General features: G+C 40.1%; 1 protein-coding gene and 1 non-coding gene across 2 annotated transcripts; both read right to left on the bottom strand.

The window, feature by feature from the left end:
* Window positions 1–11,440: 11,440 nt before the first annotated feature.
* Window positions 11,441–34,828, bottom strand: SKINT1 (selection and upkeep of intraepithelial T cells 1). Its single transcript, NM_001127316.1, has 7 exons — window positions 34,748–34,828; window positions 25,011–25,358; window positions 20,960–21,238; window positions 18,158–18,268; window positions 15,626–15,733; window positions 11,773–11,895; window positions 11,441–11,490 (listed from the first exon to the last, which is right to left on the bottom strand). Exons 1-7 carry the CDS (start codon window positions 34,821–34,823, stop codon window positions 11,471–11,473), a joined length of 1,065 nt encoding a protein of 354 aa, NP_001120788.1. The 5' UTR covers window positions 34,824–34,828; the 3' UTR covers window positions 11,441–11,470.
* On the bottom strand, window positions 25,584–25,655 carry TRNAR-ACG (transfer RNA arginine (anticodon ACG)). Its single transcript has one exon. It is a non-coding gene; the product is annotated as a tRNA-Arg (tRNA).
* Window positions 34,829–72,089: the final 37,261 nt, after the last annotated feature.

The following is a 72,089-nucleotide window of genomic DNA, read 5'->3' as shown; positions in this document are numbered from 1 at the left end:
GTAAGAAGGAATATGAGAACTAATGCACTCTCTCTCTCTACACTTGTACACAAAGAGGTCATGTGAGCACACAGCAAGGTGGTGGTCACCTACAAGTCAGGGAGACAGGTCTCACCAGACACGAGACTGGCACCCTGATCCTGGACTTCAAGTCCCCAGGACTAGGAGAAAATACACATCTGTTGTTTCAGCTGCCCAGTTTATGGTATTTTGTTATGGATGCCTGAGCAGGTTGATGATTTTCCTTTATGAGATAGTAAGTACACTAGGAAAAAAAAAATGCCAGAAATCAACTTTTTTCAGAATTCTGGAAAGTAACCACAAATTTGCAGTCAGGGGAACAATTAGAAAAGATAGCTGAATTTCACTAAGAATCGTGAGCTTCGTGGCATTCTAACTTAACCTGTTCTTATCCCCTGCTTCCCATCTCAGTGGTAACCTTGAAAAGAATAGCCTTAATTCACCTACTAGTGTTGGAAGAGGTAATAGAATGGACTTCAATAGCAAAGATACAAACAGGATGGAACCCACATGCATGGACTAGACCCTCATTTGTTGCTGTTATTCAGTCCCTCAGGCTTGTCTGATTCTTTGAGAGCCTGTGGACTGTAGCACACCAGTCTTCCCTGTCCTTCACTATCTCCCTGAGTTTGCTCAAACTCATGCCCATTGAATTGATGACACCATCAAACCATCTCATCTTGTGTTGCCCCCTTCTCCTCTTGCACTTAATCTTTCCCAGCATCAAGGTATTTTCCAATAACAGCTCTTTGCATCACGTGGTCAAAATATTGGAGCTTCAGCTTCAGCATCAGTCCTTCCAATGAATATTCAAGGTTGATTTCCTTTACAATTGACTGGTTTGATCTCCTTGCTGTCCAAGGGATTCTCAAGTGTCTTCTCCTGCACCACAGTTCTAAAGAATCAATTCTTTGGTGCTCAGCCGTCTTTATGGTCCAACTCCCACATCAGTACATGACTACTGGAAAAACCATAGCTTTGACTATATGGACCTTTGTTGGCAAAGTGATGTCTCTGACTTTTAACATGCTGTCTAGGTTGGTCATAGCTTTTCTTCCTAGGAACAACTGTCTTTTAATTTCATGGCTGCAGTCACTGTCCACAGTGATTTTGGAACCCAAGAAAATAAAGTCTCTCACTTTCCATATTTTCCCCATCTATTTGTCATGAAGTGATGGGACTAGATGCCATGATCTTAGTTTTTTGAATCTTGAGTTTTTAAAAATTTATTTTTTTAATTGAAGGATAATTGCATTACAGAATTTTGTTGTTTTCTGTCAAACCTCAACATGAATCAGCCATAGGTATACATATATACCCTCCCTTTTGAACCTCCCTCCTGCCTCCCTCCCCATCCCACCTCTCTGGGTTGATTCAGAGCCCCCGTTTGCGTTTCCTGAGCCATACAGCCAATTCCTGTTGGCTATTTTACATATGGTAAGTTTCCATGTTACTCTCTCCATACATCTCACCCTCTCCTCCCCTCTCCCCATGTCCATAAGTCTATTCTCTATGTCTGTTTCTCCATTGCTGCCCTGAAAATAAATTCTTCAGAACCATTTTTCTAGATTTTGTATACATGCATTAGAATACGATATTTATCTTTCTCTTTCTGACTTACTTCACCCTGTATAATAGGCTCTAGGTTCATCCACCTCATTAGAACTGATTCAAATGCATTCCTTTCTATGGCTGAGTAATATTCCATTGTGTATATGTACCACAACTTCTTTATCCATTTATCTGTTGATGGACATCTAGCTTGCTTCCATGTTTGAGCTATTATAAATAGTGCGGCAATGAACAATGGGATACATGTGTCTTTTTCAATTTTGGTTTCCTCAGGGTATGTGCCTAGGAGTGGGATTGCTGGGTCACACGGTGGTTTTATTCTTAGTTTTTTAAGGAATCTCCATACCATCTTCCATAGTGGTTGTATCAATTTACATTCCCACCAACAGTGCAAGGGTGGGACTTTTCTCCACACCCTCTCCAGCACTTGTTTGTAGACTTTTTGATGATGCCAATTCTGACAGGTGTGAGGTGATATCTCATTGTAGTTTTGATTTGCATTTTCTAATACCATCACTTCATGGCAAATAGATGGGGAAACAGTGGAAACATTGGCTGACCTTATTTTTCTGGGCTCCAAAATCACTGTGGATGGTGATTGCAGCCATGAAATTAAAAGACGCCTGCTCCTTGGAAGGAAGTTTATGACCAACCTAGACAGCATTTAAAAAGCAAAGACATTACTTTGTCAACAAAGGTCTGTGTAGTCAAGGCTATGGTTTTTCAAGTAGTCATGTACTTATGTGAGAGTTGGACTATAAAGAAAGCTGAACGCATAAGAATTGATGCTTTTGAACTGTGGTGTTGGAGAAGACTCTTGAGAGTCCCTTGGACTGCAAGGAGATCTAACCAGTCCATCCTAAAGGAGATCAGTCCTGGGTGTTCATTGGAAGGACTGATACTGAAGCTGAAACTCCAATACTTTTGCCACCTGATGCGAACAGCTGACTCATTTGAAAGGACCCTGATGCTGGGAAAGATTGAGGGCAGGAAGAGATGGGGACGACAGAGGATGAGATGGTTAGATGGCATCACCGACTCAATGGACATGAGTTTGGGTAAACTCCAGGGAGGCCTCACGTGCTGCGGTATCATGGGGTCACAAAGAGTCGGACACGACTGAGGGACTGAACTGAACTGAACTGGGCAGTGTATGGCAACTAGTATTGGCCAATACATTCCAGTATCTTGCCTGGAGAACCCCCTTGACAGAGAAGCTTGGCGGGCCACAGTCCACAAGGCTGCAAAGAGCTGGACACAACTGAAGACTTTTTTTTGCCTGTGGCAGCTCTGCCCCAGTGAGGGTTGAGCATGAAGGTGGTGCAGCTGCTTGGTTTGCAGGGACCCTGGAGGTGCCAAGTGTGCAGGAACACCAACTGCCTCTGCCACAGGCATTATGGCCCTATCAGAGTCTTTTTTTGAGCCTCTTATAGCTGGTGATCAGAAAGCCTCTTTGGCCAGTCTTTCTCTGTAGCTCCACCTATTCATGCACTTAGAGGGCTCCCTTGACTGGAGCCCTTCTCTGCTGTTTGGTGCATCAGGCACATAGAGGGTCCCCTGGCTGGGGTCTTTCTCTGTAGATCAGCATGTCAGGCACTTAAAAGGGGCATGCTGGGCGGGGTCTTACTCTGTAGATCAGCATGTCAGGCACTTAAAAGGGGCATGCTGGGTGGGGTCTTACTCTTTAGTTCACTGTGTCAGGCGTTTGATGTGCCAGCCTTTCTACTGTTCAGGTGCTGATGCTAGCATGTGGGGAGAGAGGGGCTATGGTGATGGCTCCACCCCCTACACATGACTCAGCAGTATCGCCTTGCTTCTATGGCTGCCTGGCTTTCCTCCACAAGCATTCCCCACCACAGTCTCTTCCCTCACATCCCCTAGATCCGTCTCTTTGCAGTCAACAGCAGCCCTTGACCTGGGATTGCTCCACAATCACTAAACAGCTCCCAGCTTCTGGGCCTTCTAGGGGACCTGCATCACTGTCCAGGGTATGTATGGCTGTGGCAAGGACTGTTTGATTCTGATTCCATTTAGGCTGCCACAGATCAGCTGTTTCACTCTTAGCCTTAAATATATCTCCTCTGACTCAGACAATTGCCCCAGTGTGGGCAGGTCCAGTCCTACTAACACTCCTGTTTTTCCCTCTAGTTCCTTTGTCCTACCAAGTTTTGAGTGGTTATATATATTCTTTTCTGCTGGTCAGGTACTCCTGTCTGCTCTCAGCTGGTGTTCTTCATGCACTTTTGTGTCTAAAGGTGTATTCCTGATGTATCCATGGAGAGAGATGTACTCCACATCCACTTACTCCTCTGCCATCTTGTTCTCCTCAAATGTTGTATTTTAAGCCAGCTTTTTCACTCTCCTCTTTCATCTTCATCAAGAGACTCTTTAGTTCTTTTTCACTTTCTTCCATAAGGGTGGTGTCATCTTCATATCTGAGATTATTGATATTTCTCCTGACATCTTGATTCCAGCTTGTGATTCACCCAACATGGCATTTCACATGATGTACTCTGCATAGAAGTTAGATAAGCAGGGTGACAAAATACAGCCTTGATGTACTCCTTTCCCAATTTTAAACCAGTCCATTGTTCCATGTCTGGTTCTAACTGTTGCTTCTTGACCTGCATACATGTTTCTCAGGAGGCAGGTAAGGTGGTCTGATATTTCCATCTCTTAAGAATTTTCTACAGTTCATTGTGATACACATAGTAAAAGGCTTTAGCATAGTCAGTGAAGCAGAAATATGTATTATTATTTCTGATCTTGTTGAAGAGGACCCCCCAGGTGGCTCAGTGTTAAAGAATCTGTCTGCTGATGCAGGAGATGCAGGAGACATGGGTTGATCTCTGAGTCAGGAAGATCCCCTGGAGGGGGAAAGGGCAACCTACTCCAGTATTCTTGCCTGGAGAATACTTTGGCCAGGTGATACAGAGCTGACTTCTTTGAAATGACCCTGATGCTAGGAAGGATTGAAGGCCAAAGGAAAAGGGGGTGGCAGAGGTTGAGATGGTTAGATAGCATCATTGACTCAATAGACATGAATTTGAGCAAACTCCAAGAGATAGTGAAGGACAAGGGAGTTTGGTGCTGCATTCCGTGTGGTCACAGAGTCAGACATGACTTAACAACTGAACAACAACAACTTGTTGAAGAAAATATATTGCAGAAGCTAGAGCCCTTCATCAGAGTTGACATATACATTTGACTTAGGGCTCAGAGAAGTCAAACAAGGATTCATGGGAAAGTAGAGCAGTTTCAGATCTAGCTTCTGCATCATGCCAATGAAAGGAATCAGCAGATCAGCAGCAACATATATAATACAAGCTGCAATGGCTGCTGCTTCCTTTTCACTCTCCATCCCCCAAGAATTTTCCTTATGGCCTACCCTAACTGGAAACACAAAAGAAAGGACTTTCTGAAAAATATAGTCAAGTTGACACACATTTAATGATACCATCACAATGTCCTTAAATCAATATTTATTTTTACATAAGAGAAAGGACAGAATCATCTGAACATAAACCAATGGGAGAAATGGACAGGAGAAACAGACCGAATAGACCAAAGCTGCCTGAGATAGTGAAATTAGCTGATAAGCTTAAAATAACTTTAATTGATTTGTCCTGGCATGTCGAGGAAAAGATATTTAATAGATAGCATTACCATAGAAGTGGAGTCTATAGTAGGAAAATACTTGGGCTTCCCAGAAGGAGAAATATAACTTCTGAAATAAAAACTCATTAAAAAGAGTTTAGCAGCTTATTCAGCTGAAATAACATGGGATTAGTGAATTGGGAGACTATTTAATGGTAAATATCCAAACTGAAAAACAGAGAAGAAAAAGAATATAAAATAAAGAAAAAAGCATAGGGACATGAGAGACACAGTGAAGGATCTAACAGACATATAACTAGACACCCAAAAGCAGAAGACATATTTGAAGAAACAATGACTGAAACATTATCATTTTTTTGGAATGTTATTTTTAAACCCATGTATTAATGGAGGTACATTAACCTCAAGCAGTATCAATATAAATTAAACCATATCAAACACATTGTAGTCAAGCTATGAAAACCAAATTGAAGCAAATCTGTTTAAAGCAATCAGAGAATAAGAGACACATTGTCTTCAAAGAAGCAACAATAAGACAAATAGTTGACTTTTCAACAGGTAATACAAAAGGCAGAAAATAATGGAATGATTTACTTGACACGTTGGAAGGAAATAAGTTTCAACCAGGATTTTGTTCCAGATAAAACTATCCTTTAAAAATGCAGGTTAAATAAAGATGATTCCATAGAGGCCTTGGAGAATTATTCTACTTTTTTAAAGAGAAGTTTATAGCAACCAAATCTCTTGGTTCTTAAATCAAATTAAACAAGGTTATATGTCTATTTTTTTGTTGTTTAGTCGCTCAGTCACGTCCAGCTCTTTGCAACCACATGGACCATAGCCCTCCAGCCTCCTCTATCCATGGTATTTCCCAGGTAAGAATACTGAAGTGGGTTGCCATGTCCTTCTCCAGGGGATCTTCCTGACCCAGGGATCAAATCTGAGTCTCCTGCTTTGGCAGGTGGATTCTTTACCACTGAGCCATCAGGAAAGCATTATATCCTGGCATGAAAACCACAGTCAGTGCCCGTATTTCTGTAAGTCAGTGTCTTTACTGGAAGGTTTCTAGTTTTTCAGAAAGGTTATTACCCTGATGAGCTTCCCAGGTAGTGCTGGTGGTAAAGAACCCACCTACCAATGCAGGAGAGGTTAGACACAGGTTCCTACTCCAGTATTTTGCCTGGAGAATCCCACGGACAGAGGACCCTGGCGGGCTGCAGTCCATAGGGTCACAAAGTGTTGGACGTGACTGAAGTGTCTTAGCACACACACACATCTTCCTGATACCTACCATGTGGGTTACCCACTGAATGGAAATTTTTTCCAAGTTTCTTCTAGATTATAACTTGAACTTGTTTCTACCCCCATGGTCTTTGTTACTTCAGTCATTATGAAAGCCAATCCTGAAATAAGTTTATATACTAAAATTTTCCTTGTGTCCCTTATCAGAGTAAGCATTCTGGCTTCACTTGAAAACTTTATCCCTCTTACATTTAATTTAATGTACAAAATCATTCTTTTAGCCCTATGTACAGAAGATGTGTTATCTGTTTATTTAATTTTTATTATGGACTCTCGTGCTAAGAGCCTTCTGATGCATTTCCCTGATTGATGTCCCAGATATGTTTAATTGCTGATAGATATGACATTTAATTCTGATAAGTATAGATTTATTTCTACTTTCAGAGTTACTCTCATTTTCCCATGTATATTATTGACTTTACTTCAGTCATTACCCTAATTTGTTATCTTCTGTCTTCTGATTACTTTTCTATCCATTTTAACTTTAACATAGTTTGTACAAGAGCTACAAATGAAATGCAAATTTGAGTGTATATTTTATTTGCTCTCCACCTGGCAATTATTTGACTTTATATAAAATTGCAAGGGAAAAATTAAACTGTGAGGGCATAGCTACTTTTCTTGGAGATCTTAGCCTACTGATCTTCCGTAGTCTATCCATTGTTCCAGATGAAATGTTCGGTGCTCTTTTAATCCCTTAATTTTGTAGGCAACCTGTTGAGGAAATAAAATGTATTCAAGTTATTGTAAATTCACATTTTACTAAAGGCAACTAGTTGAAATAAAAACACATTTGAGAACATATTGATCTCTTCCAAGATGCCAAAGTCATCTTTGGAAAAGCCATGAGGAAACAACTTTTATTTAGAAGTCATTAACTTGACTTCTCTGGCTTAAATCAATGAGAGGAAAATCTCTGCTGGGAGGATGTGTGTAAGGAATAAAGGTATTCTAGAAAGGAGTCTGATTTAATTTGCACAGTATCTCTTAGCAACTGAAGTAAATGGATACGCTGGTGAAACTATAATCAATAATATATATTCACACACATACATTATCTCTTCCTGTCTTTTTTCTCTTTTTCTCTATTCTCCTTCACTCTCATAACTCAAACAGCAGTAAATCACTCTATGTTGTGGGAATTTGCTTGGAAAAGGCTATCATTGCACAATATCATCTGATGCTTAATATCACAAGGCACATCAGAAACTACAGTGAATCTGTGGATTTGCTTTTTAAATTTTTCTAAATATTCTTTATGTATTCTTTTAACCTTCTGGAACTTGAAAAGTTGTGAAACATAAGAGACAGAATTGGAATAATTAAGTTTTCAGATAAGAGAAGAGCTAACTCATTCAGTGAAAGGGAGCAGAGAAAGTTGTTACTGAAAAAGCAATGAGATTCATCCTAAACCCTAATACAAACTTGGTAGAACTGGAGAAAACATTAAGAAAAATTGCTGAAAAAGTATTTGGGCAATTATTTTTTATTTGTAAAACAAAATTGACTTGATTATGAGAAATGGCTAATTTTCTTTTCTTTTTTTGGCCACACCCCACGGGATGCAGGATCTTGGCTCCTCAGAGCAGCGATCGAACTTCAGCCACCCTGCGGTGGAAGTGTGGAGTCCTCACCACTAGAATTACCGATTTTTAAAAATTTAAAAATCTAGTAGCTAATGTAGAGCATTTCAATTTATGGTCAAGTTTGATCTTGTCCAATTTTGGCCTATTGTGAAGTTGCTGCTATAGATTCTATAATATTAGCAACGTGAGATATATTAATATTCAGTTCAGTTCAGTCGCTCAGTGGTCTCTGACTCTTTGCGACCCCATGAATTGCAGCACTCCAGGCCTCCCTGTCCATCACCATCTCCCGGAGTTCACTCAAACTCATGTCCATTGAGTCGGTGATGCCATCCAGCCATCTCATCCTCTGTCGTCCCCTTCTCTTGCCCCCAATCCCTCCCAGCATCAGGGTCTTTTCCAATGAGTCAACACTTCGCCTGAGGTGGCCAAAGTACTGGAGTTTCAGCATTAGCATCATTCCTTCCAAAGAACACACAGAGCTGATTTCCTTTAGAATGAACTGGTTGTATTAATAGACTGTCAATGGTGATAAGTAGAATGAATTGGGTCTTTTCAGTCAACTACATTGCACAATCTCTCTTTCAAATCAATTAATATATTTTCTTGATTTATTCATAAACATCTGGGAAAGCAAAAAAGGTAACTGACAAAATCTTTGAGTGGCTGAAGCAACTCCTTCATTGGTCTCCATGGGACAAAGAGGAGCAGTGCTGAGAAATGGCCTTATGATACCACGTGGTTGAAAACAGGATCCATTTTTCAATAACGCTGGTCTCCAGTGTGAAAGACAATAAAACCTCTCCTTGATTCTAACTCTTCTTTTAATCCCACTTGGTCAGCTGGTAAGCCTTGCTTTTGAGTGGATGAATACTGGCTACGGGCTCCTTCCTGCTCTCCGCTATCACTAATCTGTGCCTCATAGGATGCAAGGATAGTGATTGAGTTGCTTTCCTCAGTGGTAGAAACCAGGCCTGAGAAGCATAAATCTGTACTGTGGGAAGCACACATTTGTCCTTGCAATTGTTTAATCTCAAAGGGTGGAATGTTTCTCAACATTGGAGAGGTAAGGAAGGGTCTGACTCCAGTCCAGGTTACTATTCGTGATTCCTTATGTCAGACCATAGGACATGACAAAGGATTTGCCCTGCAGGCTCCTCACACCAGACTTGGTGCACAGCCAGCACCTTGCAGTTTCTGGAGGGAGGTGCAGTCCAGGACTAGGCCCTTCACTCCCAGCAGCCATGTTCATATGCATACCTGCATTCCTAGCCCAGCTACCTCTTTTTGGAGGCTTCCTTACTTTAGCTGAGGGTCCTCAGCTAAAACGCTTTTTTTATTTTTAGTACCCTCTGCTGAGACCTTTTATTGGGGAAGGGCATCTTGATTAAATTATTCTTCTCCACTTTGACTCAGGATTGTTCCATTCTAATTCTCTGTTTCTCCTTCCCTTCCATTCTCCCCAAGTTAATAAAATGGCAGGAGTCTTTTGTGCAGTGTTCTTTATAGTGAGACACTATTTCAAACCCAGGTCTCCCACATTGCAGGTGCATTCTTTACTGACTGAGCCACCAGGAAACCCAAGAATACTGGAGTGGGTAGCCTATCCCTTCTCCAGGGCATCTTCCTGACCCAGGAATTAAACTGGGGTCTCCTGCATTGCAGGCGGTTTCTTTATCTCCAGAGCTACAAGGGAAGCCCTAGTGTTCTTCATAGTGAGACACCATTTCCCCAGCCTGTGCTGCAGGTCACCTGACCCTTGTCCAGCACTGGAACTATGAGGAGCCAGACTATTTTCCTTTGTGGCCTCTTACACACCCACAATAAGGGGATAAAAGCATGACTGTTGCCTTTAGTTTCTCTTGTCATCCTAATTGGCCACTTCAATATCTAGTGGCTCTCGACAGGTAGTCCAGAGAGACCTAAGAGTCAATGCCTGCAAAGATGAGAGAGCAAAGTACCCATTCTTTGTGGCTCTAGGCCTTTTTAAGCTTAAGTAAAAAGCTTGTATGTATTGTCCATAATAACTCATGATAGATTTGCACTGTATTTAGGGGAAAGAGCCTGCTAGTAATTAAGAGTATATATTTTCATAACCCTGCATTCATTTTTAATGGAACATTTCAGGATTGTAGGTTACTGGTGGAACACAAGAATGAAGTATTAAAATGTTTCTTCTCACATGACTAGTTTTACATTTCCTTCCATTGATTTCATAAGCAGATTATATTTTGCACATAAAGCCAGGACTTTCAATGTTGGATGTTATGGAATTTCAAAAATACACACTCTACTCTGAACATAGCTTCAGAAATGTTCCTGGTTCAGCCTTTGTAGATGCCTACAAGTTTCTATAATGTTCAATTATCAACTATAATATTACATTTTTAATTCTGTCTTTGAGATCAAAATAGAAGAAAATGCAGAGCATTGAATGTTTCTGGATGAAACACTTGGACCTTCCGGTTCTACTAGAATTATCACAAGTGTGAAGTCAGAACTGAGACTGTCATTGGAATCTGAGGCACTAACATTGCCCTTATAGAAACCTCGGCGAGCCTCAAGATGGCTACAATCAGAGAGCCCTTATACAGGGCACAGTCTTCCTCCTTTCCCTCTGACATTCCTTCCTTCTTTCTTTCCTCTCTTCCTTCTGTCTTCCTTTTCTTTCTTTCTTCCCTTTTTTTGTGAAGAGACTATATTGTGTTCATTTCTTTTCAGTGATATCAGCTGATACCTCAGTAAGATTTTGAGCGAACAGGCAGAGACAGTGAGAGGTAGTAGTGGTAGATGTTTCAAGAGATGTAGAAGCAGAGAGGAGAAGACAGACTTCACTGGGGTAGAATCTGACCGCTTCTGGTCTTCCTCCCCTCTGGTTGCCTCTCTGATGTGCGTGTATGAGAAGGTATATGCACGTGTGTGCATGTGATATTTATTTGAGTACACAATGTTAGATCTTTACATCAAAATTCCTCAGCTGAATAATCTCATGAGGTATGACTTATCTTCCCCATTTTGTGGAGGAAATAAATTAGATCAGCAGAGAAAAGCCATTTACCCAAGGTCAGTCAGCATGGTTAACCCAGGATAAAACCCAAGGTTATTGGATTAAAAAAACTGTGTTCTTTTCATTAAGCAACTATCCTTCTCTAGCCTGAGTATAACCTTGTCTCAAAATTACCTTCTTTCTGCCCCCGTCCCCGCCACTTTTGTTTATTAAACAGGGTACTCCCCTCACCTCTTTTTTCTTTATTCCAAATTCTATTTAGTTGAGTTTAGAGTTATCCTGAGTTATCCTGACTTATTCTGAGTTATCCTATTACTATTACAGTTATCCTGAGTTATCCTATTACTATCTTGCTTGGGCAGCTTCAATGAACGTGTAGTTTCACTACATGTACCAAACACATCATGTTAGAAAGGTATAAATTCTGGCAAGAAAATCTCTAAAGTATTATTCTTATATCAAATTCACTGAGAGCTTCGTACACTAACAGATCAAAAGAAAATGCACAGGTCTTTGTTTTCCCCCCAGCTATTAATGCGCAAGGACTGGAAAGGTCACTTTTGTAGAAACCCCAGGAGACTCAAGAAGCTACAGTCAGAGACTATATCTGGAGATCAGTTAGAAGAATGATGCCTTCTGAGTTACCACCCTTCCCATTCCATTTACCTCTGAGTCTAAAGTAAGCAGAGGAAATGATCATGGTGATGAAGACCATCAGAACACACAGGATCACAGTCATATCCTCCAGCCACATGACATCCAACTCGAAATGTGGATCTGAAATGGGGACTGTAGAGAGATGCAAGTGTTAGAAGAGTCACAGCAGGGAAAGGAGGACTGGATTACAGACTAACAATAGTTTCGCTTTTCACATTCCTATTGCTCCATACTTCTGGGCTTGTATGAGGGTGAAGGAAATGTAGGCTGGGTTGTGTAGACGATCCTGGAGATGAGCACATTTGGGCTAAGTGTGGAAGAAGGCTGTGAAGAGGCAGATATTGTTTCTTCCACCCAAGCATCATGACATTTGCTCTGGTTGGCCATTATACCCTTGTCTACTTCACGAGGTGCTGCAGGCCCTCAAGAACTCTAGACCTCTTGAGAAATATGATGAAATAAAATAATCTGGAATGAGCAGAATCTATGAGATGAAAAGGATATTATAATTCTCAAAGGTTATCCTCTTACCTATAGCAGACAGCTTCTGGAAAGTATGTTTTCAGGGTGATTATAAAAGTGGAGAATATTCCCACCTCATAATACTGATTAATATGTCTTGTGATGGAAGCACCATTACCAACAGTTAGGGTATCTGTTTCATTGCTGGTCAGCTATGCCTATACAAAATTACTTTCCTATGTTAACTCTAGTTTGTTTCACTGACATGATTGTTCACTGATTCATTCTGTCTTGTAGAGAAGGACAACCAAGAGAGTAAGGATGGGGAAACAGGAGTCAGGAGTCTTAAATCCATGTCCTTGAAATAATGGTTGAAATAACTGACAATATTCTTCTTGGAGAAGAGAAAACTCAAAAGTCACCAAAATTGTTGCCCTCACAATATATTCCATATGGTCGTAGACTGTACAAATGGAGGGTAAACTGTTTCCCTAATAAATATCTACTTTACCCTATAATTTGATATAAATTCTCAGCCCTTGACTAAATTGGAGGTCCCTTTATAAGGGTGATAGCTTGAATTTTTTTTAAATAGAAAAATTACTCTGGGGGCATGTGCAAAATGATCAGAGAGTGAAGTCAACAAGTCTCTCTCTTGGTCACACATCTCTATTTTTCTCAGATTAACATTAAGGAGAACTTCAAAGCTCTTCTCCTAAGGGGTAGAATAAAATTTAAAATAAAATTGAAAGAAAAGCTTGGAGATAAAATAGCTCTAGGATGCTAAGAGTACCAGAAAATTGTGTGTGTGTGTGTTTAAATCTATGCTGACTTTTTGGTTTTCTTTCCTTCCTACTTGGCTAGGGATGTCCATGCTTCGAAGGAAAGTTAAGGTCATGGTGGGGTGTGAGTGAAGAAAGACATGCCATGAGCTTAGGAGAAAAGGGAAGAAGAATGATGGCAAACACATGTAACCCAATCTTCCCACCAGCTGAGACCCCAGACAGGGAATTGTGACAGAATCCATAGATAATGCTAATAATAATGATAGTAATAATAATATCAAACATTAGTGTGGTTTGCACTATGTGTGAACCCAGACTAAATGACTTCAATATATTGACTAATTTAACCTAAAATAACCTTATGAAATAGGCATTATCATCAATATTTTAAGGATGAAGAAACTACAGTTCAGAGACTTTAAATAAGTCCCTCAAGTTCACACAGTTAGTGGTATAGCCAAGAAAGTCTGACTCTACTCTGGCACTGATTCTTGGGAATAAATAGTATACATCTCTTGCAGGTTTCTCTGTGCATGACCTCCACAGAAAGCAGGAAGAGCAGAATATGTCTGTTGGAGACTCAAATGCTGGCTATTTCTTGAGAAGAAACATTTACCTGCATTTAGAAAGACAATCTGATTTATTGTAAAATATTCAGAACAAGGGACACATGATTTGAACCCCAGTAATAATTTTATTATTTGCTGGGTCAACTGATGTAAGTTGATCAAATTTTACATTCTGCTGTATCTGAAGTTCCAAAGTGCAGATAATAATAAACACTGCATAAAGATGTTAAGAATTAAAATATACAATGTTTGTGGAATTTCCTGAAAATTCATATCTGTTAAATGAATTGACAAGTGCTTTCTGAATAGATAAACATCAAGAAGGAAAATCAGTCCAGAAAGTCACGACAAACAGAAAGTTGCCTAAATAAGGAATGAGGCCGCTAAATGAGATAGTTACAGAGGAACCAATATCCATGGAGGAAAGTCCATTTTAAGTAAGGAGAAGAAAGTTCAGTAGCAATTAGAAAAGAGATTAGTGGATGGGTGTTCCTTGCCTAATTACCAGGAGTTGTGAGCACTGTGGGTGAAGGCCTCTGTGATCAATGACTTAGTTTTAGGTCTTCAAGTTAGAGTAAGCAAAAATAAAATTTTAATTTCCAGATTCACTATTAAGGATTCCAGATCTGCTTTGACAATGACAGTGACCTGCAAACTATTCTTGGGGTTTTCTGTTTTATCCAATGGAAGCCTCATAAATCATTAAGTACCCAGGCAATATTTCCCTGTAATGACCAATTCCTTTTCACAAGACTGCTGACTAAATATCTCTTTCTTTTTAATTTTATTTTTAGTCTTTCCATAGAGGATCAGTACACTACAGTTATTGAAACAGAGGTTTAAGTGCATGGTTGGGGTCCAGGCATTGCCATTACTTAGCTGTGTGAATAGCTATTCAACTTCTTTGTATTCCAGATTTTATCACATATAAAATCTAGTTCACTGAAGAGTAAATGTATTAATATTATAAAATCCATACAGCACATAATAAATATTTAATATGTACTAGCTATTACCATAGTATCTTGCTCCTTTCCTCTAGCACAAATGGAGAGAGTATTTAGTTTGCTAACATGCAAAGCAAGATTCAGGTATGGCTTTTCTTAAAGTGAAATATAAAAGCAGTTTCCAGTCTAGTATTATTTAAGACTATTTGGTCTTTATTGCATAGGAGAAAATTAATAAATAAAATCCTCTGAATAGTTCAGCCCCACTTTGTGCATGGGGACCTCAAAGATAGAGCTGAGGACCCATTTTAAAATATGCTGGGTTCAGCTATCCCCAAACTTTTACAATTGCCCTTTCCACTTCACCTTCAAAGAGAGTCAAAGAGAGCCAAAGGGAAGGATCAGTTTCAGTTGTCCATACAGACCATGAGTAGTAGTAGTGTTAATCTGGCTCTTGGTGACCCCATGGACTGTAGCCTGCCAGGCTCCTCTGTCCATGGAATTCACCAGGGAAGAATACTGGAGTGGGTAGCCATTCCTTTCTCCAGGTGATTTTCCTGACCCAGGGATCAAACCCAGGTTTCCTGCATTGCAGGCAGATTCTTTACCATCTGAGCCACCAGGGAAACCTGAGAGCAAACCATAAACTTAAGCAAAATATCTGTGGACATATAAATCATTTTGAGAAGAAGACTTTTTACTTTGTATCAGTCTCTTAGAATAATCTATAACCCCCAACGTTTAAGATATACTGAATTATTATCTCGTCTAAGCTAAGCTAAAAGTACAGGAAGAATTGGCTGGATTTTTGGCAGAATATAGTTATTTTACTGAAGAAAATATTTTCTTTTGCTAAGGAGAAGAGATATCAGCAGTTTGTATCATTAAACTCACAAAATTCTGGAGGCTGGAATCCAAATCCAGTGACCTGAGGTCCAAAAATTTATTGTTCATGGAATTCAAACATATTTGAGGTACAAGAAGAAATCAAGCTTTCAGATAAACAGCATTGTTACTTTTCTTTGGCTAAGTGTTTTACCAGATACTGAGCACTTGGAGATAATTTTCACAAAGTTTTCATCTTTTTGGTCCCACATACCTCTTTTTCTGTAATGCAAATAGAAAATGAGGGAGACAATCATACTGAATGAAGTCAAGAATATTAGTATGCCCACTAACCAAGGAGGTAGTGCATTGCAGGAGCAACCTGAAAAAAAAAAAAAAAAATACAGGGAGCTCACCATCAGTTATTGGTGTGGAGATACTTCAGATTGGGGGAAATGCACCAGAAAACCAAGATTTATAGTTTAATGCCATCCCTTTGTATATATTTAGAACAGGACTAAGGGTGGAGGGGCAGGAAATATAGGGCTAAGGCTTAGGACTAGCAGATCCCGAGTATCTAAAGGCTTAGGTCTAAAGCTGTTGGTCACTGGGACAAAAGCAGAGCTGTTTCTAGGATGGGAGTGGTTTGGGGCTGAGGCTAAACAGACCCAGAAGAAAGTAACTCATTTTTCTTTTTCTTCCTCTAGCCCATCAATCAGTGTGCTGCATTAGGGAGAGATATAAGCACTAGTCCTTATTATATCTAGATTCAAAATAGGCCAGAGTAGGATAGGTCTGGAGACCTCTGAACTGCCTAAGAGATCATAAGAGCTCTGAAAGTAAGAATCTCATGAAAGGTTGTTAGACAACATACTGCTTAAAATCTTATTTAGCACACATCACTGTGGTGTCATTTGGCTCTCTAGTCTTTCCATGAAAATATTCTATTACATGGGGGGAGGGGGGTGGCTCAGATGGTAAAGTGTCTGCCTGCAGTGAGGGAGACCCAGGTTCGATCCCTGGGTTGGGAAGATCCCCTGGAGAAGGAAATGGCAACCCACTCCAGTACTCTTGCCTGATGAATTCCATGGACAGAGGAGCCTGGTAGGCTATAGTCCATGGGGTCACAAAGAGTCAGACATGGCTGAGAGACTTCACTTTTTCTTTTAACAACACAAGTGGTGTCCATTCCTCCATTGTGGAGTATTATGCATAGTCTAGGGTTTCCCAGATGGCTCGCTGGGTAAAGAACCTGTTTGCCATTGCAGGAGATGTGGGTTTGATCCCTGGATTGGGAAGATCCCCTGGAGGAGGGCAAGGCAACCCACTCCAGTATTATTGCCTGGAGAATCCCATGGACAGATAAGACTGGTGAGCTACAGTCCATAGGGTCACAAAGAGTTGGACATGACTGAAGCAACTTAGCAGACACACATGCACAGTCTAACTTAATGTTTAAAATCTGGGATGCAAAGATTCATGAGCATCATGGTGGCATAGATGGCTCTCATTTTTGTCTCCCCATCAACATCAAAAATGTGGCATCTGTCCATAAAGAGAAGTACCTCTACAAGACATACAACCATACACCAAGGGACCTGGGAAGAGTTCTGCTCACCTGTGTGTCGGGTAACAGGAAGACAGTACCCAGTACAGGCTCTCAAACATAGTGGAGATTGTAAACTGCTTCTGGCTCCTCTTATCTGTGCTCCTAGAGAACATGCAGAACACTGAGCTACTAAAGAGAGAGGCTTTGTGGAAGTCCAGGTTTTCAGCTAGAAAGAGACCTCAGAAGAATGTAGTCTTGAAAGATAGAGCTATACCAGAAAGGATCTGTGAATTTGAAGGTTTAATTCATTAAATTATTTATTTTAATTGGAGGATAATTACAATATTGTGGTGGTTTTTGCCATACATCAGCATGAATGGGCCACAGGTATACATGTGTCCCCCCCATCCTGAACCCCCTTCCCACCTCCCTTCCCACCCTATCCCTCTGGGTTGTCCCAGAGCACTGGCTTTGGGTGCCCAGCTTCATGCATCAAACTTGCCCTGGTCATCTATTTTACATATGATAATGGACATGTTGAATTTGAAGGTTTTAAAACAGTACACCTTCGAGTCATGAACAGCTATTTTTTGTGTGTCTTAAAATTTCCCCCTAAATCCTCCAAGTCCATTTCCCCTGAAGCAGCTTGGTTGAGATGGACAAAACTTTCCCCTTGGGAAAGGTAAGCTACCTGGAGTACCTCTCCCTGTATGCTCTATTTTCCTGATACTGGGTACTATTTAAGTGACTATGCAGCTGTTTCTGCCCTGTGCATTCAGGACTTTATTTCCTGCCCTGATGGAGTCACTGTACTATTTAAGCAGTCAAGTGAGAGATACGTGTAAACTGTGTTAAGTGTTAAATGCTAAATGTTTAAAAGCTCGGGGGAGGAGCCAAGATGGCGGAGGAGTAGGACGGGGAGAACACTTTCTCCCCCACAAATTCATCAAAAGAGCATTTAAACGTCGAGTAAATTCCACAAAACAACTTCTGAATGCCGGTAAATGTTTAAAAGCTCTCCCAGTTTGTTGGGAAAGCTATCACCATAGGAAAAAATAATAATTTGAATTTGATTGAGGTACAAGAAAGCCCAGCCTTTCAGACACACAGCATTGTCAGAAGGTCAAGGAATGGTGAGCATCTAGTAACAACCTAAGAACTCGGAACTTTCTGAGGCACACAGGCTTGGAAATCAGGGGTCATGCAGCTTTAGCTCCCCCTTCCCCTTTACATCTCCCGTCCTTCAAACCCACTTACTTTGCAATCTATGATGTAGAGCAATACTGGATGCCATGGTAAAGGTCAGTGGTAGAGCCAGAATTAAGCCCAGAATCAACTTCCAAACTGTATTCCATAGAAACGGTTTATCTGAAATAGATTCATTCAAACCATTGAGGATCCCACAATGCTGAGATATTGGACCTAAGCTAGTCTGGGGAGGTGGTTATAATTGGGTGAGCAGAAAGCGACCAAGAGTCTGAAGTAGGACTAAGCCAAACGTGATTTAGTTTGAGACTAGAGCAAAGGTGAGTGAAGACTGCTCATTCCAATTCTTCCCATCCATTCTATCTCATGTTCCCCTTGAAGTAGGGCTGGTTTCTTCCCACTAAGCCTCAGACCAACTCAGTTCTTTAGTCCTTTTGTTTAAGCAACCAGTATATGTGTAGTCCTGAGTTCTCCAATGTGTTCCTGGGTCTGGCATTTTTCTTCTTGAATACATTTAAAGATTATGTAAACTTTCCTCCTCTCCTATTCAGATGAACAAACATCTGCTTTTGTTTGCCGATTTGCACATACTGTACATAGATACCTGTCATTTCACTGGGAATCTGATATTTTTCTCCCCAGAGAAATAAACACAAAGTATTCTAAAAGTAGTAAGTTGCTAAACCTGTTGGGGACTTATTCCTATTATAATAATCTTGAATTGGGATTATTCAATTTCAATTCTCTTGAATTGAGATTATCCCTCGCAGTATTTGGCTCCAATATTAATTTCACAGACATATACAAATACTAATACATGTACAGTTACTTAGCAGTTTCCAAGGCACTCATTTTGTTTTATTTCAATCTTTCAAGTATCTATTATTTTTTTGCTTATCAACTGCGTGCCATGAAATATTTGAAGAGGCTGGGGTATATCAAATACAACCAAGATCTCTACCTCTGACAAAAAAAAACATAATAAATAATCTATATAGTAGGTTAAAAGGTGATAATGCTATATAAAAGAGAAAAATTAAAAGAGGGTAAGGTGATAGGAAATCCCAGGAAGAGGGAGTGGTACAAGTTGCGTTTTTTAAAAAATTGGTTTGTCAAAGTGGTCTTTATTTCAAAGGTGAGATGAGTACAGACTTGAAGGAGACAGGTAATTTATTGGAATTATAGCATTCTGGCAAGAGGGAACAACTGGAGCAAAGACCCCAAAGCAGGGGCAGTTCTGTCTTAGTTGGGGAACAGCAAGGAGGCCCGTGTGATTGGACTAGAGGAGGCACGAGGGAACATTAAGGGGTAGGTCAGGTAGAACAGGAGCACGGGTAGTGCAGGGTGTCGTGGGTCATTCCACTCAGAATACAATGGGGAATCATTGCAGGGTTTTAAACAAAGGGTCACATATGTTTCACGTTTTAAATGTGTCCTGATATCCAAAAGAGGAGACTACACTATTGTGAACAGGAGAAGAAGTAGGGAGAACTTTATAGGTGCTATTGCCAGTATTCAGACCATGGACAATAGTGTCTTTGACTTAGATAGCAGCAAAGGTCGTAAGAAGTGGTGAGACTCTGGGTATATTTTATAAGTAAAACTAGTATTATCTCTTGACACATGTGATATCGAATATAAGAGAAAAATGGGAGTCAAGGATGACTTCAAGGATTTTTTTCTAAGAAACTAAAAATATGAAGTGTGACTGGGAAGGCAATAAATCACACAAGTTAACAGGTAATTAAGAGTTTAATTATAGATCTGTTTCATTCATAATACATACTAGATGTCAGTATTGAGATTTTGAGTTTAAAGATGAAATTAGGGTTTGGGAGAGAGGTCTGGATAAACGATATCATTTGAGGAATTATTATGATTTTGTGTTAAACTATGAGATGGAATTAAGTCACATTAGAGAAAAGTGAAAGTCGCTCAGTCATGTCTGACTCTTAGCGACCCCATGGTCTATACAGTCCATGGAATTCTCCAGGGCAGAATACTGGAGTGGGTAGCCTTTCCTTTCTCCAGGGGATCTTCCCAACCCAGGGATTGGACCCAGGTCTCCCACATTGCAGGTGGATTATTTACCAGCTGAGCCACAAAGGAAGCCCAAGAATATTGGAGAGGGTAGCCTATCCCTTCTCCAGCAGATCTTCCTGACCCGGGAATTGAATTGGTGTCTCCTGTATTTCGGGAGAAGGCAATGGCACCCCACTCCAGTACTCTTGCCTGGACAATCCCATGGATGGAGGAGCCTGGGGGGCTGCAGTCCATGGGGTCGCTAAGAGTCAGACATGACTGAGCGATTTCACTTTCACTTTTCACTTTCATGCATTGGAGAAGGACATGGCAACCCACTCCAGTATTCTTGCCTGGAGAATCCCAGGGATGGCAGAGCCTGGTGGGCTGCCATCTATGGGGTCACACAGAGTCAGACACAACTGAAGTGACTTAGCAGCAGCAGCAGCTCCTGTATTGCAGGCGGGTTCTTTACCAACTGAGCTATCAGGGAAGTCCACAGAAGAGGGGGAAAAAAGAAGACTCAAAGACTATGCCTTGGGAAACTTGTATTATCAAGAAGTCAGAGTGAAAAAGATGAAGTAGCAGAAGAGAATAAGGAAGAAAACAAGCAGGTAGGTGAACAAAGCCAAGAGAATCAGATCAGATCAGATCAGATCAGTCGCTCAGTCGTGTCCGACTCTTTGCGACCCCATGAATCGCAGCACACCAGGCCTCCCTGTCCATATAGTATCCTAAAAACCAAGTGAAGAGAGTATATTTATTTTTCTCTTCAGTTAATAAATTTGATGACAATGGCCATCATTTGGAGAACAAACACACAGATCTCACTTGATAATACAATGCTTATCTTCTCCTCTTGACCAGTTACAGGGTTTCGAAGGTAGCAGGTGACATTTCCATGGGTGCTCTGTATTAGAAGGGTCATCTTCATGTTGAACAATTTGTCTGTATCTTGTGAATGGGATTTTGAGGAAGGTGGGATGATCTCTTCTCTGCTGTCTCTCCATTCCATTTGAGGCTGTGGAAACCAACCTCCTGAATTACACTCCACTAAAAGACCTTTGGTATTAGGAGGATGCACCAGAATCTGTGTTTCTAGGCTTGTAGCTGTTGGAAAGAAAAGGGAAAACAAGATTCAGGTGGTGGGTTGGGGAAATATGAGAGTAGGAAAAGCCCCTTTCCACTGTAAATCTTTTTGTTTTTTGTTTTTATTTTATTTTTAAACTTTACATAATTGTATTAGTTTTGCCAAATATCAAAATGAATCCGCCACAGGTATACATGTGTTCCCCATCCCGAACCCTCCTCCCTCCTCCCTCCCCATACCATCCCTCTGGGCCGTCCTAGTGCACCAGCCCCAAGCATCCAGCATCGTGCATCCACTGTAAATCTTATGCCTGTAGGTATACTGACAGCTAAGCACTGTAAGGTTCTGATTGTTCCTACGAGCTAATCAAAAGGGAAACAGGCTAAGCCAGACTGAAGTGTTGTGGTATACAAACTTAACACCCCAGTCCTAAAAAATCAGGACAGTGCATTTGTTTGATCTATTCATTTAGACAGTCAAAAATATTTATTGATTATTTTCTAAACCTAGGAGATTGAGTTAGGTCATGGATGAACAAAAACAATCAAGATCTCAGTCCTCATAGAATTTATAGTGTAACATTTTTCTTATATTTTCACCATTAATCTCATCAGTTCAGTTCAGCCGCTCAGTCATGTCCAACTCTTTGCAACCCCATGAATCACAGCACGCCAGGCCTCCCTGTCCATCATCAACTCCCGGAGTCTACCCAAACCCATGTCCATCAAGTCGGTGATGCCATCCAGCCATCTCATCCTCTGTCGTCCCCTTCTCCTCCTGCCCCCGATCCTTCCCAGCATTAGGGTCTTTTCCAGTGAGTCAACTCTTCCCATGAGGTTACTATAATGTATTATTAAATAGTAAATAGTATAAAGTCTAGTTTGCAGCTTTAATTGAAACTTTAATTTATGTGCTCTTTGGCTAACCCAATATTATCAAAACAAATTCTTATGTATCTGTTTAGAGAAAATAAACAAGTTTTTGAAAAAATTTCAGTATGTTGCTGGGGATGTCAGACTTGCCTAAACTGTGAACAAAGAATGAGCAGAGGTTTAAAAAATTACTCCATTTTACTTTACATTAAAGTTACTTTAAATTAATGTCTGTTAAAATTTCTGCAGTGATGGAAGTATTCCATATATCTGTGGTCCAATCTGTAGTGTTTGCTACATGAGACTTTAGCACCTAAAATGTAATCAATGAGATTAAAGAACTAAATTTTCAATTTTAATTTTTACTTTTAATTTTATTAAATAAAAATTGAAGTAGCCACATGTGGCTAGTGGCTATCACATTGGATAGGTTAGTTCTAGGCAATACAGATGAGTGTCACAATAGCCAATGAAAATGTTATGTGTGAATGGGCCTTGGACCCTACCCTTATGCCCTCACATTTGGGAACCCCTTCAATTAACTTTGAGTCTTCCATTTCCCCACCATTTCTGTGCTATTCAGAAAACTTGAAGACTGAGGTAATTTTGGAGGACATGGAAGATTCTGGATAAGGCTTTTTGAACTAGATTTAGAACGAGTTCAGTTCAGTTCAGTTGCTTAGTCGTGTCTGACTCTTGGTGACCCCATGGATCATGGTACACCAGGCCCCCCTGTCCATCACCAACTCCCGGAGTCTACTGAAACTCATCTCCATTGAGTTGGTGATGTCGTCCAACCATCTCATACTCTGTTGTCCCCTTCTCCTGCCTTCAATCTTTCCCAGCATTAGGGTCTTATTTTCAAATGAGTCAGTTCTTCACATCAGGTGGCCAAAGTGTTGGAGTTTCAGCTTCAGTATTAGTCCTTCCAATGAACACTCAGGACTGATTTCCTTTAGGATGGACTGGCTGGATCTCCTTGCAGTCCAAGGGACTCTCAAGAGTCTTCTCCAACACCATAGTTCAAAAGCATCAATTCTTCTGTGATCAGCTTTCTTTATGGTCCAACTCTCACATCCATACATGACCACTGGAAAAACCATAGCCTTGACTAGATGGACCTTTGTTGGCAAAGTAATGTCTCTGCTTTTGGTTGGTCATAACTTTCCTTCCAAGGAGTAAGTGTCTTCTAATTTCATGGCTGCAGTCACCATCTGCAGTGATTTTGGAGCCCCCCAAAATAAAGTCAGCCACTGTTTCCCCATCTGTTTGCCATGAAGTTATGGGACCACATGCCATGATCTTCGTTTTCTGAATGTTGAGCTTTAAGCCAACTTTTTCACTCTCCTCTTTCACTTTCATCAAGAGGCTTTTGAGTTCCTCTTCACTTTCTGCCATAAGGGTGGTGTCATCTACATATCTCAGGTTACTGATATTTCTCCTGGCAATCTTGATTCCAGCTTGTGCTTCATCCAGCCCAGCGTTTCTCATGATGTACTCTGCATATAAGTTAAATAAGCAGGGTGACAATATATAGCCCTGATGTACTCCTTTTCCTATCTGGAACCAGTCTGTTGTTTCATGTCCAGTTCTAACTGTTGCTTCCTGACCTGCATATAGATTTCTCAAGAGGCAGGTCAGGTGGTCTGGTATTCCCATCTCTTTCAGAATTTTCCACAATTTATATTGACTCACACAGTCAAAGGCTTTCGCATAGTCAATAAAGCAGAAATAGATGCTTTTCTGAACTCTCTTGGATCGATGATCCAGCGGATATTGGCAACTTGATCTCTGGTTTTTCTGCCTTTTCTAAAACCAGCTTGAACATCTGGAAGTTCATGGTTCACGTATTGCCGAAGCCTGGCTTGGAGGATTTTGAGCATTACTTTACTAGCGTGTGAGATGAGTGCAATTGTGTGGTAGTTTGAGCATTCTTTGGCATTGCCTTCCTTTGGGATTGGAATGAAAACTGACCTTTTCCAGTCCTGTGGCCACTGCTGAGTTTTCCAAATTTGCTGGCATATTGACTGCAGCACTTTCACAGCATCATCTTTTAGAATTTGAAATAGCTCAACTGGAATTCCATCACCTCCACTAGCTTTGTTCATACTGATGCTTCCTAAGGCCCACTTAACTTCACATTCCAGGATGTCTGGCTCTAGGTGAGTGATCACACCATTGTGATTATCTGGGTCATGAAGATCTTTTTTGTACAGTTCTTCTGTGTATTCTTGTCACTTCTTCTTAATATCTTCTGCTTTTGTTAGGTCCATACCATTTCTGTCCTTTATTGAGCCCATCTTTGCATGAAATGTTCCCTTGGTATCTCTATTTTCCTTGAAGAGATCTCTAGTCTTTCCCATTCTGTTGTTTTCCTCTATTTCTTTGCATTGATCGCTGAGGAAGGCTTTCTTATCTCTCCTTGGTATTCTTTGGAACTCTGCATTCAGATGGGTATATCTTTCCTTTTTGCCTTTCCTTTTCCTTAGTTTGATTTAGAACTAAGTAGTCAGTAAATTGAGTCAAGGAGAAATGGGAATAAGAATGATTATTAAAAAGACAATTGTAAAGATTTAGGTCACTTCTAGAGTCAGGTTTTACTAAAGTGTTGCCAGGAAATAATTGAAAAAAATAGTAATAAATCCTGAATGGATTCTGTTGACACTTTACAGATCTAACAGTGCATATGGATGTGGGAAAACAGACAGTTCTTGCTGATAAAGGTAATGTGTGCAGAGATAAAATTTGCATTCTTAATTCTCCACTTTTCCCCATTTAAAGACTAAATATATGAATCTGAACTTGCTAACTAAACCCTGACTATGAAATGGTCAGAAATATTGAGAATATTCTTAATACTCAGCCTCAGATGGACTGAGAATCATGGATGCATAGAAGTCTCAGAGGGATCCATCCTTACCTGTGACCTTTACCTCTGTGATGGCCTCCTCATAGAAATCACCATCTTTGAAGAAACAGTGGTACGTCCCGTCATCATCAGCATTCACACTAAAGATTCTGAGGGTCACCTTACCCTCTCCAATAGCGTCTGTGAGGAGCTCTGTCCGCTCCACATAATTAGAGATGGTTTCTCCATACAAGTCTTTACCATCCTTGTACAGGTGAACAGGTCTTTTGTAGTGGTTCCGGAACCAGCGTATCTCCATGTGTTCTGCAGTCTGTGGTGGGGACAGCTGGCAACTGAGCTCAACTTTTCCACCCAGTGGAGCCAAGATTGGCCCCTCTATACCATTCACTGTGAACTGCTCTGGGAAGGGAGACAGTAACCACAGGGTGAGAGTATGAGCCAGGGCACAGCATTTACTTGGTTCATATATGTACCTCCTGAGTTCCTAGCTTTCTAGGTATCAATGGGCTTTTAGTGTCCCACTCTTTGCAACCCCATGGACTGTAGCTTACAACGCTCCTCCGTCCGTGGGATTATCCAGGCAGGAGTACTGGAGTGGGTTGCCATTTCCTTCTCCAGAGGATCTTCCCAACCCAGGGATCGAACCTGGGTCTCCTGCATCGTAGGCAGATGCTTTACCATCTGAGCCACCAGGGAAGTCCACAAATACCACCTATACGACTGCCTTAATTTTTTAGTGTCTTTCTAGATACTCCCAAATTTTCCCTTTGAATAAGATCGAGACATACATTTCAAGGAAATAGAAAAGCAGAGACCAGCTAAAAGTCCACCAGGCTAGGTACGTAATAATGGTACAGTATTGAGAAGAGTTCCCTGTGCTATACAACAGGTCCTTACTATTTATCTATTTCATACACGTGGTGGTGGTTTAGTCACTAGTCATGTCAGACCCTTGTGACTCCATGAACTGTAGCCTCTGTCCATGGGATTTCTGAAGCAAGAATACTGGAATAGGTTGCCATTTCCTTCTGTAGGGGATCTTTCTGACCCAGAAATCGAACCTGAGTCTCCTGAATTGCAGGTGGATTCTTTACCACCCGAACCAGCAGAGAAGCCCCTATTTCATATATAGTAGTGTGTATACGTCAATCCCAATCTTCCAGTTTATCCTGCACATCCTTTCCTCCCTGGTAACCACAAGCTTGTTTTCTATATCTGTGACTGTTTTGTAAATAAGTTTTAGATTAAAAAATAAGTTTTACCATTTTTTAGAGTCCACATATAAGCAATATCATTTGATATTTGTCTTTATGTCTGACTTACTTCACTCAGGGCCACATTCTGCAGGTCCATTTATGTTGCTGCAAATGGCATCATTTCAACTTTTATGGCTGAGTAATAGTCCCTTGTATATAAGTACCATATCTTCTTTATCCATTCATCAATAGCTACTTAGTTTGTTTCCATGTCTTGACTATTGTAAATAGTGCTGCAATGAATATTGGGTGAATGTATCTTTTTGAATTATGGTTTCTCTGGATATATATCCAGGTGTGGGATTGCCGGAACATATGTTAGTTCTATCCCATCAGGAAGCTTCCATAAGCCTCTTATCCTTCTCTGTCAGAGGGCAAACAGACTGAAAACCACAGTCACAGAAAACTAACCAATATGATCACACGGACCACAGCCTTGTCTAACTCAATGAAAGTATGCATGCCATGTAGGGCCACCCAAGACAGACAGGTCATGGTGGAGAGTTCTGACAAAATGTGGTCCATTGGAGAAGGGAATGGCAAACCACTTCATTATTCTTGCCTTGAGAACCCTATGAACAGTATGAAAAGGCAAAAAGATAGGACACTGAAAGATGAACTCCCTATCTTTAGGTCAGTAGGTGCCCAATATGCTACTGGAGGTCAGTGGAGAAATAACTCCAGAAAGAATGAAGAGACAGAGCCAAAGCAAAAACAAAACTCAGTTGTGGATGTGACTGGTGATAGAAGCAAAGTCCTATGCTATAAAGAGCAATATTGTATAGGAACCTGGAATGTTAGGTCCATGAATCAAGGCAAATTAAACGTGGTCAAACAGGAGATGGCAAGAGTGAACATCGACATTTTAGGAATCAGTGAACTAAAATGGACTGGAATGGGTGAATTTAACTCAGATGACCATTATACCTACTACTGTGGGCAAGAATTCCTTAGAAGAAATGGAGTAGCCATAATAGTCAACAAAAGAGTCTGAAATACAGTACTTGGATGCAATCTCAAAAACGACAGAATGATCTCTGTTCATTTCCAAGGAAAACCATTCAATATCACAGTAATCCGTCTATGCCTCACCCAGTAATGCTGAAGAAGCTGAAGTTGAACGGTTCTATGAAAACCTACAAGACCTTCTAGAACTAACACGCAAAAAGATATCCTTTTCATTATAGAGGACTGGAATGCAAAATCAGGAAGTCAAGAAGCACCTGGAGTAATAGGCAAATTTAGCCTTGGAGTACACAATGAAGTAGGGCAAAGGCTAACAGAGTTTTGCCAAGAGAACGCACAAGGCATAGCAAACACCCTTTTCCAACAACACAAGAGAAGACTCTACACAGGGACATCACCAGACGGTCAATACCAAAATCAGATTGATCATATTCTTTGCAGGCAAAGAAGGAGAAGCTTTATACAGTCAGCAAAAACAAGGCCAGGAGCTAACTGTGGCTCAGATCATGAACTCCTCAATGCCAAATTCAGACTTAAATTGAAGAAAGTAGGGAAAACCACCAAAAAATTCAGGTATGACCTAAATCAAATACCTTATGATTACACAGTGTAAGTGAGAAACAGATTCAAGGGACTAGATCTGAAAGACAGAGTGCCTGATGAACTATGGATGGAGGTTCATGACATTGTACAGGAGACAGGGATCAAGCCCAATACCAACAAAAAGAAATGCAAAAAAGCAAAATGGCTGTCTGAGGAGGCCTTACAAATAGCTGTGAAAAGAAGAGGAGCAAAAAGCAAGGGAGGAAAGGAAAGATATACCCATCTGAATGCAGAGTTCCAAAGAATAGCAAGGAGAGATAAGAAAGCCTTCCTCAGTGATCAGTGCAAAGAAATAGAGGAAAGCAACAAAATGGGAAAGACTAGAAATCTCTTCAAGAAAATTAGAGATACCAACGGAACATTTCATGCAAAGATGGGTTCAATAAAGGACAGAAATGGTATGGCCCTAACAGAAGAAGAAGATATTAAGAAGAAGTGGCAAGAATACACAGAAGAACTGTACAAAAAAGATGTCCAAAGCCCAGATAATCACGATGGTATGATCACTCACCTAGAGCTAGACATCTGGAACGTGAAGTCAAGTGGGCTTTAGGAAGAATCACTACGAACAAAGCTAGTGGAGGTGATGGAATTCCAATTCAGTTCAGTTCAGTTCAGTTCAGTCTCTCAGTTATGTCCGACTCTTTGTAACCCCATGAACTGCAGTACGCCAGGCCTCCCTGTCCATCACCAACTCCCAGAGTTTACTCAAACTCATGTCTGTTGAGTCAGTGATACCATCCAACCATCTCATCCTCTGTCATCCTCTTCTCCTCCTGCCCTCAATCTTTCCCAGCATGAAGGTCTTTTCAAATGAGTCAGCTCGTCACATCAGGTGGCCAAAGTACTGGAGTTTCAGCTTCAACATCAGTCCTTCCAATGAACACCCAGGACTGATCTCCTTTAGGATGGACTGGTTGCATCCAGTCCAAGAGACTCTCAAGAGTCTCCTCAAACACCACAGTTCAAAAGCATCAATTCTTTGGCGCTCAGCTTTCTTTATAGTCCAATTCTCATATCTATACATAACTACTGGAAAAACCATAGCCTTGACTAGATGGAAAAAGCAAGAGAGTTCCAGAAAAACATCTATTTCTGCTTTATTGACTATGCCAAAGCCTTTGACTGTGTGGATCACATAAACTGTGGAAAATTCTGAAAGAGATGGGAATACCAGACCACCTGATCTGCCACTTGAGAAATTTGTATGCAGGTCAGGAAGCAATAGTTAGAACTGGACATGGAACAACAGACTGGTTCCAAATGGGAAAGGAGTACATCAAAGCTGTATATTGTCACCCTGCTTATTTAACTTATATGCAGAGTACATCATGAGAAATGCTGGGCTGGAAGAAGCACAAGCTGGAATCAAGATTGCCAGGAGAAATATCAATAACCTCAGATATGCAGATGACACCACCCTTATGGCAGAAAGTGAAGAGGAACTCAAAAGCCTCTTGATGAAAGTGAAAGAGGAGAGTGAAAAAGTTGGCTTAAAGCTCAACATTCAGAAAATGAAGATCATGGCATCCGGTCCCATCACTTCATGGGAAATAGATGGGAAAGCAGTGGAAACAGTGTCAGACTTTATTTTTTGGGGCTCCAAAATCACTGCAGATGGTGATTGCAGCCAGGAAATTAAAAGACGCTTACTCCTTGGAAGGAAAGTTATGACCAACCTAGATAGCATATTGAAAAGCAGAGACATTATTTTGCCAACAAAGGTCCGTCTAGTCAGGCTATGGTTTTTCCAGTGGTCATGTATGGATGTGAGAGTTGGACTGTGAAGAAGGCTGAGAGCCGAAGAATTGATGCTTTTGAACTGTGGTGTTGGAGAAGACTCTTGAGAGTCCCTTGGACTGCAAGGAGATCCAACCAGTCCATTCTGAAGGAGATCAGCCCTGGGATTTCTTTGGAAGGAATGATGCTAAAGCTGAAAGTCCAGTACTTCGGCCACCTCATGTGAAGAGTTGACTTATTGGAAAAGACTCTGATGCTGGGAGGGATTGAGGGAAGGAGGAGAAGGGGATGACAGAGGATGAGATGGCTGGATGGCATCACTGACTCGATGGACGTGAGTCTGCATGAACTCCGGGAGTTGGTGATGGACAGGGAAGCCTGGCGTGCTGCGATTCATGGGGTCGCAAAGAGTCGGACACGACTGAGCCCCTGAACTGAACTGAACTGAACTGACTAGACGGACCTTTGTTGACAAAGTAATGTCTCTGCTTTTTAATATGCTGTCTAGGTTGGTCATAACTTCCCTTCAAAGGAGTTATTTCAAATCCTAAAGATGATGCTGTGAAAGTGCTGCACTCAATATGCCAGCAAATTTGGAAAACTCAGCAGTGGCCACAGGACTGGAAAAGGTCCATTTTCATTCCAATCCCAAAGAAAGACAATGCCAAAGAATGCTCAAACTACCACACAACTGCACTCATCTCACACGTTACCAAAGTAATGCTCCAAATTCTCCAAGCCAGGCTTCAACAGTACATGAACTGTGAACTTCCAGATGTTCAAGCTGGATTTAGAAAAGGCAGAAAAACCAGAGATCAAATTGCCAACATCCATAAGATCATTGAAAAAGCAAGAGAATTCCAGAAAAATATCTATTTCTGTTTTATTGACTATGCCAAACCCTTGACTGTGTGGATCACCACAAACTGTGGGAAATTCTGAAAGAGATAGGAATACCAGACTACCTGACCTGCCTCTTGAGAACTCTATATACAGGTCAGGAACCAACAGTTAGAACCAGACATGGAACAACAGACTGTTTCCAAATAAGGAAAGGAGTACATCAAGGCTGTATATTGTCACCCTGCTTATTTAACTTGCATGCAGAGCACATCATGAGAAACGCTGGGCTAGATGAAGCACAAGCTGGAATCAAGATTGCCAGGAGAAATCAGTAACCTGAGATATGCAGATGACACCACCCTTATGACTGAATGTGAATACAAACTAAAGAGCCTCTAGATGAAGGTCAAAGAGGAGAGTGAAAAAGTTGGCTTAAAGCTCAACATTCAGAAAACTAAGATCATGGCATCTGGTCCCATCACTTCATGCCAAATAGATGGGGAAACAGTAGAAACAGTGACAGGCTTTATTTCTTTGGACTCCAAAATCACTGCAGATGGTGACTGCAGCCATGTAATTAAAAGATGCTTACTCCTTGGAAGGAAAGTTACGACCAACCTAGAGAGTATATTAAAAAGCAGAGACATTACTTTGCCACCAAAGGTCTGTCTAGTCAAAGCTATGGTTTTTCCAGTAGTCATGTGTGGATGTGAGAATTGGACTATAAAGAGAGCTGAGAGCCAAAGAATTGATGTTTTTGAATTGTGGTTTTTGAGAAAACTCCTGAGAGTCCCTTGGACTGCAAGGAGCTCCATCCAGTCCATCCTAAAGGAAATCGGTCCCGAATATTCCTTGGAAGGACTGATGCTGAAGGTGAAACTCCAACACTTTGGCCACCTGATGTGAAGAACTGACTCATTTGAAAAGACCCTGATACTGGGAAAGACTGAAGGCGGGACGAGAAGGGGATAACAGAGGATGAGATGGTTGGACGGCATCATTGACTCAATGGACATGAGCTAGAGTAAACTCTGGGAGTTGGTGATAGACAGTGAGCCCTGGCATGCTGCAGTCCATGGAGTTGCAAAGAGTCGGACACAACTGAGAACTGAACTGAACTGAAACAAACATATGAAAAGAAGCTTAATATCATGTGTCATTAGTAACTATAAATTAAAGCAATCAGATACTACCAAAAACCTATTAAAATGGCTGAAATTCAAACACTGACAACATCAAATGCTGACAAAGATGTGGAGCAAAAGAAACTCTCATTGTTGGTAGGAATGCAAAATGTTATAGCCACTTAACAGAAGAGTTTGGCAATTCCTTACAAAGCTCAATATGTAATCACTATATGTTCTAGCTCTCCGCCTTCTAGATATGCAACCCAAATGGGGTTGCATCCACACAAAACTACATCCACACAAAAACTCACATCAATGCTCCTAGCATTTTTATTCATAATTGCCCTCAAATTAGAAGCAAACAATATAACCTTCAATAAGTGAATGAATAAACAAACTCTGGTACATCCAGACAGTGTAATATTATTCAGTGGTAAAAGAACTGAGCCGTCAAATCATGAAGATGCATGGAGGAAACGTAAATGCTTACTGCTAAGTAAGGGGGTCATTATGAAAGGCTATGTATGTACTGTATGATCCCAAGTACATGACATTCTGGAAAAAGGCAAAACTAGGGGAAGAGTGAAAACAGCAGTGGTTACTAGGACTTCAGCAGGAGGGAGTGATGAACACAAGGAACATAGGATATTTTTAATACGGGGTAAAATGGTTCTGTTTGATACTGTAATGGTAGACACATGGCATTATGCATGTATTAATATAGCACATTTGAGGATTTAAGAGCTGAGCAACGAAAAAGGTATGACCGCAAGGTGGCAGTAGCACCTGTATTTGAGAAGCAGTTTGACAGAGGCATTGGTGACAGTCCCCACAGTATGAGAGACCATTTAGAGGCACAGGGAGCACCATGCAAAAGGGGAGAAGGGCAAGGGAGCTCAAAGGGGAGAGACAAGTCAGGGAGAAGTTTTATGTGTCTAGCAGTGTCACCCCACAGTACAGTGAAGAGTCAGGGCTCTGCAGGACAATAGTGGCTTGGGGTCTCTCTAGCTACAGGGCTTATCTTACCTATGGCTAGCAGATGTTGGGTGCAATTCCAAGGGACATGGAAAGCATAAAGGCATTACATAGTTAAAAGTATGCTCATTTTTTAATATATTTAAAACAATTGGATATGTAAAAATTTGAGTTTGACAATGGCAAGCTTTTGAGTGAGAGGGTCTCAGCCTTACAGAAGTAAGCAGTGTAGGGTCAGTATGCAGAGGCCACTTGCATTCATTTATGTAATAATTTGTTAACACCCAGGGAATTTTATAACACCAAGTACAAACCCTAATGTGAACCTGATTTAATAATATTAATAATTATCAATATTGGTTCATCAATTTCAGTAAATGTATTGATACTGTACTATAGATGTTCGTAGTATGGGAAACTTTGGAAGGGCAGGGAGAAGAAGGGAGAATGGGGTTTTATGGAAATGCTATGTAATTTCTTTTCAACAAATATTTATTTATTTGGCTGTGCCAAGTCTTAGTTGCAGCATATGGGTTCTAGTTCCCTGACCAGGGATCAAAGCTGGGTCTCCTTCATTGGGAGCATGGAGTTCTAGCCCCTGCACCACCAGGAAAATCCCTCTGTGTGGTTCCTACACAATTTTTCTGTAAAGATAAAACTGCTTTAGAAAATAAAGTAGTAAAATTTAAAAAGTCAATGAGGATAAAAAGTAGGACAAGATAAAGGGGGATTTTGGAAACATCATAATTTACAAAATAAAATAAAAATCCAAAGCAAAAAAGCTCTCTGCATATTCAAAATATAATTAATAAATCAATAGACAATTATAAACTGGTAAGAAATAAGTGGGATAGGTACAACAGATAAAAAATTCCCAATATTTAAGAGTTCTTAAACAGCAATGAAGGAAAACCAACAGTACAAAGCAGATGTGGAGTAAAGACCTATGCAGGCAGTTCAGAGAAAATGAAACAATTTTTGTCTGAAAGATATTAAGTCTCACTTATTAACAAAAAGGTAAAATGCAATCACTATGAGAATTTATTTTTCATCTGTAAGTTTGGAAAAGATAAACAGCTCTGGTACCTGTAATATCTGAAATAGTGATATTACCTGTTGGTGGAAATGTAGACTAGTAACGATTTCAGAATGACATATTCAATACCATAATAAAAAAACACATAACCTTTGACAAGCAGGTCTATTCATTGGAATATTTGCTACCTTTGTACTCACAGGTATGCTCAAAAACATATGTATAAAGACATTGGTAGCAGCGCTATTTTATTAGCCAAAGGCTGGATCCCACCTAAATGTGCATCACTTAGATTTCTGTCATTTAATAAGCAGCTTTTTGCTAGAAATGTTTAAATCTTATGCTCCATTTGATGTCTCAGGCTTTCTATTTTTGTTGTTCAGTCACCCAGTTGTGTCCAGCTCTTTGTGATTCCACTGACTGCAGTGGGCAGGCCTCCCTGTCCCTCACCATCTCCCAGAGTTTGCCCAAGTTCATGCTCATTGCATTGGTGATGCCGCCCAGCCATCTCATCCTCTGACACCCTCTTCTCCTTCTGCCCTCAATCTTTTCCAGCATCAGAGACTTTTTCAGTGTGTCATCTGTTCGCATCAGATGACCAAAATTCTGGAGCTTCAGCTTCAGAGTCAGTCCTTCCAGTGAATATTCAGGGCTGATTTCCCTTATGACTGGCTGGTTTGATCTCCTTGATGTCCAAGGGACTTTCAGGAGTCTTCTCAGCACCACAGTTCAAAGGCATCAATTCTTTGGTATTGTGCCAAAGAATAGACAGAATTTTTATTACCTATCTCTAAATGTACTATTATTTCTGCTTTGCATAGATCCCTTTACAAATGTGGATTTTCATCACCTGTCAAGTTTCCACCAGCCTATCCCATCCTTTTTTTTACTAATAATTCACATGGATTCCAGTATGGATCTGTGACCTAGACCACTTCCTCAAGGTATAAATAGTACTTAAATCTGTCTCCTAAATATGAATATTGGTTCTCAAGGGCAAGTATTAGGTCTTTATTTGCCTCTTCTCCATGGAACCTAACAAAAACCTGGGTACATGATAAAGAAGACTTGCTGATTAGAAATATTTTGTTTTTCTAACCATAAACTGGATCTTATAGTACACATCATCATAACATAACTACATATTAAATCTAGAAACAATGGTCCCTTTTGTTTGGTTCTTGTTTTCCCTAACCTACTTGATACTGGTGTGGCTCAGAAAAGTAGGAGAAAACTTCATACCTGAACTTGGCGTTATCATCTGCAGGAGGAGCGTGGCAACAAAGTATCTAGAGAAAGATTGTCCTGTCATTTCCATTACACCTGATAAGAAATGAGGCCCATTTAGAGACAGTGTTAACAGAAGCAAGAAGTTGCAGAAATCACATATCTCCACATCTTTTTTTCTGCAGTAATGGACTGCCAAATAGTGTTGCCAGACAAATGTAAGACTTCCAGTCTTATTTTAATATCAACAGTGATTTTTTTTGTTGTTGTTGGAAAATTTTCTTTTTTTTTTTCTCTAATTTTATTTTATTTTTAAACTTTACATAATTGTATTAGTTTTGCCAAATATCAAAATGAATCCGCCACAGGTATACATGTGTTCCCCATCCCGAACCCTCCTCCCTCCTCCCTCCCCATACCATCCCTCTGGGCCGTCCCAGTGCACCAGCCCCAAGCATCCAGCATCATGCATCGAACCTGGACTGGCAACTCGTTTCCTACAACAGTGATTTTAATAAAACAGTGACAGCTTTTTAGTATACATACTTTTGGTACAACATTTGGCATCCTGTAATTTTTATTTACTAAATCTGGTAACCTTGCTCTTAAGAATGGCCATTGTAATCACCAAGTCCAGCCACTGGCTCCTTTCCCATTAAAAGGTTTCTTTCACTCAGGTTAGATGTCATTTGTCTTCTGGTTTGTAAACTCCATTTGGTGAACTACTTCCGCAGGGAAAGTGTGTTAGTCCCTCAGTCATGACTGACGCTTTGTGACTCTAAGGACTACAGCCCACCAGCCTCCTCTGTCTATGGGATTTTCCAGGAAAGAATACTGGAGTGGGTAGCCATTCCCTTCTCCAGGAGATCTTCTTGACCCAGGGATCGAATCCAGGTCTCCTGAAATGCAAGTGGATTCTTTACTGTCTGAGCCACCAAGGAAGCAGGGAAAGTGGTTGCCTGTTTAGGGAATAGGTCCTAATCTTGAAGGTCCCAGTGTTCTAAACATAGACACAGTCAGTTACATTTAGTTATAAGGGAAAATCTAAAGACAGAGATTTAACCTATCTGGAGGGATGAACCAAGTAGCCATTTTAGAAGGGAATCTGACTTTCTTCTCTTTAGTTGGCACAATCCCTCTGAATTTTCTGCTCCTGGAGGACTCACAATTAGAGACAGATTTGTGGACCTGGTGATTGCAGCCATGAAATTAAAAGACGCTTACTCCTTGGAAGGAAAGTTATGACCAACCTAGATAGCATATTCAAACGCAGAGACATTACTTTGCCAACAAAGGTCCGTCTAGTCAAAGCTATGGTTTTTCCTGTGGTCATATATGGATGTGAGAGTTGGACTGTGAAGAAGGCTGAGGGCCGAAGAATTGATGCTTTTGAACTGTGGTGCTGGAGAAGACTCTTGAGAGTCCCTTGGACTGCAAGGAGATCCAACCAGTCCATTCTGAAGGAGATCAACCCTGGGATTTCTTTGGAAGGAATGATGTTAAAGCTGAAACTCCAGTACTTCGGCCACCTCATGAGAAGAGTTGACTCATTGGAAAAGACTGTGATGCTGGGAGGGATTGGGGGCAGGAGGAGAAGGGGACGACAGAGGATGAGATTGCTGGATGGCATCGCTGACTCGATGGACGTGAGTCTGCATGAACTCCGGGAGTTCGTGATGGACAGGGAGGCGTGGCGTGCTGCGATTCATGGGGTTGCAAAGAGTCGGACACGACTGAGCGACTGATCTGATCTGATCTGATGGCCAGTAAAAGCAAGGGAAGAATGAAATGGTCTTTTTTAGCCAATCATGAAAGCTTTTTGCCAGTTCTGTAATGATTTGGCTTTTGACTCAGCACACAAATGTGATAGTCATCTTTTATGCCCTCAAAAAAAAAAAAAAAGAGGTTTGTTAAGTGCTAGGAGATTATGGTAAAATGGACAGTGAATGGCTATAATAACGTGAAAATGCCATGCTCTGCGCCTGATATACAGATGTCTGGAAATAGAAAGGAGCCACAGAAGACAGTAGGCTGAATTCAGGGCAGTTTGGTTGGTGATCACTCAGGATGACCCTGGGCTGTTCACCCTTTGCACTGACAGTTGGACTCCTCTGAAGGGATGAACCCCTTGTCTTGGACAACGAGAAGCCAAGGAGCTGATGGTCATGAATAAGCCTTCGTGGGGTCAGGATTGGTAGAAAGATATTTGGATTTACTTTCCAGAGCCTGAGGTAGTCCTCACTGTCTTCCATGTCCCTGCCTATAACATGCTGACACCCCTTGGCAACAAGCAGCTGATGCCCTAGCTTGGGTACGTGACCTGGCAACTGATCTTTCAGTAAATATAGCAGATTGGGTGCACAGAAGGAGTGGTCAGGTGGGATGGCACATTGCCAAAAATGGTGGATTTCCCTTGAAATACAGTGACATTGTTAATGTAGTAATTTTATATCCTGTATATTCTAAATAATATCCAACGCAACTGCCAAGGAGTCTGGGGTATTCCAGCAGACTTTCCAACTGGTAAGAGCTTGGTAAATTGATTATATTGGCTCCCACCCTCCAGATGAGGGTTCTAAGTTTGCCCTGGTATGTGCAGCTACTGTATTTGGCCTAACCCAAGCTTTCCTCTGTCCCTGTGCAAGCCAGGCTGTCACCATTAGGGCATTATGAAAACAGTACCATGCAGGATACCCTTATTGAACAAACAGTGATCAGGGATCATGTTTCAGATGTCATGATGTACAAGACTAGGCAAAAGTCCATAACATTGAATGGAGATTCCACCTTCCCTAAACCCCACAAACAGTAGGGTTAGTAAAAAGAAAAAATGGAATATTAAAGCAACAGATTAAATGTCTAGCAGGTAAAACCACCTCAGCCAGGTGCACTGAAGTACTGTCTCAGGCTTTAACACTTTTGAATGGTCAACCAGGAGAGCTTGTTGCTCCATATGCCAGACTGGAGACCCTTGCCAAGACAATCAATCCTTTAAGTGCACGCTGAATGTGCACTTAAAAATGACTAAAATGGTCAATGTTATGTTATGTAATAGTTTACTAACATAAAAATATTTTTAAATGTTCAAACAAAAAGCAAATAGGCCAACAGAAGACTATAAAATCTAACACAAATCATGTTTAACCTGCCAGGAAAGTGAATCAGATCACAGAAAAAGAGATCTTTAAGCCAGAGGGATCACAGGAAAATTTCCTATATAATAGAAGCAGTAAAATTCACCCCTGTTCTGCTAGTTTTTTTTTTAAGCTATATCAAGTGTTTCTGATATATGTTCCTTACCTGTTTAGGGTGACTGAGTGAAAATGTTTTTATGAAGGTCATTCCTGTTACATTTTGTAAGCCAATAATTCTGCAGATATAATTTTTTTAAAGTCACCATAAATATTCCGTAGTGAGGTATTTCTGTTTATCTTTATTTTTCTTCATCCTAACTAGTAACATTAGAGAAGAGGAATCCTAGTTGCAAAGAATACTATGCAATGGGGACTGCTCACACTACTACTGTATGACTAAGAAATGACATGCGTAAGAATAATATTTTATTTGCTCCTGATCAAAACAGACAGCAATTGAGCCCAGCATTTGCTGTGGTGCATGCGCGCGCGTGCGCTAACACACACACACACACACACACACACACACAATTAAGGGAAAATAGAGACAAACAAAAATACCTCACTGTGGAATATTTATGTTGACTTTTAAAAACTGAAAAAAGATTTTCCCTAGAGGTGACTGAGACGTCTCAGTTCACCTCATCCTTTAGAAGCCCAAAATCTCATAGTCTTCAAATATAGGTCTGTCAAGACTTTAGAAATGCAGGGACCGGAGACTTCCCAAAAAGCACAAGGAAGAAGAAGAGATGGAAGAAGTGATAACCATCTGCGAAGAGAGGACCTTGTCCCTGAATCTTCCACTTACTTGAGCCTGGAGATCCTGAGTCAGCCCTTCGTTGTCCTTAGAGAAAGTTCCGGGTCACCACCTGGGCTTCCCCCAGTGTGGAGGCTGATGGGCACCAGGCAAACTACCTACCAAAGTCCCTTCTCGCTGTGCCCATCCCACTCCCAGCACCTGATGCTGTCAGCCTGATCCTTACGTTCCTTTCCAAGGGAAATTCCGAGGACTCTGGCTACCTCCCTCTGTGGGTAGCAGTCTTTGTTCACATTCCGTGACTGCACCTGGCATCACTGTGCTAGCATTGCAAGTACTAACATGACCTGCCTCGCTCTGAAAGGAGGCAACGCATGATCTGATTTAGACATTCCCAGTAATTCGTGCCTGGAAAATCCCATGGATGGAGGAGCCTGGTGGGCTGCAGTCCACGGGGTCACTAAGAGTCGGACACGACTGAGCGACTTCACTTTCGCTTTTCACTTTCATGCATTGGAGAAGGAAATGGCAACCCACTCCAGTGTTCTTGCCTGGAGAATCCCAGGGACGGGGGAGCCTGGTGGGCTGCCATCTATGGGGTCGCACAGAGTCGGACACGACTGAAGCGACTTAGCAGCAGCAGCAGCAGCAGTAATTCGTGCTGAGTAAAATGGCCATGATAGAGACATTTATTCTGAATGCTGTACCTGCACCCAGAGGGGAAAGGAAGGGAGCTGTGGAAGTGCAAGTAAGAGACACAAAATTCAGATTAGGCATTGGGGAAGCTTCAGTGAGCTGACAAAGGTTCAGAGAAGATTCTTGAAACAAGATGGACAGTTAGCCATGTGAAAAAAAGGAGCAGAGCAGGTTTTCCAGGCTGAGGGAGCAGCAGAAATGGTAAATTCAGAAAACTTGAAGTGGTTTGCTGTGGCCATAATGGGAGATATGATGTGAAAATGATGGGAAATGAACTGTAGAGAGAAACAAAGGTAAAATTATACAGGTTGTCATTTTAAGAAATATCTATAATACATACTTAAGTGTATATACACACACATATATATACTTAAGTCTCATATAATATAGGAAACACACATATTTAGGTATTATAATACATAGCTATATACATAAACATATACATGTGTGCTGCCCTGGTGACTCAGATGGTAAAGACTCTGCCTGAAATGTGGGAGACATAGGTTCAATCCTTGGGTTGGAAAGATCCCCTGGAGAAGGAAATGGCTACGCACTCCAGTATTCTTGCCTGGAGAATCCTATGGACAGAGGAGCCTGGTGGGCTACAGTCCATGGGGTCACAAAAAGTTAGATATGACCAAAAAATGACTTAACACATATATTTGTGCACAAATATATGGATATATTTATTCTTTATTACACATATTTGAGAATATATGCTTCTAGACATATAAATACACTTACATATGCATGCATATCCTAATGATGCATATCTGTACATGTGTATGTGTGAGTGATGATATATGCACATATGACTAAATCTATGTGACTATATTTATGCACAAACACATAGACTTATGTATATATGTTAATATAAAAATATAAATGATATGTACATGAGATCAGGAAGAGGGCAATGAGAACTTAAAGTAGTATCTGAGGAGACAATGCATAATTGGGAACATTTGAGATCTATTTAGCATACAGGATTGATAGGGTGGATTGATCGAAACTGGGGAAATTGAAAACTTTCAGGATGTCTCCCAGATTTCAGCATTCCACTGACCAGATGAATGGAGAGAATATTATTTGAGGTGTAGCTGAGTGAAAGAACATTTTTAAACAAAAGGGCAAAATATGGTGATTTGGATGAGTGAGTTTGATTTGGGATAGATGGATTTTAATGTGCCTTTTAGCTTAGTTGATAAGGAATCCGCCTGCAATTCAGGAGACCCATGATTCCTGGGTCAGGAAGATTCACTGGATAAAGGATAGGCTACTCACTCCAGTGTTCTGGCCTGGAGAATTCCATGGACTGTATAGTCCATGGGGTCGCAAAAAGTTGGACACGACTGAGAGACTTTCATACTGTTCTGTTCATGGGGTTCTCAAGGCAAGAATACTGAAGTAGTTTGCCATTCCCTTCTCCAGTGTACCACATTCTGTCAGATCTCTCCACCATGACCCGCCCATCTTGGGTTGCCCCACAGGCATGGCTTAGTTTCATTGAGTTAGACAAGGCTGTGGTCCTAGTGTGATTAGATTGGGCTCCAAAATCACTGCAGATGGTGATTGCAGCCATGAAATTAAAAGACGCTTACTCCTTGGAAGGAAAGTTATGACCAACCTAGATAGCATGTTCAAACGCAGAGACATTACTTTGCCAACAAAGGTCCGTCTAGTCAAAGCTATGGTTTTTCCTGTGGTCATGTATGGATGTGAGAGTTGGACTGTGAAGAAGGCTGAGCACCGAAGAATTGATGCTTTTGAACTGTGGTGTTGGAGAAGACTCTTGAGAGTCCCTTGGACTGCAAGGAGATCCAACCAGTCCATTCTGAAGGAGATCAGCCCTGGGTGTTCTTTGGAAGGAATGATGTTAAAGCTGAAACTCCAGTACTTTGGCCACCTCGTGCGAAGAGTTGACTCATTGGAAAAGACTGTGATGCTGGGAGGGATTGGGGGCAGGAGGAGAAGGGGACGACAGAGGATGAGATGGCTGGATGGCATCACTGACTCAATGGACGTGAGTCTGCATGAACTCCGGGAGTTGGTGATGGACAGGGAGGCCTGGCGTGCTGTGATTCATGGGGTCGCAAAGAGTCGGACATGACTGAGCCCCTGAACTGAACTGAACTGAGAGACTTTCACTCCACTTTTGGAGTCTTAAGGTTATGTTCAAGAAGCACTTGGTTGTTTTGGGTCTAGAGCTCATGATTTGTCTTTGTTCTCCTCTTTGAGAGCTGCAGTGATGGGAGCTACTGGCCTTTTCACTGTGAATTCCTCAGGAAGCCTCCTCAAGGCCTTCTCCTTTCCTGCAGGCCCCAAGGCCGAAAGCTGCCCTGCTGTTCCCTTTAGCTGTCCCCAGCCACACTCTGCATTGCTGTCCGACCCTCAGAACTCTTCCTCCTTGATGCACCCCAAATAAGGCAACTGGCCTCTCTTTTAAGCATGTTGCTGTCGGTTCTTTTAGAGCAACTTTGTTGTTGTTCAGTCACCCAGTTGTGTCTGACTCTTTGTGACCCCATGGACTACAGCACGCCAGACCTCCCTGTCTCTTACCATTTCCTGGAATTTCTCAGGTCCACGTCCATTGCATCGATGATGCAATCCAGCTGTCTCATCCTCTGATGCCCTCTTCTCCTTCTGCCCTCAATCTTTCCAGCATCAGGGACTTTTCCAGTGAGATGGCTGTTCGCATCAGGTGACCAAATTACTGCAGCTTCTGCTTCAGCATCAGTCATTGCAATGAATATTCAGGACTGATTTCCTTTAGGATTGACTAGTTTGATCTCTTTGCTGTCCAAAGGACTCTCCGAAGTCTTCTTCAGCACCACAGTTTAAAGGCATCAATTCTTTGGCGCTCTGCCTTCTTTATGGTCTGGCTCTCACAACCATACATGACCACTGGGAAAACCATAGCCTCGACTATATGGACTTTTGTCAGCAGGGTGATGTCTCTGCTTGTCAACACTCTGTTTAGATTTGTCATCGCTTTCCTGCCAAGAAGTAATCATCTGATTTCATGGCTGCAGTCACCATCTGCAGTGTTTTTAAAGCCCAAGAAGAGGAAATCTGTCACTGCTTCCACATTTTCCCATTCTATTTGCCATGAAGTAATGGGGCCAGATTTTAGTTTCTTTAATATTTAAAGTCAGCATTTTCACTCTCCTTTTTCACTTTCATCAAGAGGTTCTTTAGTTCCTCTTTGCTTCTTGCCATTAGAGTGGTATCATCCATTTAGAAAACTTAGAAGGTTAATGAAGTAATGTAGGTGGAGATGCAAATAATTCTAAAATATTAAAAGATGCTTGAAAAACAGATCCCTGGCCTATATAGTTCGATATACTCCAAGAAGAGTATGGGGTCCATGGCAGAACTCTGCCATTTCATCTGTTACACATGGGATGAGCAGAAGACCATTAGCCTTCTTTTTCCTGGTCCCTTCCTCTATGGTTATCCTCTGTATGCAAAGCAGAAATATCTACCTAGGTGATTATAACCTATGTTGGGACCTCTCAGAAATCAGTCTGAGAGCCTCACAGGACTAGACACTTGAATAAGAAAGAGAGAGCTGAGAAAAACCCCAAGGAAAGCTATACACACTCCTCCAGGACCACCTCCTTGGCCCCAGGAGGGGTTCTAGCCAAGGCAAACTGTTAAACCTGACCACTCACTCATGTGCCCGGATCTGGTGTTCTTCTCTTCTCCAGATCCTTCTGGTGAAGCCCTGGTTGGGCTCAGGGGCTGTGATTGTATCTGAGCTAGCTTCCAGCACAGAGCTGAGCAGAACAGGTGCTAAGACATGTGCAGAGAATCTGAAGAGATCGTGAAGCACAAACAATGTGAAACTCCATCATCTGTGATTGTAACAAATATGCAGTGAAATATCTGGAGACAGAATTCCAAAGTTTTCTGTTGTTCAGGTGATGTAATTCCTGGAGTGAAATTAACCCCAATAAAAACATTTGTTAGCATTAACAAGGTTATTTTTCTTGTGAAATTCTTCTGCCCTATAACTCTTTCCCTGCCTCACGCAAGCATCCACCTCACACTATCAATAGCCCTCTGTATCAGATTCCACCCATCCAGCCAGCCTACACATTTGAATCATCTGGGGACTATTTATACTTTGGGCTGAGGAATCCCATTGGCTTAATTAATCAATTAACTACAATTTTGTTTATTTTAATTGAAAATTAATTCACATAACATAAAATTTATCCCATATAGAAGTATACAATTCAATGATTTTCAGTATATTCACAATGTTGTATAACCATTATCACCATCTAATTCCAGAATATTTTCATCACAACAAAAAGGAGCTCTGTGCCTCCCAATTCCCCTCCCTTAATCCCTTGGCAATCACTGATCTACTCTCTGTCTCTATGAATTTTCTTATTCTGGGCAACTCATATAAGTGGAATTATATGATATGGGTCCTTTTGTGACTGGCTGTTTTTTCACTCAGCAAAACACTTTCAAAGTCCATCCATATTGTAGCAGATATTCCTTTTCATAGGTCGATAGTACTTTAATTATGGATATACACTTTTTTCATAACCAAGAAAAACTAGTTTACAGACTATTCAGTTTTAATCATTTTTATTTTCTTGAACTCTGCCTTCCTCATGATAGTAAACTACTTTTCTAAAAACCAAGATATAATTAACATTTAAGTTTAAGGTATATGATGTATTGATTTGATATGGTGAAATGTGATTATCACCATAGCATTAGCTAACACCTTTAACATGTCCAATAATTTTATCGTTTCTTTTTTTGTGGTGAGAACAATTCAGATAATCTCTTAGATGCTTTGAAGTTTATGACACAGTAATGTTGCCTATAATTGCTATGAAATGCATTTGATCTTCAGAACTTATCTACTGATGGCAAGTTTGTTACCATTAAACAACATCTCCCCAATTCCCCCAACCCCCAGCCCCTAGTAACCACCATTCTTCTCTGTTTCCACATGTTTGGTTTTTTAGATGTCATTGGCATTTTTAAGTTCCCCAGATGATTACAGTATGCTGCTGCTGCTACTGCTGCTAAGTCGCTTCAGTCGTGTCCGACTCTGTGCGACCCCATAGACAGCAGCCCACCAGGCTCCTCTGTCCATGGGATTCTCCAGGCAAGAACATGAGTGGGTTGCCATTTCCTCCTCCAATGCATGAAAGTGAAAAGTGAAAGTGAAGTCGCTCAGTCGTGTCCGACTCTTAGCGACCCCATGGACTGCAGCCTACCAGGCTCCTCCATCCATGGGATTTTCCAGGCAAGAGTACTGGAGTGGGGTGCCACCTAGGTTGAAAACTATGCCTCTATAGCTAAAGGAGATTTCTGGCTTAGCTTTAAAATTTTGGGGGGCTGTGACAAAAAGACCTTTCTGAGAGGTAGGATAATGGAGTTTTCTCAGTCGAAGGTATTGGAAGTGAATCCCAAGTCCTATTAGCTCTGATGTTGAGTGACTATTTTTATTCTCTTTGCTGAGGGTGGGATTACTGTGTTATGGAAAAACAAGCTTCATCTTGTAACTGACAAGAGATTTCACTCTTATTTCCATCTATTGTATAACATAACAAGAACGCTTGTTCAAGGAGATTCAACCAGTCCATTCTGAAGGAGATCAACCCTGGGATTTCTTTGGAAGGAATGATGCTAAAGCTGAAACTCCAGTACTTTGGCCACCTCATGCGAAGAGTTGACTCATTGGAAAAGACTCTGATGCTGGGAGGGATTGGGGGCAGGAGGAGAAGGGGACGACAGAGGATGAGACGGCTGGATGGCATCGCTGACTCGATGGACGTGAGTCTCAGTGAACTCTGGGAGTTGGTGATGGACAGGGAAGCCTGGCATGCTGCGATTCATGGGGTCGCAAAGAGTCGGACACGACTGAGTGACTGATCTGATCTGATGTGATAGAGTCAGAGTTTCAAGGTGGTTGATGGGAAAACTCTGCTCTAAACCAAGGAGGATGGTTTATATGACCTTAAATTTTTTCTTCCATTGATCACACAGGTAATCATCATAAAAGAAGAAAACAGTAAAATCTCATCAAAATTTAAAATTTTCTCACAGGCAAATACAACATGAAGGATTTCTGACTTCTACTTGGGATTCACAAAGCTGGAATCCCAACAAAAAAGAAAGGCTGGATAATCAGCAAAATCATAAAATTTTCTTGATTTCTGCTGAATTTGCAGGGAAAACCTCAATGGAATTTAGAGTGAACCTGAAATTTCCGTGAATGGAAGAGACACAAGCACTGACTTAGCTGAGCAGAGCATGGAAAAAAGAGGAACTACTGTAGAAACTGGTGTGAAAACTTGACTAAAATGGTGGTGAATAGATAAACGCCAAGTGAGGGCTTTTATGAGCGTAGAGATCCCTAGGAGGGGCAAACAAGAAAGAGGTTTGCACCTGCCTGCGGGATCGCCACTGTGTCCCCCAGTGGGTGTTCCTGAGAATGACTGGAGGCAGGTTTAGAGACTAGAGAAAGCCATCTTATGATGCAAACCAGGAGAGGGCAGCCGCCTACTCTGGGAAAGGAAGAAGCTACACCCAGATCACCTTCCCTGGAACAAGAGCATTAAGTGCAATCATAGGGACTTCCCTGGCAGTCCAGTGGTTAAGACTTTTCCTTCTAGTGAGGGGGGTATGGGTTCGATCCTTGGTTGAGGAGCTAAGATCTCATGCCTCACAGCCAAAAAATCAAACGTAAAGCAGAAGTAATATTGTAACAAATTCAATAAAGAATTTAAGAATGATCCACATAAAAAAATTCTTAAAAAAAAGAAAAAAAGATTGGCAGAAGGACAGCAAACTCTATCACCTGCAGGGCATAGGTGCAGACCTGTTGTTATATCAAAATAAAACAGAAAAAGTTCTCTAGCCTTAAAGGAGGGGCAAGAAACTACTGTGATTAGACTATTGAGACAACTCCCAATGTCAGAAACCAGGATGACTGAGAAATCCTCCTATCCAAGACCCAGGCACATGGGACCTGCCTAAGTTGGAGCTAAACTAGGATAACAGAGAACACACCCCCAAAGCCCTACACAAGGCTAGCAAGCACTGAGTGACAAACATTAGCAGATTCCTATTAACGGAAGGATGGGAGCACAGACTTCTGATACACAGGCTCGCAAGGAAAGCCTACTCTGGCTTCCATGGTAGCTCAGATGGGAAAGAGTCTGCCTGCAATCCAGGAGACCTGGGTTCAATGCCTGGGTCAGGAAGATTTCCCTGGAGAAGGAAATGGCAACCCACTCCAGTATTCTTGCCTGGAGAATCCCATAGACAGACCATGGGATCACAAAGAATTGGACACAGCTGAGTGACTAACACTTGGGGTAGGACAATAACCTTAAGAAAACACCTCTAACAAACCAGTTCCCCACTCCCAAGGACAAGTACATCAAGATCAAGAATGACAAAGAAAAGTTAAGATGATATAATCTAATATATATATTTAACTATGCTTAGTTGCTCAGTGGTGTCTGATTCTTTGCACCCCTGTGGACTGTAGCCCACCAAGATTTTCTGTCCATGAAATTGAATATATACATATATACCTACATACATGTATACATATCATACATATGTAAATATATGTATACATTATCATGGGCTTCCTGGGTGGTGCTGTGGTAAAGAATCTGCCTGCCAATGCAGGAAACATAGATTCTATCCCTGACTTGGGAAGATCCCCTGGAGTAGGAAATGGCAACCCAATCCAGTATTCTTGCCTGGAAAATTCCGTGGACAGAAGATCCTGGCAGACTATAGTCTGTGGGTCGCAAAGAGACAGACACAACTGAACATGCATGCACACATTATCATATATCCCAATATATGATACATCTGATATATCTGTATGTTCTTATTCTTGTATGTGTCTTTCGACAGAAAAGATCACTAATACCTGTTGTTATTCAATCACTAAGTCATGTCCGACTCTTTGCGACCCCATGGATTGCAGCATGTCAGGCTTCCCTGTCATTCAACATCTCCCTGAGTTTGCTCAAACTCATGTCCAGTGAGTCAGTGATGCTATCAATCATCTCATCTTCTGTTATCCCCTTCTCCTCTTGCACTCAATCTTGCCCAGCATCAGGGTCTTTTCCAATGAGTCAGCCCTTCGCATCAGAAGGCAAAAGTATTGGAGCTTCAGCTTCAGCATCAGTCCTTCCAATAAATATTTAGGGTCGATTGCCTTTAGGATTGACTGATCTCTTTGCCGTTCAAGGACCTAGAAATAAATTACTGCCTCATATGGTATACGTATGTTCACTTTGAATAGTTATTACCAAATAGCTTTTCAAATTCTAGCAATTAACACAAACAATACTACCAGCAAAATCCTAAAATTTACAACATGGATAACCTGAGGGACATTATGCTAAGTGAAATAAATCAGATACAAAAAGATAAAAACTGTATTATCTCACATTTATGTGGAATCAAAAAAAGTCAAACTCATAAAAGTAGAGAGTAGAATGGTTGTTGCTAGGGGCCAGCAGTGCGGGGAAAGTGGAACGATGTCAGTTAAAGGGTACAAGGGTTCAGAAATGCAGGATAAAAAAATCCTGGAGCCCTAATGCACAGAATGCTGAGTATAGTTAATGATTGTTGTTGCTGTTCAGTCGCTAAGTCATCTCTGACTCTTTTCAACCCCATGGACTGCACTGCAGCCTACCAGGCTCCTCTGTCCATGGAATTTCCCAGGCAAGCATACTGGAATGGGTTGCTATTTCCTTCTCCAGGGGATCTTCTTGCCCCAGGGATCGAACCCATTGACTCCTGCATTGCTGGCAGATTCTTTACCACTGAACCATGAGGGAACTTAATGATATTGCATTGTGTATTTGACATTTTCCAAGGGAGTTAATCTTAAGTGTTGTCAACACAATTGTAAATATATGAAGTAATGGATATGTTAATTAGCTTGATTGTGGTAATCATTTCACAATCCTTCAGTCAGTTCAAACTCTCAGTCATGTCCAACTCTTTGTGACCCAATGGACTGCAGCATGCCAGGCTTCCCTATCCATCACCAACTCCTGGAGCTTTCTCAAACTCATGTCCATCAAGTTGGTGATGCCATACAACCATTTCATCCTCTGTTGTACCCTTCTCCTTCTGCCTCCAATCTTTCCCAGAATCAGGATCTTTTCAAATGAGTCAGTCCTTCTCATTGGGTGTCCAAAGTATTGGAGTTTCAGCTTCAGCATCTGTCCTCCCGATGAATATTCAGGACTGATTTCCTTTAGGATTGACTGGTTGGTCTCCTTGCAGTCTAAGGGACTCTCAAAAGTCTTCTCCAACACCACAGTTCAAAAGCATCAATTCTTTGGCACTCAGCTTTCTTTATGGTCCAACACTCACATCCATACATGACTACTTGAAAAACCATAACTTTGACTAAATGGACCATTGTCAGTAAAGTAATGTCTCTGCTTTTTAATATGCTGTCTAGGTTGGTCATAGCTTTTCTTCCAAGGAGCAAGTGTCTTTTAATTTCATGGCTGCAGTCACCATCTGCAGTGATTTTGGAGTTCAAGAAAATTAAGTCTGTCACAGTTTCCACTGTTTCCCCATCTATTTGCCATAAAGTGATGAGACCTGATGCCATAATCTTTGTTTTTTGAATGTTGAGTTTTAAGCAGGCTTTTTCACTCTCCTCTTTCACCTCATCAAAAGGCTCTTTAGTTCCTTTTTGCTTTCTGCCACAAAGGTGGTGTTATCCATATATCTGAGGTTATTGATACTTCTCCTGGCAATCTTGATTCCAGCCTGTTCTTCATCCAGCCTGGCATTTAACATGATGGTGGCTCAGATGGTAAAGCATCTGCCTACAATGTGGGAGACCCAGGTTCGATCCCTGGGTTGGGAAGATTCCCTGGAGAAGGGAATGGCAACCCACTGCAGAATCCTTGCCTGGAAAATCCCATGGACAGAGGAGCCTGGTCGGCTACAGTCCATGGGGTCGCAAAGAGTCAGACATGACTGAGCGACTTCACTTTCACTTTCATTCGGCATATATGTTTAGCAAGCAGGGTGACAGTATACAGCCTTGACGCACTTCTTTCCCAATTTAAAACCAGTCCATTGTTCCATGTCCGGTTCTAACTGTTGCTTCTTGACCTGCATACAGATTTCTCAGGAGGAAGGTGATCTGGTATTCCCATCTCTTGGAGAATTTTCCAGTTTGTGGTGATCCACACAGTTAAAAGCTGACACTCCAATACTTTGGCCACCTCATGCGAAGAGTTGACTCATTGGGAAAGACTCTGATGCTGGGAGGGATTGGGGACAGGAGGAGAAGGGGATGACAGAGGATGAGATGGCTGGATGGCATCACCGACTCAATGGACATGAGTTTGGGTAATCTCCAGGAGCTGGTGATGGACAGGGAGGCCTGGCGTGCTGCGATTCATGGGGTCGTGAAGAGTCGGACACGACTGAGCAACTGAACTGAAGATCTTTTTTGTACAGTTCTGTGTATTCTTGTCACCTCTTCCTAATATCTTCTGCTTCTGTCAGGCTCATACCATTTCTGTTCTGTATTGAGCCCAACTTTGCATGAAATGTTCCCTTGGTATCTCTAATTTTCTTGAAGAGATCTCTAGTCTTTCCCTTTCTATTGTTTTCCTCTATTTCTTTGCACCGAACACTGAGGAAGGCTTTCTTATCTCTCCTTGCTATTCTATGGAACTTTATATTCCCATGGATATATCTTTCCTTTTCTCCTTTGCCTTTAGCTTCTTTTCTTTTCTCAGGTATTTGTAAGGTTGCCTCAGACAACCATTTTGCCTTTTTGTGTTTCTTCTTCTTGGGTATGGTTTTGATCACTGCCTCCTTACAATGTTATAAACTTCTGTCCATAGTTTTCAGGCACTCTCTCTATCAGATCTAATCTCTTGAATCTATTTGTCACTTCAAGGGATTTGATTTAGGTCATACCTGAATGGTCTAGTGGTTTTCCCTACTTTCTTCAATTTAAGTCTGAATTTGACAATATGGAATTCATGATCTGAGCCACAGTTAGCTCCTGGTCTTTTTCGCTGACTGTGTAGAGCTTCTCCTTTTTCGGCTGCCAAGAGTATAATCAATTTGAATATATTATATTGACCATCTGGTGATGGCCATGTGTAGAGTTGTCTCTTGTGTGGTTGGAAGAAGGTGTTTGCTATGACCTGTGCGCTCTCTTGGCAAAACATTTTTAGCCTTTGCCCTGCTTCATTTTGTGCTCCAAGGCCAAACTTACCTGTTACTCCAGGCATCTCTTGATTTCCTACTTTTGCATTCCAGTCTGCTATAATGAAAGGACATCCCTTTTTTTTTTTTTTTTTTGGTGTTAGTTCTGGAAGGTCTCATAGGTCTTCATAGAACTGTTCAGTTTCAACTTCTTCAGCATTAGTGATTGGGGCATAGACTTGGATTACTGTGATATTTAATGGTCTGCTTTGGAAACACAGAGAGGTCATTCTGTCATGTTTGAGATTGCACCCAAGTACTGCATTTCAGAGTCTTTTATTAACTATGACATTATTTCTTCTAAAGGGATTCTTGTCCACAGTAGTAGATACAATGGTCATCTGAATTAAATTCACCCATTCTGGCCCATTTTAATTCACTGATTCCTAAAATGTAGATGTTCACTCTTGTCATCTCCTGTTTGACCACTTCCAATTTACCTTGATTCGTGGACCTAACATTTCACGTTCCTATGCAATACTGTTCTTTACAGCATTGGACTTTACTTCCATCACTAGTCACATCCACAACTGGATGCTGTTTTCACTTTGGCTCAGTCTCTTCATTCTTTCTGGAGCTATTTCTCCAGTAGCATATTGGGCACCTACTGACTTGGGAAGTTCATCTTTCAGTGTCATATCTTTTTGCCTTTTCATACTGTTTATAGGGTTAAAGAAATGTACCATTGTTATACACAATATTGATGAATCTCAAAAACTTTATATTGAGTGGAGGAAGTTAGTCTTAAAAGATTACATACTTCATGATTTCATTCTGTGACTTTCTCAAAAACACAAAGTTATCATGATGGAGAACTGATCATTTGTTAGGAGTTAGAGGGTGGAGCTCCTGTCCATTGAGTCAGTGATGTCATCTAACCATCTCGTTCTCTGTCATCCCCTTTGCCTCCTGCCTTCAACTTTTCCAGCATCAAGGTCTTTTTCCAATGAGTTGGCTTTTCCCATCAGGTGGCCAAAGTATTGGAGCTTCAGCTTCAGCATCAATCCCTCCAGTGAATATTCAGAATTGATTTCCCTTAGGATTTACTGGCTTGATCTCCTTGCAGTCCAAGGGATTCTCAAGAGTCCTATCCAACACCACAGTTCAAAAGCATCAATTCTTCAGTGCTCAGCTTTTTTTATGGTTCAATTCTCACATCCATACATAACTACTGGAAAAACCATAGCTTTGTCTATATCGTATGGTAAGAGTATTCTATTTTTGTGAGAAACCACTCAACTGTCCAAAGTGGCTGTGCCTTTTTGCATTTCTCTCCAGCAGTAAATGAGAATTCCTTTTGTTTCCCAGGCTCACCACATTTGGTGTTGTTAGTGTTTCGGATATTGCATGCTCAGTCGCTCAGTCATGTCCAACTCTTTATGATCCCATGGACTATAGCCCACTGGACTCTTCTGTCCATGGAATTTTTCAAGCAAGATAACTGGAATGGGTTACCATTTCCTTCTCCAGGGGATCTTCCCGACCCAGGGATCGAACCCATGCCTCCTGAATCTCTTGTGTTTGCAGGCTGATTGTTTACCACTGAGCCAGTTTTGAAAAGCCAGTTTTGGACATTATCCCCTCTTAATAGTGCATAGTGTTATCTCATTGTTTTCACTTACAATTCCCTCATAATTTATGATGCTCAGTATCTTCTCGTATGTGTATGCCAATCAAGAAGTAACAGTTAGAACCATGTATGGGACAACTGACTGGTTCAGGATTGAGAAAGGAGTTTGACAAGGCTGTTTATACTCACCATGTTTATTTAACTTATATGCAGAGCACATCATGAGAAATGCCGGGTTGGATGAGTTACAAGCTGGAATCAAGATTGCCAGGAGAAATATCAACAACCTCAGATATGTGGATGATATCACTCTAATGGCAGAAAATGAAGAGGAACTAAAAAACCTCTTGATGAGGGTGAAGGAGGAGAGTGAAAATGCTCACTTAAAGCTAAATATAAAAAAAAAAAAAAAAAAACTAAGCTCATGGCACCTGGCTCCATCATTTCATGGCAAATACAAGGGGGAAAGGTGGAAGCATTGACAGATTTTTTATTTCTATAGAAACTTTCATTGAGACATTGGCAGGGATTACACTGAAGCTGTATATGCTTGCAACATAATTATTGAAGAATTTTTCTCATTTGTTCTGTTGTGTTTTTCATTTCTACAGTTGGTGGATTGTATCTCTGTCACTTTGTATAGTATATCCTTCTTGTTCTTTATGTCCTGTAAATTGGAGGTTAAAAGGGAGGTTTAATCTGATTCAGGTTTCTTTTGCTTCCTTTTTTTTTTCTGCCAAGAACACACATCATAGGTAGTATTTTGTTCTTAACATGCAGAATAATATAATCTCTGGTGGTTTCTCTTTCTGTGATATTAGCAACCACTGATGTTCAGCAACTAGGTTATTAATATATTTTCAAATTACTTTATTTAAGTAGTCATTATTTTGCAACCATAATATAACTATTTATTGTTAAATTAGTATTTTATTATTTTTTTCATATTTCTTATTTATCATTCATCTAATATTTTAGACATTGTCATTTCCATTTGGGAAAATTTTTTTCTTAGATAATTTTCATAGAGTCTACAGTAATGGTACATTCTGTAAGTCCTTGACTAGTTTTCATTTTTACTTATGAGAAATTATTTGAAATGGGCAAAATTGTAGGTTCAAAGCTCATTTTGCCCTCAGAATTCTATATACGTTACTGTTTCTTCTGACATCTAGTGATACACGTTGGGTGTCAATGTTCATTTAATATTATGAAAGAAATTATACTAAGAAAGCAATGATGATTACTCATGGCTTTTGAATTGCAATCTGATTACAGGAAAATTTGAAGGGAAGATCATTATCTGAGGTTTCTTGGCCTTCAATTATAACAGAAACAAAATTTTCACAACAAAATCAGATACATCTCTAACTTAATACCTATTACTTGGGATTCTTGGGTGAACAAAGATGGAGAAATGGTGAGATTTGTTCAAGAAAACAGGGTGAATAGAGTTAATGTTCAAGTAGTATCAAGTCTTAGTAACTTTCAGTGAATGGAATAATGTATAAGAGCAGGTTAAACTGACCTATGTGGAAAGCAATGTCACAAGATGTGCTTGGAGAGACATGTATTGTGGGTTTTTTTGGGTGCTGGAGATAGAGATGTCAACAAAAAAATTGCCCACATATTACAGGAGAAGGGTAATAAGCCTGAGGAGCACAGCTATGATTCCGTGTGTTACTAGCCAAAAGAAAGGGCAAAAGAAGCTTGAGTCACTCTTTGGTTCCACACTTGAAGGGCTGTAACTTAACCTTAGTTATTAAGTAACCATAGTATGTTAATGTATAACTTGACAAAACATAGATTTGGGCCTTTGTCTTTTCTCTGGAAACAGGATGAACCTTGGGCTGATAGCCAGGTGGGAAGTGGGCCTTTTCAGGGAATGGAAAATAAATAAATGCTGGCAAAATGATAGCCTCAGAGTCAAGACTCTCCCCACCCACTTACCTCTTAGCGTCATGCCTAAAACAGTGATTAATAGACTGAAAAATGCCATCGAACCAGCTAAAACCATTGCCATATCCCACATCCAGTCATTGTATAAGGGAAACAAAGGATCTGAAATAGAGACTGAAAAAAAATTTAGTTGAGTTGTCAATTAGGGGGAGAGAATATTAAAGAAATAACATTTAATATTACTTATACTGAGAATTTATTCTTTAGAAGTCATTGTTCTACCACTTAAAATGGATTAATTCCATTAATCCTTATATTAACTATATAAAATAGATTCATTAATGCTCTTTTGTGATAATCTTTTTTCTTATCAACTTTGAGTTGAATTTATAAGATGAAACCTTTGGATGAACAGAATGGCTTTTGTATTTGGGAGGAATGTGAATCTTTGGGAGCTAGACTATTGTAGACAGAATAGGCCCCTAAAAGTATCTGTGTCCCCAAACCTGGAACTTGTGAATATGTTACATTCCATGGAAATAGAGACTTTGCAGAGGTAATTAAGGTTATGAACCTTAACATAGGGAGATTATTCAAGTTTATTCATGCAGATCCAATATAGTTATATGAGTCCTTAAATCAGAGACTTTTTAAGACTGAAGTCAGAGAGATGTAGCAGAATGCAAGGTTAGAAAGAGTCAAATGATGAAATGGACTTGACCCACCATTGCTGGCAGAGCCACATGGAAAGCATGTGAAGAAATCCAGGCAGGCTGCAGTCCTCGGGCTGACAGTTGATAAGGAAAAGGGACCTCAGTCCCACAACTTTAAGGAACAAAAATTGGCCGACAATCTAAATAAATTTGGGAGTGAGGCTCTCTATAAGTATAACCCACACTGTGGCAAAATTCCTCTTCATCTTTGAAAAGTAAAAGTGCAAGTCTCTCAGTCATGTCCGACTCTTTGAGACCCCATGGATATACAGTCCATGGAATTCTCCAGGCCAGAATACTGGAGTGGGTAGCTTTCCTTTCTCCAGGGGATCTTTCCAACCCAGGGATCAAACCCAGCTCTCCCTCATTGCAGGTGGATTCTTTACCAGCTGAGCCACAAGGGAAGCCTTTCATCCTTGGGACCATGGAACTAGAAAACCAATTATTTACTCCTAACATATAATGGTGCCACAGGCATAGGAGAATATTGTAGTCACTCTCATTGAATTGTGAAGAAAATGAGAAGGAAAAAGTAGTCACTGCTCCCAAGTAATTTCAAAGGTCAACTGGGAAAACCCCATTAGGTTTCAAGTCCTGAGGATAAACACGTATGACTCATGACTCTAGCCTCTAGGCTTATAGCTTTGTTTTTGGAGACATTTTTCCTTCATGAAGGGCACGTGTGGGGGTGGTTTAGTTGCTAAGTCATGTCTGACTATTGTGACCCCATGGACTATAGCCTGCCTGGCTCCTCTGTCCATGGGATTCCCTACACTGAAAAATGATCCCAAAGATATTCAATATCTAATTACAGGCTGGAATAAAGGTTGCCAGATGAAATATCAACAACCTCAGATATGCAGATGATACCACTCTAATGGCAGAAAGGAAAGAAGAGCTAAAGAACCTCTTGATGAGTGAAAAAGCCTGCTTAAAACTCAACATTCAAAAACTAAGATTATGGCATCCAGTCCCATCACTTCATGGCAAATAGATGGGGAAAAAGTGGAAACAATGAGAGATTTTATTTTCTTGCATTTCAAAATCACTCAGATGGTATCTGCAGCCACAAAATTAAAAGATGCTTGCTCCTTGGAATAAAAGCTATGACAAACCTAGACAGCATATTAAAAAGCAGAGACATCTCTTTGCAGACAAAGGTCCATAAGTCATAAGTCAAAGCTTATGGTTTTTCCAGTAGTCATGTATGGATGTGAGAGTTGGACCATAAAGAAGGCTGAGCAGCAAAGAATTGATGCTTTTGAACTGTGGTGTTAGATAAGAGTCTTGAGAGTCCTGTGGACAAGGAGATCAAACCAGTCAATCCTAAAGGAAATCAGTCCTAAATATCCACTAAAGGAGTGATGCTAAAGTTGAAGCTCCAGTCCTTTGGCCACCTGATGGGAAGAGCCAACTCACTGGAAAAGACCCTGATGGTGAGAAATATTGAGGGCAAGTGGAAAAAGGGATGTCAGAGGATGAAATGGTTTGATGGCATCACCAACTCAATGGATATGTGTTTCAGCAAACTCTGGAAGTTAGTGAAGGGCAGGGAAGTCTGGCTTGCTGCAGTCCATGGGGTCACAGAGTTGGACACAATTTAGCAACTGAACAACAATAACCCGTGGAACTCATGCCTGGTACCTTATGTGATAAAAGAGTAGAGATGTCATTAAGTTATGAATCTCAAGGTAGCATATTATCCTGGATTATCTGGGTGGGCCCAATTCAATCACAAGTACTCTGAGAGGGGCGCAGAAATTTACTTTATACACAGAGGAGAAGACAATGTGAAGATACAGCTGAGAGAGTTTTTTTAATGTATTTCTACTGTCTTTGAAAATGTAAGAAATAATCCATTAACCAAGAAATGCAAGGAATGCAGCTCTAGAAACTGTAAAAGGCAAGAAAATGGATTCTCCCTAGACGTTCTGAAGAGATTGCAGGTTTTGTGACATATTGGATTTAGCCCAGTGAAATCCACTGTAGACTTTTGACCTCCAGAACTGTAAGATAATAAATGTATGTTGCTTTAAGATACTAAATCTGTGGTAAGTTGGTACAGTGGCCACCGGAAAAACTTTTGTGCTTCAAATAACATCATCAGGGGGAATTCCCTGGTGGTTTAGTGGTTAGGACTTGGTGCTGTCCCTGCTGTGAGGCCAGGTTCAATCCCTTTTCAGGGAACTAAGATCCCACAATCTGTGCAGTATAACCAGACACCAAAAAAAAAAAAAAAAAAATAGAAAAAGAAAAAAAGGGGAAAGAACACTATTGGGAAGCAAAAGGATAACCTACAGAATGTGGAGCGCAGAGGCAAGTCATGTATCTGATAAAGACTATGTATCCAGAATATATAAAGAAATACAACCCAACAGTTAAAAGTCAAGTAACACAATTTAAAAATTGGCAAATGATTTAGACATTTATCCAAAGAAAACATGCAAATAGCTGATAAGTACAAGAAAATCTCTTCAATGTCTTTGCTTATTAGAGAATTGAAAATAAAAAATCACATAGAGCAATGCTTGAGCTCAGCAAATGACATACCATATGGCTAACAGTGAAAGATATACAATAATAAGTGGTGAGAATATGTAGAAGTGTAACCCTCACACAGTGCTGGTGAGAATTTCAAATAGTAAGGCCAATTTGGAAAATATTTTAGCAGGTATAAAAAAATGTGAAACATAGAATTAATGTGATCCAGCAATTGCATTCCTAGGTGTATATCTAAGAGAAATGAAGACATATATCCACTCAAAATATTATAATTGAATATTCATAATGGAATTATTAACAATAATCAAAATTGGAAACAAACCAAGAAACATTATTGACTGATGAGTGAATGAACAAAATGTTCTATATTTATATGATGGAATATTATTCAGCAATAGAAAGGAATGAAGATTTGATACATATTAAAATATGAATAGACATTTAAAACATATGCTAAATGAAAGAAGTCAGTCAAAAATGAGTAAGTATCATTTGATTCCACTTATATGAAATGCTCAGGAAGAGCAAATTAAAACTGAGATGAGATACCACTGAACACACTAGCTAAAATTAGAAAGATGGAGGGAAACCCAAAGTGGAAAACATGAGGAATAAATATTCTCTTATCCATTGCAGGTGATGTGTGAAACAATACACACAGTTTAGTGGTTTCTTATAAAGTTAAAAAATTCACCTAACGCATGATTCCATGGTTGCTCAGTAGCAAACAATCTGCCTGCCAAAGCAGCAGACATGGATTCAATCCCTGGGTGGGGAAGAGATGGCAACCCACTCCAGTAGTTTTGCCTGGAAAATCCCATTGAGAGAGGGGCCTGCTGGGCTAGAGTCCATGGAGCACAAAAGAGTAGGACATGACTGAGCAACTAAACAACAGCATATGATCTGGTTTAATTCCTAAGCATTTATTTAAAAGAAATTGCTGACCACAGCTAGGTGATCATTAAACCTGAGGGGGGAAAAACCTTTACAATCAGAAATAATTTATATTTCCTTGGGCAGCTCTTGTAAAGACTCAGTTGGTCTATACCTTGGTCTGTTGGCTCCTCACGTCTACTTCTACAGAATCCTCAGGAGTGTTTTGACTTAGTTCAAATTAAGAAGTCCAGAGGAATTTTGGCTTAGGTCGACTATTTTTCTCAAACATCATATTCAAGTGCTTGGTTTGTTTATACAAACATTAATTTTCCTCTTGGTAATAGAAAGTAGGGTCTTTCCATCCACTGATTTGGTAACTTCTGAGGCAAGGTTTGCAATTTTCAGTGGACAGATTAGAAATATAGGACTGTGCATGTTGTGGTTCAAGGCTGCCTAGCATGAGGAAGGGAGGAGAGGGAACCGAGAAAGTTCTACTAGTGACCATCCTAATTCTCTAAAATTTTCTTCTGTGGTTTGACATGAATGCCTCAAGTAAAATAAAGGGTTTCTTTGCCTTGATTAGATGGCAATTGTCTCGTACATACATATTCGTTAGAAATCTCTAAATTATGAACTGCCAAGTGCTAAAATCATTTTTTGAGTACCATTTTATTAATCAATTTCGCCTCTAAATGATGACCATATTTCGTAATAGTCCAAGGAAAGAAAGTGAAAGTCACTCAGTTGTGTCTGCTCTTTGAGACCCCATAGACTACACAGTCCATGGAATTCTCCAGGCCAGAATACTGGAGTGGATAACCTTTCCCTTATCCAGGGGATCTTCCCAACCCAGAAATTGAACCGGGGTCTCCTGCATTGCAGGTGGATTCTTTACCAACTGAGCTACCAGAGAAGCCCAAGGAAAGAATCATAAGCTTCCTGAGACTGCATGTAGATTTAAGAGGTATATGTGAGCACTGCAATTGGATTCATGTTAACATTATATTTTCAAAGTAGACTCTAAGCCTTAAAGAGATAAGAAACATTGACCTAGAGTCATGAATGTACACCAACAACAGCATAGTAAATCAGTGGCCGGACCCAGTCATGTTTTCTGAAGCCAGAATGTTTCTTATTCCTTATGGCAGAAGGAGTTATGTCCTTAAGCGCAGTTGAAAACACTGGTGGCAGTCAAAGCAGCTTCAATCTTTGACACCCACAATAATCAGTGTCAGAATTTGGTCCTCTGAGACGTCACCTAAACTGTTGATCTTCCTGGTTATGAGGAAAAAGTCATACAGCTCTTGCTAAACAACACCAAGAAAACAGATATCTAGGGAAAGGAGATTTGTTAAGCTCTTAGTAGTAGTCACCACGATTAACCCCATTTACCTCGTTTCCGGAACTTCAGATATATAATGAGCATTCCAGAAAAGGCCAAAAGACATGGTAATTGAGTGATGCTTGAGCTCAACCAACCGAGAAAGTCATATGGGAACACTAGAACAGAGAGTTCGTATTAATGAAAGAGGAACGCAGGAATATGGGTTACCACTGACCCAAGAACCATTATAAGAAAAAGTACAGTCATTGGTTCATGCCCACTCAACCTAGGTAGGGCTAGGATGCGAGTTTACTTTGTGGGTGGTGGATGACCCTAGTAAAACTGGACTTATGGACACAGCAGAACTAAGAGGAGTTTTTTCCCCTAATTCTCACCACCTAATCTAGCACTGAATTAGTCTCGGGGAACCGGACAGATGCCCTGGGGTCTTCATTAGATTTCTGGGAGTTCTGAGGGTTGTGAGATTAGACAGATGGAGCAGTGGTGACACTGAGGTGACTGAAAGAAGAAAACACACTTTAAACCCCTCAGCGTTAATTTCCCTGTCAAGGGGCTTATTTCTACAAGTTTAACAGAAATAATTAAACTGTTTTACCATATATTACTAAAATAGTTATTCTTTGATCTCTATAAACTTTCAGAAGAAAATAACCAGAAATAATGAGATACTCCTCAAAGAAGCTCAGTTGAAGTAAAATTATGACCTCAAGCCTTTAAAAGACTTTCCTGGGGAAGACAGAGAAGAGCCACTCATTGTGATGTAATTGGTAGAAATCATGGATCAATAGATTTTATTTCCAAAAAGAAGAAAATTCCCCTGGTAACTATGGAATAGGCATGTTTCCTGAGTTTATAACCTCCTCAATCATTAAGGTGTGCAAACAGAAACCTGAAACCAGTTACTGCAAATAAGCATAATGACTGGAGCATGAGGATTGGAACCAGAGACATCTGCCTTCCAGGCTTGGCTCTATCACTTATGAGCTCTGATTTGTGACATTTTCATCTATAAAATGGTGACAATAAAAGCAAGTCTTTAGGATTAATTTAGGTGACTTTGGTAAAATGAATATTATTGATACAATGCCTAGCATAAGGTAGGCACCCAATAAATGTGGTACAGGGTTTTATGGACTAGGTAGGGAAACGGGTCCAACAGATTATATCTTCTCCCTTGACTCATCTCCTTTAAAATTGTCTAGAGTCAATTGCTAGATTCACATCCACCATCTAGCAGCTTACACAACTATATAGAATCTATTTTGCCTGGACAGAAGTTGGGAAAAGAATTGTCTTTAAAATTGTTCTATGTCTTTTTACCTAATAGGTCACTATCATTCAGTGATATGTTCACTCAGAAGGATGATACATTCATTCAGTTTAACCACAAAACCAGATGGAAGAGTCTGGTTGTAAAGGACTTGTTGGTTTCGAGACCTATTTCTTTTTCATGTTGACATTATTTAAGTTCTAAGAGGGAGGTGGTATCTTGAAAGTTAATGAGAATCTATATAAGCAAAAAGACTATCATCAAATTAAGTGTATTCTAGAGCAAGACTCATAGGATTCACCCATCACAAAGTGATTTTGAGTGAGGCAGACACTGGATTCACTTCATGTTGACTGAATATTTACTTAAGACAGAAAGCACTTACCTTGAGGGCATAGAACTAACTGTGGGTCTGAACCACTCAGGAAACATCTATACTGACCTCGTTCCTAAAACAGCATTGTCCTGAGAAGTTCCTAATTAAGAGATGTGAAGTTCATTTCTAAAGTGAGAAACAAGCCCTAAATCTTCCTATGATTGGCATTCATTGACAAATGTTGTACAGCTTTGCCTAAAACACCCCATGTGACTTACACATTACTTTAAGACAGATTGTCTTAGTGACTCCACACTGGTTGCAGCAGTTATCTCCATTTGTGAAACACTGACAACAAAGGAGCACAATAGCCAAAAACAACATCACGAACAGAAGCAATACAGAGAATGTCATCCAAATGTGATCTGGGTAAAACAGGTCATCTGAAAGAAAGGGCAGAGCCATTTGAAGATCAATAAACCCACAACATGGAGCACCATTGGATTGGGAATTTTACTGCTGATAAAGCAAGATTCTCTTTCAGGTCCTGTTTTTCTTCACTGTTTTTGTATGTGGGTTGGGGCTAAAGTTCACTGGAGCTGTTTTAGTGGCAATACAGAGCCTGGAATTGAGTTTGTTCGGGGGGTAGAATTTAACTTGAGGCTATAGTTGATAGAAGGAAGTCTCTTTCTCTCTCCCCCAGCCTCACTCTCGCTCTCGTTTCTTATTAACAATCCCAGTGCAAATGCTTCCTAATTATAAAGGAAACAAGCAGAATCCTGTACACCCTGCTTGTGGTTGAGAAGCTCAGTGGCTATAAGACAGCCTCAAAACTGTCTCTAGTGAGTTCTTAGGGTGTAAAGATAATGGAGACAAATAGATATTTCTTTACTTTTATGATCTGCACTTCTTGATAAAGTGAGGTTGCTCAGTCGTGTCTGACTCTTTGCGACCCCATGGACTATAGCCTACCAGGCTCCTCAGTCCATGGAATTTTCCAGGCAAGAATACTGGAGTGGGTTGCCATTTCCTTCTCCAGGGGATCTTCCCAACCCAGGGATCAAACCCAGGTCTCCCGCATTTCAGGCAGACGCTTTATCATCTGAGCCACCAGGGAAGCCCTTCTTGATAAGGTCTCTTTAATATTAGGATTATATGGTATATCCCTTAAAAATGTTTATTGTTTCACTTTTAACCTTTGACTTCTAACCTATATGTAATTTATTTCTGTATATAATTCTATGTATGTTTTTTCTTCCAGAAATATAGACAATTATTCCAACATCTTATAGGAACTTTTTCATTTTTTTCGATGCACTAAACTTTATACTTCATAATTTGTTATACTGTTTTTTTTATGATTTGAATCTCTTTCTGCCCTTCTTAGTTTTTAGCATTGATACAATGGCCTACTCCTGTGATGGTACATAATGTTCTATGGTTGGAAATAACCACAAACTGTTTAACATTTATTCACAATTACTTTATTATAGTCAGTCAGTTTTTAATCTGATAAAGGAAATTCTTCCTCATTTTTAAAATTATTATTGCTAAATTTACAGATATTCATTTTTCCATACTAACTTCAAACTTACCTTATCCAACATATTTTTAAAGACTTCCAAGAGATTTCTATCTGGAATGTCTTTAAATAAATAATTATAATAATTTTGGTTTATTTTTGTCTTCAAGGAGGTGAATATTCTTGTTAAAAACTGACTATTTCTCCACAAATATTTATCTCTTTTTGAGGTCTTTTAGGCAGAATATGTGCTATATTTCATAGTCCTGTATTTACCTTGTGATGAAATTTTGCGGCTAATGTTAAACACATGTCACTTTTTCCAGATTTTCCTTGGGATTGAGTTTCTTATTATTAGTCCTTGTTCTAGTTCCCAATTAAGGAAATTCATCATCCATAAATATACACCTTTGGGTTGCATATTTACCACATACTTGATATTTTTTAATATTAGCAACTGCATTTGAGAGGCTAGTTTTTCAGGGAAAATAAAGCTTACCTGGCAGTGTTTTTGTAGATTTCATATTTATTTTATATTTAATTTTTAATCTGTATGAATATGTGTGAATTGGATAAAAGTCTGAGAGCTTTTTATATGGGATGCGAAAAGTTGTAACAATATTGTTCACACAGCCTATGAAAGCCATTTTTTTCAAAATTATTATTACATGATTCAACTTTAAATACTAATTTAATTGCTTATGATACAGTTTTTCCTCACATATTATGTTTATGTTATAGCCTATTCCAATTTGAATCCTATCTGAAACTAATAATTGAATATACATGCATGTGTGCATGCATGTTCAGTCGTGTCTGACTCTTTGTTACCCCAGGAACTGTAGCCCACCAGGCTCCTCTGTCCTTGGGATTTCCCAGGCAAGAATACTTGAGTGAGTTGCCATTTCCTACTCTAGGGAATGTTCCTGACCCAGGGATCAAACACACATCTCCTGCATCTCCTGCATTGGCAGGTGGATTCTTACCACTGTGCCACCTGGAAAGCCCAAATATATCTATATAATGCTTCTAATTTGAATAAGAAACAACTATCTTTAGTGAAACAATAAGAAACATTTGAAAGATTTAAAACAGGTTCTGAAGAAAATTCTTCTTTACCATTGATAAAAGAGATCAAAACAAATGCTTCTAAATATTCAATTTTGCCTGCTGTGTTTATGTGTTTTCCTCCTATTTGTCTCCCTATTCCTACTCAGATAATTTGCAGATTTCTCTTAGTCCTCTAAAGGACATCTAAAAGGTGAATGCTCCGAAATTCAGTTCTAGGAACCTGTTTTTTTTTTTTATTTTTCCTATCCTTATTCACTTTGTATCTTGTCCAATTCCATTGTTTTAAATATTCTTCTTAAAGACATTCACATATGTTTCAAGCCTGGTCTCCTCCATAGAACTTTAAACTCACTAACTAACTCCCAGTTGATATTTCCCTTGCAAGTCTTATCTCTAAGATAGGCTCATTTCACAAACTTCCCCATCTCAGGAGATGAAAACATTTTTTCATGACTCAAATTATCCTATTAATTTTTCTTTATGTTGATATATTGACAACGAAACTCTGACAAACACTCACCAGCCAGGATAATATTTGTTCGTTTCTCTTCACCTGTTAGAGGATTGTGAATGTAGCAAGTCATGTTGCCCCATGACTGGTTCCTAAGGACAAGAGTCATCTTCATGTGAAACAATCTGGCTCCATCCTGTGAATAGGATTTTGATGAATGTGGAACTATCTCTCCTCTGCTGTCTCTGCACTCCATCTGGGGCTTTGGGAACCACCCTCCTGAGTTATAATCCACCGTGAGTCCCTCAATGCCAGGAGCCTGAACATGGATTTGTGTTTCCAAGCCTAATGCTGGGGGAAATGGGACAGAAAGATCAAGACAGTTGTTGCTTTGAGGTTGGATTGGAAATCTGAAAAGAGTCTCATTAACATCGTGATCTTCAACAGAAGAAGAGGCAATACTCAAATTCACATCCAAATTAAAGTTAGGCAAATTCTGATCACTCTGCATTGTCTGTCCACTACATAGTATATTCTTGCATTAGATAAATAGATTTTGCTTATTATAGTATTTGAAACATGTTTGAAAGTGTGAAAAAATAAAAAGAAACATTGATTCATTTTCATATATTTCAGCTTACAGGGTCACAGGGCATTGGTATGCAACATTCCACCATGAAACTTACCTGCTATGCTCAGATTCATGCTGGCCACATTATTAATGCCACTACCTTTAAATGAACACTGATATGATCCATCATCAGAAACACTGATATTATGAAGTCTGAGCATCACCTTGCCCTGTCTAATGGCCTCATTCACAAACTCTGTGCGGTTCACATATTCTGGGGCAGCTTCTCCATTCACTTCATGGCCATCCCTGTATAGGTGAACAAGTTTGGAATTGTCCCCTCTGAACCAGCGCACCTCCATGCGCTCTGCACTTTGTGGTGGGGACAACTGGCAGCTGAGCTCAGCGTGTCCTCCTACTGTAGCCACCAAGTGTCTCGCGGGAATGGTTACTGTCCAGTTTTCTGTGGAAGAAGGTAGAAAACCAGGATACACGTGAGGCCAACAACTTCTTCGTTGCTACACATTGTAGGAGACACTGAGTTCTTATCATCTGACCTGGCCATTCTAAATGTCCAGCTATGACTATATCCCTTTCTAAACATCTCACTACAAAAAAATCAACTAGACACAGAAGAAGTATGTAATGAAGGAAATGAGAGGCAAAAAGCTATGAAATATACAAGAATAAAAATACCAGAAGAAGTTCATTATTTTAAATGTAAATGGACTAAACTCTCCAATTAGCAGACAGAGTTGGGAGAAGGGATAAAAACTCATGATACAACTAGGTATTGTCTGCAAAAGACTCCCTTTAGATCCAAAGACTTGAATAAGTCGCAAAGAGTCGGACACGACTGAGCGACTGATCTGATCTGATCTGATCTGAAAAGGATGGAAAAAGTTATTCAGTGCAAATAGTAACCAAAACAGAACATGCCTTGCTATAGTAATATCATGCAAAATAGGCTTTCTCCCCAGCTTTACTGAAGAATAATTGACAAAAATCAGTCCTTAATATTCATTGGAAGGACTGATGCCAAAGCTGAAGTTCCAATACGTTGGCCACTTGATGCAAAGAGTCAACTCATTAGAAAAGACCTCGATGCTGGGAAAGATTGGAGGTGGGATGAGAAGGGGACAACAGAAGATGAGATGGTTGGATGGCATCACCAACTCGATGGACATGAGTTTGAGCAAGCTCCAGGAGTTGGTGATGGACAGGGAGGCCTGACATGCTGCAGTCCATGGGGTTGCAAAGAGTTGGACATGACTGAGTGACTGAACTGAACTAACAAAAAATTGTATATTTAAAGTGTATAGTTCTCAGTCATTATTGTTTCAAATATTTCTTCTATTTCTTTCTCTTTTTCTTTTTGTATTAGCATTCCATTTTATTTTTTTAGTTGTCCCACATTTTTTAGATTTTTCTCTTCCATTTTTTTTTTTTTTTACTCTGTCTCGGTTTTCTTTTTTTTAAATTTAAATGTATTTGTTTTAATTGCAGGCTAATTACTTTACTATATTGTATTGGTTTTGCCATACATCAGCATGAATCAGCCACAGGTATACACGTGTTCCCCATCCTGAACCCCCCTCCCACCTCCCTCCCCGTACCATCCCTCTGGGTCATCCCAGTGCACCAGCCCCAAGCATCCTGTATCCTGCATCGAACCTGGACTGGCAATTCATTTCTTATATGATATTATACATGCCATTTCTCAAATCAATGCCATTCTCCCAAATCATCCCACCCTCTCCCTCTCCCACAGAGTCCAAAAGACTCTTCTATACATCTGTGTCTCTTTTGCTGTCTTGCATACAGGGTTATCATTACCATCTTTCTAAATTCCATATGTACGTGTTAGTGTACTGTATTGGTGTTTTTCTTTCTGGCTTACTTCACTCTGTATAATAGGCTCCAGTTTCATCCACCTCATTAGAACTGATTCAAATGTATTCTTTTTAATGGCTGAGTAATACTCCATTGTGTATATGTACCACTGCTTTCTTATCATTTCATCTGCTGATGGACATATAGGTTGCTTCCATGTCCTGACTATTACAAACAGCACTGTGATGAACATTGGGGTACACGTGTCTTTTTCAGTTCTGGTTTCCTCGGTGTGTATGCCCAGCAGTGGGATTGCTGGGTCATAAGGCAGTTCTATTTCCAGTTTTTTAAGGAATCTCCACATTGTTCTCCATAGTGGCTGTACTAGTTTGCATTCCCACCAACAGTGTAAGAGGGTTCCCTTTTCTCCACACCCTCTCCAGCATTTTATTGCTTGTAGACTTTTGGATCGCAGCCATTCTGACTGGTGTGAAATGGTACCTCATAGTGGTTTTGATTTGCATTTCTCTGATAATGAGTGATGTTGAGCATCTTTTCATGTGTTTGTTAGCAATCTGTATGTCTACTTTGGAGAAATGTCTATTTAGTTCTTTGGCCCATTTTTTGATTGGGTCATTTATTTTTCTGGAATTGAGTTGCAGGAGTTGCTTGTATATTTTTGAGATTAGTTGTTTGTTAGTTGCTTCATTTGGTATTATTTTTTCCCATTCTGAAGGCTGTCTTTTCACCTTGCTTATAGTTTCTTTTGTTGTGCAGAAGCTTTAAATTTAATTAGGTCCCATTTGTTTATTTTTGCTTTTATTTCCAATATTCTGGGGGGTGGGTCATAGAGGATCCTGCTGTGATATTATGTCAGAGAGTGTTTTTCCTATGTTCTCCTCTAAGAGTTTCATAGTTTCAAGTCTTATGTTTAGATCTTTAATCCATTTTGAGTTTATTTTTGTGTATGGTGTTAGAAAGTGTTCTAGTTTCTTTCTTTTACAAGTGGTTGACCAGTTTTCCCAGCACCACTTGTTAAAGAGATTGTCTTTTCTCCATTGTATATTCTTGCCTCCTTTGTCAAAGATAAGGTGTCTATAGGTACGTGGGTTTATCTCTGGACTTCCTATTTTGTTCCATTGTTCTATATTTCTGTCTGTGCCAGTACTATATTGTCTTGATGACTGTGGCTTTGAAGTAGAGCCTGAAATCAGGCAGGTTGATTCCTCCACTTCCATTCTTCTTTCTCAAGATTGCTTTGGCTATTCAAGGTTTTTTGTTTTCCATACAAATTGTGAAATTATTTGTTCTAGCTCTGTGAAAAATACTGTTGGTAGCTTGATAGGGATTGCATTGAATCTATAGATTGCTTTGGGTAGTATACTCATTTTCACTATATTGATTCTTCCAATCATGAACATGGTATATTTCTCCATCTATTAGTGTCCTCTTTGATTTCTTTCACCAGTGTTTTACAGTTTTCTATATATAGGTCTTTAGTTTCTTTAGGTAGATATATTCCTAAGTATTTTATTCTTTTCATTGCAATGGTGAATGGAATTGTTTCCTTAATTTCTCTTTCTATTTTCTCATTATTAGTGTATAGGAATGCAAGGGATTTCTGTGTGTTGACTTTATATCCTGCAACTTTACTATATTCATTGATTAGCTCTAGTAATTTTCTGGTGTAGTCTTTAGGGTTTTCTATGTAGAGGATCATGTCATCTGCAAACAGTGAGTTTTACTTCCTCTTTTCCAACTTGGATTCCTTTTATTTCTTTTTCTGCTCTGATTGATGTGGCCAAAACTTCCAGAACTATGTTGAATAGCAGTGGTGAAAGTGGGCACCCTTGTCTTGTTCCTGACTTTAGGGGAAATGCTTTCAGTTTTTCACCATTGAGGATAATGTTTGCTGTGGGTTTGTCATATATAGCTTTTATTATGTTGAGGTATGTTCCTTCTATTCCTGCTTTCTGGAGAGTTTTTATCGTAAATGGATGTTGAATTTTGTCAAAGGCTTTCTCTGCATCTATTGAGATAATCATATGGCTTTTATTTTTCAATTTGTTAATATGGTGAATTACATTGATTGATTTGTGGATATTGAAGAATCCTTGCATCCCTGGGATAAAGCCCACTTGGTCATGGTATATGATCTTTTTAATGTGTTGTTGGATTCTGATTGCTAGAATTTTGTTAAGGATTTTTGCATCTATGTTCGTCAGTGATATTGGCCTGTAGTTTTCTTTTTTTTGTGGGATATTTGTCAGGTTTTGGTATTAGGGTGATGGTGGCCTCATAGAATGAGTTTGGAAGTTTGCCTTCCTCTGCAATTTTCTGGAAGAGTTTGAGTAGGATAGGTGTTAGCTCTTCTCTAAATTTTTGGTAGAATTCAGCTGTGAAGCCATCTGGACGTGGGCTTTTGTTTGCTGGACGATTTCTGATTACAGTTTCAATTTCCATGCTTGTGATGGGTCTGTTAAGATTTTCTATTTCTTCCTGGTTCAGTTTTGGAAAAGTTGTACTTTTCTAAGAATTTGTCCATTTCTTCCCAGTTGTCCATTTTATTGGCATATAATTGCTGATAGTAGTCTTTTATGATTCTTCGTATTTCTGTGTTGTCTGTTGTGATCTCTCCATTTTCATTTCTAATTTTATTGATTTGATTTTTCTCCCTTTGTTTCTTGATGGGTCTGGCTAATGGTTTGTCAATTTTATTTATCCTTTCAAAGAACCAACTTTTGGCTTTGTTGATTTTTGCTATGGTCACTTTTGTTTCTTTTGCATTTATTTCTGCCCTAATTTTTAAGGTTTCTTTCCTTCTACTAACCCTGGGGTTCTTCATTTCTTCCTTTTCTAGTTGCTTTAGGTGTAGAATTAGGTTATTTATTTGACTTTTTTCTAGTTTCTTGAGGTATGCCTGTATTGCTATGAACTTTCTCCTTAGCACTGCTTTTACAGTGTCCCAAAGGTTTGGGGTTGTTGTGTTTTCATTTTAATTCGTTTCTATGCATATTTTGATTTCTTTTTTGATTTCTTCTGTGATTTGTTGGTTATTCAAAAGCGTGTTTTCCAGCCTCCATATGTTGGAATTTTTAATAGTTTTTCTCCTGTAATTGAGATCTAATCTTACTGCATTGTGGTCAGAAAAGATGCTTGGAATCATTTCATTTTTTTTTGAATTTACCAAGGCTAGATTTTTGGCCCAGGATAATATGATCTATCCTGGAGAAGGTTCCGTGTGCGCTTGAGAAAAAGGTGAAATTCATTGTTTTGGGGTGAAATGTCCTATAGATATCAATTAGGTCTAACTTGTCTATTGTATCATTTAAAGTTTGTGTTTCTTTGTTAATTTTCTGTTTAGTTGATCTATCCATAGGTGTGAGTGGGGTATTAAAGTCTCCCACTATTATTGTGTTATTGTTGATTTCCCCTTTCATATTTGTTAGCATTTGTCTTACATATTGTGGTGCTCCTATGTTGGGTGCATATATATTTATAATTGTTATATCTTCTTGGATTGATCCTTTGATCATTATGTAGTGTCCTTCTTTGTCTCTTTTCACAGCCTTTGTTTTAAAGTCTATTTTATCTGATATGAGTATTGCTACTCCTGCTTTCTTTTGGTCTCTATTTGCATGGAATATCTTTTTCCAGCCCTTCACTTTCAGTCTGTATGTGTCCCTTGTTTTGAGGTGGGTCTCTTGTAGACAACATATATAGGGGTCTTGTTTTTGTATCCATTCAGCCAGTCTTTGTCTTTTGGTTAGGGCATTCAACCCATTTACGTTTAAGGTAATTGTTGTTAAGTATGATCCCGTTGCCATTTACTTTATTGTTTTGGGTTCGAATTTATACACCCTTTTTGTGTTTCCTGTCTAGAGAATATCCTTTAGCATTAGTTGGAGAGCTGGTTTGGTGGTGCTGAATTCTCTCAGCTTTTGCTTGTCTATAAATCTTTTGATTTCTCCTTCATATTTGAATGAGATCCTTGCTGGGTACAGTAATCTGGGCTGTAGGTTATTTTCTTTCATCACTTTAAGTATAGCTTGCCATTCCCTCCTGGCCTGAAGAGTTTCTATTGAAAGATCAGCTGTTATCCTTATGGGAATCCCCTTGTGGGTTATTTGTTGTTTTCCCCTTGCTGCTTTTAATATTTGTTCTTTGGTTTGACCTTTGTTAATTTGATTAATATGTGTCTTGGAGTGTTTCACCTTGGGCTTATCCTGTTTGGGACTCTCTGGGTTTCCTGGACTTGGATGATTATTTCCTTCCCCACTTTAGGAAAGTTTTCAACTATTATCTCCTCAAGTATTTTCTCATGGTCTTTTTTCTTTTCTTTTCTTTGTCTTCTTCTTCTGGGACTCCTACGATTCAAATGTTGGAGCATTTAATATTGTCCTGGAGGTCTCTGACACTGTCCTCATTTCTTTTAATTCGTTTTTCTTTTTTCCTCTCTGATTCATTTATTTCTATCATTCTATCTTCTACTTCACTAATCCTATCTTCTGCCTCCATTATTCTACTATTTGTTGCCTCCAGAGTGTTTTTTATCTCATTTGTTGCATTATTCATTATATATTGACTCTTTTATTTATTTTAGGTCATTTTTAAACCTTTCTTGCATCTTATCAATCCTTGTCTCCAGGCTATTTATCTGTGATTCCATTTTTATTTCAAGATTTTGGATCATTTTCACTATCATTATTCAGAATTCTTTATCAGGTAGATTCCCTATCTCTTCCTCTTTTGTTTGGTTTGGTGGGCATTTATCCTGTTCCTTTACCTGCTGGGTATTCCTCTGTCTCTTCATCTTGCTTATATTGCTGCATTTGGGGTGGCCTTTCTATATCCTGGTAGTTTGTGGAGTTCTCTTTATTGTGGAGTTTCCTCGCTTTGGGTGGGGTTGTATCGGTGGCTTGTCAAGGTTTCTTGGTTAGGGAAGCTTGTGTCGGTGTTCTGGTGGGTGGAGCTGGATTTTTTCCCTCTGGAGTGCAATGAAGTGTCTAGTAATGAGTTATGAGATGTCAATGGATTTGGAGTAACTTTGGGCAGCCTGTATATTGAAGCTCAGGGCTGTGTTCCTGTGTTGCTGGAGAATTTGCGTGGTATGTCTTGCTCTGGAACTTGTTGGCTCTTGGGTGGTGCTTGGTTTCAGTGTAGGTATGGAGGCGTTTGATGAGCTCCTATCGATTAATGTTCCCTGGAGTCAGGAGTTCTCTGATGTTCTCAGGATTTGGACTTAAGCCTCCTGCTTCTGGTTTTCAGTCTTATTTTTACAGTGGTCTCAAGACTTCTCCTTCTATACAGCACCATTGATAAAACATCTAGGTTAAAGATGAAAAGTTTCTCCACAGTGAGGGCCACCCAAAGAGGTTCACAGCATTACATGGAGAAGAGAAGAGGGAGGAGGGAGTTAGAGGTGACCCGAATGAGATGAGGTGGAATCAAAAGAGGAGAGAGCAAGCTAGCCAGTAATCACTTCCTTATGTGCACTCCACAACTGGACCTCTCAGAGATGTTCATGGAGTTATACAGAGAAGAGAAGAAAGAGGAAGGAGACAGAGGC

This window comes from Bos taurus, chromosome 3 (assembly GCF_002263795.3).
Source record: "Bos taurus isolate L1 Dominette 01449 registration number 42190680 breed Hereford chromosome 3, ARS-UCD2.0, whole genome shotgun sequence".
Lineage (NCBI taxonomy): Eukaryota > Metazoa > Chordata > Mammalia > Artiodactyla > Bovidae > Bos > Bos taurus.
This window is presented reverse-complemented; position numbering and strand designations above follow the sequence as displayed.

Excerpts from the sequence above, each read along its gene's own strand:
- SKINT1 (NM_001127316.1), bottom strand. The coding sequence starts at position 34,823 with ATGGAAATGACAGGACAATCTTTCTCTAGATACTTTGTTGCCACGCTC. Across the intron at positions 21,239-25,010 it reads CACAGAGGTAAAGGTCACAG|CTACAAGCCTAGAAACACAG; the intron begins GTAAGGATGGAT and ends TCTTTCCAACAG. Across the intron at positions 18,269-20,959 it reads GATAAGCATTGTATTATCAA|ATAAACCGTTTCTATGGAAT; the intron begins GTGAGATCTGTG and ends AATCTATTTCAG.